The sequence below is a fragment of the Caretta caretta genome, chromosome 3, assembly GCF_965140235.1.
Source record: "Caretta caretta isolate rCarCar2 chromosome 3, rCarCar1.hap1, whole genome shotgun sequence".
Classification (NCBI taxonomy): Eukaryota; Metazoa; Chordata; order Testudines; family Cheloniidae; genus Caretta; species Caretta caretta.
The window spans coordinates 20865186-20937274 of record NC_134208.1 but is presented as its reverse complement, the minus strand read 5'-3'; the positions used below and the strand labels follow the sequence as shown (position 1 = coordinate 20937274).

The 72089-nt window shown below is 42.7% G+C and overlaps 1 long non-coding RNA gene across 1 annotated transcript; it reads right to left on the bottom strand.

The window, feature by feature from the left end:
• Positions 1 to 54157: 54157 nt before the first annotated feature.
• LOC125634622 (uncharacterized) lies at positions 54158 to 55613 on the bottom strand. Its single transcript, XR_007355977.2, has 3 exons — positions 55536 to 55613; positions 54698 to 54901; positions 54158 to 54383 (listed from the first exon to the last, which is right to left on the bottom strand). It is a non-coding gene; the product is annotated as an uncharacterized LOC125634622 (long non-coding RNA).
• Between the last annotated feature and the right edge of the window lie 16476 nt (positions 55614 to 72089).

Here is a 72089-nt window from a genome sequence, read left to right as displayed (position 1 = left end):
TGGGCAAGCCCTTCCAGTCAAACATCCCACCTCCTGGAGCTCATCCCCACCTACATCTCCAGCTACAACTCTGACTTTAGAACTCCAGACAAGTTGTTCCCCTCCAGTGGGCTTTGATTTGAATATACTTTGATTGAAGGGATATGAGGTCTAACAGGCTTCAGTGTGCTGGTGGTAAAGTTCATGTCTCCATGATAGGCTATTTAGTACCACTTGCACAAAAGGTACAACAACAGATTCATTGAAAGACATAGCAACCTGCATGGAACTTAAAGAGAGGAGCACAGATTGCAGGAGGGAGAGTTTGGAGGAGTCACCAGGAAGTCAGTCTGTGTGCACATGGTTAGATGTAGAAACTGCAGTTGTAGTATTTCTGTTAATATTTCTTTATTAATGTTTAGTAATAATGGAGTCCTCTCATGTTATTACTTGGCATGTGGTATATGAAACAAGTGGGGCATGGCTCCTGCATCCCCTGCTGACTGTTAAAGGTGTGGTGAGAAAGAGCCAGGCTGCTGCAGGAATCTATGGCAAACACTCAGCTAATTCAGTGAAAATTTCCCAGACCTCTGGGTGAGTGTATGTGGCTTTTTCAAAATCTCCTCCTGCTACAGTGTATGTGCGTCCCACAGTTCCAGAAATTACTCCAGCAGTATCTGTGACAAATATGGCCATTTCCTTCAATATCTTTGGGAGATCTTACTTATTAAGTTTATGTAACCTCCAGAGAGGTACCACCAAGTGAAGAGGCTCATGTATACTGGTTCTAATTGGATTCTCCAGAGACCAACAGACAAAGAAAGGATTTTTGGATAAATAGCTTGAGTTTAAATTGACTCATACCCTTCTTTTTGATCCAGCAAATGGACAGGACCTTTCCCAATCCTTATGAAAGGGTTGGAAAGACTTATATCTGCCAGACCCTGAGGTTGGAGTTGGGATGACTGCTGGTAAGCTGTTTAACAAGTTTGTAGGTTCTTTTATTGGTTTTAATATATTTTATCTGTAATGCTTTTACCTAAAGAATAAATGTGCTTGCTTAGAAAGAGATGTGTGGTAACTCATATTTGCTGGCAATTGCAGCTCTTTATAGCCTTTGATGAGAAAACAATGCATAACTGTTGACCTGTTTAGGCAGTCTGGCTGTTGGGGAATGACACAGTGTAGGCAGGGAACTATGCAGCCTGGAAAAAACAGTAGACATGTAACTGGGTAGAGTAGGGTAGAGGCAATTCCAATGCCTGTTCCTCCCAACTTGAGCCCCAGGAACATAGCACCACATGTCAGAGGCTGACATCAGAAAACTGGGACATGGACTGTTTCTTCTGATTATTCGGATGTCTGATATGCTGCTGTTTCACTATGGGTCGGATCCAGCTTCCACTGAAGCCAATGGAAGTTTGATCACGCCCTATGTCAGGAGAGGGTTGTGAAGGATTTCAATGACTGCAAAATGCATGTTTAGTATTTAAATGATCCATGGGAGATATTAGCATTTTGTTTTAGTCAATTTTACCCCAGCAAGAAAAATTAGGAGATGGCATTCTGTTTATAGGCCTAAAAATATTTCTCTATTGTCCTATGTTATATGCAGTATTCTGTTGAATATCTATAGGACCTATCATACAGAATTTGTAAGACCATTTGGTTTATAACTATAAAGAACATCTGATGGCAGCGAAATATATTACATGGTGATGCTCGCTTTTTGCCAGTTGATTCTGAATCCTAAGAAAGATAAGAATTCTCTAATTAATGAACAGAGATGGGGAATCAAGGTTTCAGGGTCAATGAGACATGGTGATAAGTCAGCAGTGTGTAGGAGTAAATTTAGAATGAGGGTATCTTAGTTTTATCCTTTTAGTGAGAATAGAATTTCTAGCTGCAATAACTAGAAGATCTACGATTTATCCAGTGGTGCAAAGGGGTGTAAGGGAGCAGAAAAGACCCAGCCTCCATTACGTGAACACAGAAGAGCAAGAAAGGTTATTCACAAAGCGACAGTAGCTTACACACTATCCCATATGTAGAATATTATAGTGCTACCTGTGGTGAGTTTTATAGGATAATGAGAACTGGTTGAGTTATACTTTGTGAACAATTTCTTCATCTCAATCAACATTTGTGAAAAATAATAAAACCCTTTGATTTCTGTTCATGAATTATGTGCAAACTGATAATTTTTCCTCAGCTGTTCAAACTGTTTTCACAGACATATCTGAGCCTGTGGTTTCCCACAAACCATTCTTAGGAAGCATTGTTGTACTGGGGTGGCTAGGACCTCCAGCGAAAAGAGTGGTTCAGCATTATTCTAGGCAGTAGTTATTCATGATGTGGCTACCCACATTCCACCACTGCTAGAACGCAGGGAATGGTTACTGTTTTCTTCCCGCAGACAAAGAGGTTGGAAATCCCAATTCGTCTTGTGATTCCCTGGACAGAAGACCCAGCTGCCTCATTTTCATATAGGCTTTATCCAAAGTACATTGAAATCAATGGATGTCTGTCTGTTGACATCAGTGGGCTTTGAATCAGGCACACACAGCATGTTTTTTGGGGAAATATGCCCTGCAGATCTTGACCTTCTTTTCAAAATCTTCTTTCATTGTTTTTTTTTTCTTTGCATAACATCAATCTGACAATTTAGAATATGCCTTAGTTATGGTATGCAGGCTAACATTCCTCCAGTTTTTTTCAATAAATGAAGCTTTTTTAAAAACAATGTTGCCAGTATTTCACAAATATCTCTGGGCCTGAATCACTAAGTAACTCCATTGAAATCAACAAGGCACACTGCCATAACACTGGAGGTATGCTGTATGCATGCCCTCTCTAGTTACTGATAATACTCCTTTTCTGAATAGCTGCAGCATAAAATGTTGTTGTGTTTATTGTTCACCTTTAGATAACTGCAACAAAGATGTTTTATTGCCTTTTGAGCATTATTTAGTTCTACACATTAAAACAAAAAAGGCTGCTATTTTCACTTAGACTCCAATTATTTTTGTATGTAAGGTTTAAAATATATTTACCCATTCAAAGTTGAATCCCTTCTAAGTCTTTTATCATTTTTTCTGAATTGGTTATTTCTTTGTTGTAAATTTCCTGTTTTGTGAGATGCAAAGTTTAATACTACATTCACTGAATGCATGTATTGAGGGCATCTAGACACAGTCAAAGGGAAGGTCATCTGCTAAGTGATAAATAATCTTTAAGGTACAAATGCTACTACTCTTACTCATCTTGGTGAGCATGCTTGTGAGTAAATGCTCCCCAACATGAATGATTAGGATTGCACAGTCTAGCCCTAAATAATCACTAAGGATCCATTCTGTCACCCTTACTTCTCTGATGTTGGAGGGTGTTTAGTTTCCATGTGTTGGTGCAGCAGTTATTTAGGGCCTAATCCAAAACTCACTGCAGTCTTTGGAAAATCTCTCATTAACTTCAGTGGGCATCAGACCCAGAGACAGGCATCGAGTCCAGGGTTTAGGTATAGAAAAAATTCAGAACTGAATCTAAACTTCCCACAGTTCATGGGTTTTTCATGGGGTGGGTTTTATAGATTCATAGATTATCAAGACAGAAGGCACATTGTAATAATCTACTCTGACCCCATGTATAACACAGTCCATAGGTGCCATAAGTACTCCTGTTCTTTTTACAGTCTATAGGGCTTCCTGGCATTAATTGCTGCTTGAACTAGACATCACATCACTTGCATTTTTCTCCATGTCATTTTTTATTTCACACTGATGCACATCTGACTGGTTCTTTCCTTTTCCACTAATGGTACCTCTAATTGATAGTGGGTATCCACCCTCTAGTTCGTATTGTCTGTTTCGAATGTAAATCCTATGCAGATGTTTTGCTGTATTACAATTGGCTCAAGAACCCAAAGCAAACTAAATCATGTGAGCATTTGGAGAATTGGAGCAGTTGGAGATGGAAAAGGAACAATTAGGTCATGGCATCCATCCACCTCCCAATGCCTGATTTTTCCCAGTGGTATATTTCTGCTTTTAAGTGTAGCTTCTTTTCATTCTAATTAAATCAAAGAGATAGACAGATTACTATTCTATAGCCCAACAAACCTTTGACTTCGAGAAAGTCCTTGTAGATGTATTTTACTGAGTGCACAGAGTGAGATGAAATATATTTCATTTTTATAAAGAAGTAAAATATTAATAATAAAAAACTAGGCCAAAGTGGAAATTGCTCTCAAACATACAATCAGATCAAGATCACTTAAAAAGAAAACATACAGTCAAGATCACTTAAAAAGAAAACAATGATGAAATATGAAAGATCATAGGATGGTGATAAGCCCCCACTCTCTGTTGTGTTTGTTATGTACTGAGCTTGTTGGGTCCAGCACTAAACACAGAGTTAAGGCTATACGTTTAGTTCAAGCTGTCCCGCAATGAGGCTGCTCCTGTAGATCTTGTATTACAATGTGGCAGTCTGTCACTGGGAGAATTCAGACAGGACTTGTAATGGAAATAGTGACACAATAGGGCCACATTCATCAAAGGGGTAGAGAATAGGTGGTTTTAATTTTTAATGAATAAATGGCATTTCTATTAATTAAAAGTCAAAAGTAGATAAATAAGGCATGACTAGTCATAATTACCAATTTTATCTATTTAGAGAAAACTGGTTCTTTATAAATATTGAATTGTGCTATGATCTGAAGTATGCCTGTAACGGGGCTCCATAAATAAAGATATTAGTGACTAATCACTAGAATTCGTCATTATATATCTCCTTTCTCATTTTAACCAACTGAAAAGCCATATGTTCATTACAACTCAAATCATAAAGAAAATGTGCTCATTCTTTTGATGAATCTCTTGATGAGCAGGGAAAATAGCATTTGGATATTATGATGGAAAAGTGAAAAGAAGAGGACCACTCAGCAATGAGAAACTCTTCCAAGGAATCATGGTTTCTGTCTCACTCTCTCTCTCACTCTCTGGATATGATCCTGCTCTCACATACACCAGTTTTACATCAGTGCGTATCTCCATTAACTTTAATGGAGTTACTTCTGCTATGTACTCATATACGGCAAGAATTAGGCCTCAGGGTCTTTTATAGAGGCATCACAGCATAAAATGGATGTCCTGGGGTGGTGAATCTGACCCTCTGTGTCAATTTTTCTTCACCTCCTTACTCCTTACGTAGTCACTTACACATGCAAAGGAGATGTGAAATAATATTATTGTGATTAGGTAGCAGTTATACTCACTTTTGCACAGGTTTAAATGACTACACAAAGCGGAAGGTAGTGGAGAATCAAGCCCAATTATCCTAGCATGGGTGTAGAGGTCGGCAAGAAATCCCATAAGAAGGTTTTAGATTTTGCAAATATTTCTTATCCCAAATTGGAATGAGAATTTTGAAATCTCACACATTTTCCTGAACTGAAAATCAGAAAAAAAATTCTGGATAAGGTCAAAATATTTTGTTTCAATAATTTTGAATGGTGTAATTTTAATTTTGACTTTTTTAGATTTTTTAAAATCTTTTTATACAAGTTACATTTCAAAATCAAAAATTGCGCCAACATGAAAATGGAACTTTGTCATTTCAAAAATGTGAAAACTTTTTTTCATCAATTTATTTTATAAACAGGATATTAATCACAGAGACCCTTTCCTATAAAGAGTTTTGGTTTCAAGAAATCAAGCATCTTTTGATTAAAAACAAATATAAAAAAAATTCCAACCAGCTCTAGTTGTGTGGAATAATTTTAACATAAGACTATAAGAATGACCATATTGACTCAGACTCATGGTCCATGTAGCACAGTATCTTCTCTTCTGACATTGGCTGCTGCCAGATACTTCAGAGGGAATGAACAGAACAGGGAAATTACTGACTGAGCCATCTCCTGTCATCCAGTCCCAGCTTCTGGCAGTCAGAGGCTTAGGGATATCTAGAACAGTGGTCCCCAAACTTTTCGGGGTCATGCCCCCCCTTATTCCTGTCTGCACCCCTCGGGCCAAGAGTGGGGCTTCAGCTTGGGGGTAAACGCAGACAGAGTTAAGGGGGCGGAGGCTGGGGGTGGGTGTGGGGCCAGGAGTGGGGCTGGGGGCAGGGTTGGGAATAGAGCCATGGCCAGGGGCTGAGGCTGGGGCAGGATCAGACCCGCAGCTGGGCTGCAGTGTGGGCCGTCAGCCAGGTGCAGCTCTGCTCCAAGCCCTGCCCCCACTCCCAGCTTTGGACTCAGGCCGTGAATGGAGCTGCGGCCCGGGGCTGAGTCTGGTGGCAGATCCACGCCAAGTCTGGGCTTGGGGCAAGGAGCGGGTCCAGGAGCTCAGCCGCAGGCATGCCAGGGCTGGGTGGCTCTCCCTTCCTGCCCCCTGCCCTCCTGGGGGCTGGCCCAGGCCTGCTACACCCTCTTGAATGTTCCTCCACACCCTGTTTGGGGTGGCGTGCCTCACAATTTGGGGACCTCTGATCTACAGCATGAGGTTTGTCCCTGACTGCCTTGGCTAATAGCCACTGATGGACCTATCCTTGATGACATAAGGGGCACTGACCATTAAAGCAAATGATGCTTTGCTGGGGTGATGGTGGGTCAGTCCCCCAGGGTGGAGTCACAGCATCTGCCAACCTATGGCAGCCCTTCTGTGTTAAGAGGGGTGCTGCTGGTCATCTCAGAACTGTGACCAAATTCTAAAATTGGCCTATCAGCAATGGAGGCTTCCCACATAATGATGTGTTAAGTGGAGACAGGCTTTTTGCTGCTCCACCCCCTGCTTCTGTGAAAATCCTGTCAATGCTCTCTGTTGCTTCAGATTATTGGTTGCATAGAGCATCAATCACTGTGTGATTCTGTCTGTTGGACTGTGTGTTCTGCATGGTTGCTGTTACTGGTCTGCATGAACATAGGTGGCATTTGAAGCAATCGTGTAGGTTTCACATTGTTGTCTGGATACTGTAATTATATGGCCCTCACCACCAGAGTGTCTGGATACTGAAGCAATAGGGCAGGTTTTGCATTGCATGGGAATGATCTATTTACTAAATAATCACTGGTTTCTTGGCTCTTCTAACTCATATTGACAAAAAGAAAAGGAGTACTTGTGGCACCTTAGAGACTAACCAAAGTACTCCTTTTCTTTTTGCGAATGCAGACTAACATGGCTGCTACTCTGAAATAACTCATATTGGTTTCACATTATCATAACTTCAGGTGATTAGTCCTGGCAACAAGGAATAGATTCCCATCCATGGGGATAAAATTATAGGCATGGAGGGCTGGCTCTTCTCTCCTCACTGATATGAAGAAGTGAGGATGTGCTAATTAGTCATCAAGCCATCTTCACGATAGAAGTTTGATTTGTAAGGACATCCAAGCACTACTGGGATAGTGGCTGCCTTGTGCAGTAGATTGCACATAACTTTGGGCTTTGATTAGTTCTTGGAATGGCTTTGATTTGGCCATGCATTAACGTAGATTCAGTGGGGCCTTGATATTAAATGTCCTGGATTTAGCTTGGGACTCATTAGGATGCTTTGGACTGGGGCATGGAAAGGATAAAAGACTGGTGAAAATTAGCACTGCCTGGTGCTTTTCCTCCCTCTTCTGCTACCAGGACAGGTGCCCTTAGAAGTGATCTTTTTTAAGTAAATAATAATTATCATGCTGGCTGCTGTGCCAAAAGATGCTAATTTATTTTGCCATTGACAGGGGACAAAGGAGAATTTTGTTCCCTTTACATTTGAAATTTGGCTGAATACATTTGACAGATGCCCAGAATTATTCGAAGTGGGTAGTGATCATCCATTATGAGTATGTTTACAAAACAAGTCAGTAGATCATTAGTGTTCTCTAAGCCAACATGCAACAAAATGCCTTGACTTTCATGGACTTGCACTGTGGTTTACATGCTTGGACCCTGACTTTTTATGATTTGCAGTACTTTTGCAGGAGGAGCAGTTAGAACCATAAAATTATATTGTGCTTTCACCCATCGGGTAAGTAACACCAGCAGTGAAAAAGTGACCTTTAAGAATTGCATTTTCAGCTATAAAGATACTTTGCTCCTGTAACAGTGAGCATCAAAGCATTGTGATAGAATACTATTGCTATTAAGTGAAAAATGAGGTATTATAGAAAGCCATGAAAATGAAAGTAATTAAATCTTCATATAACTTTAGGTTGCATTGTAAGAGCTTAGCTGAAAAATTTGTCTTTAACTTATGGCCTGCAGCAATCACATCTGTTATATTTTAGGAACAGAAAGCTAATGAGGTGGAATCTGGAGTACTGAGCTTAATTGGGCTTGTTTTGATTAAGTGTATGTGCTGGGAATATTTTACACACTTGTATAAATTGCAAAACAGCCAATGTAAGCCACAAAATTCACAAAACCATTGTGGGTAGCCTTACAAAAATTGAACTGTCTCTGGTAAACAATATATTGAAAGGGAAAATATCTGAAGTTTTGATTAAAAAATGTATGTACTTTAATTTGCTTAATTAGTGGCCTTCTAGGGTTATAAATGCATTTTTCTCTCTCACACACAGCCATCTACACACAAATGAATTTGTGGTGTGGTTATAATAGTACCAGCATGTATTTGGATATGACTGCATTATTTACGAATGGCAAAGCCATTAAGAACATTCTGCCAATACAGCCTTTATACAACACCATAACATGATATAATCTGTATATATTAAGTATTTAACTGAGAAGAATATTAATGTTTTAGAGTGCTAGGGGTTTTTTTTACAAATGTGATTGAAGCTATTTCTTGCATCCCTTCTCCTGCAAAACAAGAATCTATTAGTACCATGTGTCAGAACCTCAGGTGGTATAAATTGACAAAACTCCATTGATTGCAATGGAGTTGTGAACTGGTGGATTCTCACCAACTCCAGGGATTTGAACAGACAATTGCTAAGGAGGCTTGGCCCTCTGGCTAAGCCTCAAATCCCACAGCTGAAAATGTCATCAAGTCATTTCAGAAGGTGGTAAAAATATAACCACTAATTTTTAAAAGCTTTACAAATTATTTTAAATTGGTTTTCTCTGCATATATTTGCCATCACTACTATACTTGTTACTATAATCACATGTGAGTTAATAACTGCTTACTGGCTTATACATTACTGAACATTTAGTTCAGAATATGACTATTACCTAGTAAAGAAGAGGCTCCCTCAAGTTACTAATTAAATAAACCCTGATATTTTCAGTACCTTGCATGGCTAATCTATTTAACACATTGTGCAAAATTCTTCATTCAATAACTCTGGGGCATCCATAACTGAAGTGCAGGTTCTTCTGAAGTGGAAGATGAAAGCTATTTAACAGAGCACAGCCACACTACACAACAGTTTAGGACAGACATAACACAGAATATGGAGCTAATAGAAAAGGGCAGAGGTAATTGAGGTAGCAGAATTTTATTACCCAAATTAGTACTTGCCGGAGCTAACCCCTTTACTCTGGCAAAAACATCTCTAATAACCACAAGTCTGAAAGTCATTGGTTTTACATCTCATCTAAAACACAGCATCACGAACAGCCATAACCACTAGTGACCCAGAACATTGTACCATGTAATTGGTTCAGTAAAGACTCAGGGTTGAGTGTCACTTTCTATACTATCAACTCCGCTCCTGGTAGTATGCTGGGTTTTGCTTAGGCAGTTCTATTCAAGTACTGACCAGGATATAGTATACAGTTACACTAGGATGAAAATGTTAAGGGCAAATCATTGCAGCTTCAGGTCATAAGATGATTGCTGGTGTGATCAGGAAGGCATTCCCTCTTTTTATATGAGACATAGTAGCTTTCAGAATTGGTCATTGCTGACAACAGGATAAACCACTACTCTGCTGTGGTATGACGTTCCTTTGTTCTCTAATTTCATTCCCCATCCCCTTCCAGAACACAACAATGAGAAAATAACTCTTTGGGATAATGAGAAAATAACTCTTCCCTCTACACTTTCCAGTCCTATCTTCAAACTCTCTCCATTCAAAGTGTTTTGAATAATAAAAGTATGTTTGTATGAACTGTATTTAATGCTTATATGATTGCCTATAGCTAAATTAATTTCACTGTATTGAGCCTACTAAATACTGCTGCTTTTTAAAGCAGGTTACTCTTGTGAAAGATTGTACTCATCAGGGACTGTCAATCACCTCATAAACTAAAGGTTATCACTATTATCAGTGGTGAACAATAGCTGGTAACTTCAACTTGTGTAAAGGTTAAGAGACTAATCATTGATGGGTTTTCAGCAGTTATCTTAGTCAGGGTTTAAGCAATCCTTAAAGGAAAACATTTTTCAGCTTTAAGATTTACCCCTGATTATCTCCTCTCTCTCTCTCTCTGTGTATGTGTTTTTCTCCTGTGTGTAGTGTGTGAGTATACAAATAATATGGTCCTTACACACACACACACACATGAAAATCAGGTCTAAATGTTCAAGCTGAAAAAGTAGTCTTTAATACATATACACATTCTCTCTCTCTCTCTCTCTGTGTATATACTTAAGTACATGCACACTTAAGATTTGGTCCTGTTTTTTAAGATGGAAGCTTGTTTGCTAAATGTTGTTTGTGAACACACTGTGTTACACACTGTAACATGATCAGCGGAAATGGAGTCAGAGGGCCCCCTGTTCCCTGGAGGGGCTGTTATTGAGGAGATACTGGGAACAGGATATGCAGGGAGTTAAGCTGGAAGCAATGTAGCCACATGGGCAGACCTGTGCACAGGGTTTAATAAAGTTCTACACGCTGAAAGGGCAGTCCCACAGATAACGGAGACAATTTTAAAAGCATATGGGGTGACAAGTTCCTCATAGGAAAGCTACTGGTGGAAGTGCCTAGATTAATACCATGAAGGAAAATTCCAGAGACACTATGTAATCCAGTACATGAAGTTTGAAAGCCTGCAGAGAAGGGGTATCATAGCACTTGTGGAAGCCAGTAAAGCCTGGATAAGCAGCATGGTAGAGGTAAAGAAGCCAGCAGGCAAATGATGCATCTGCATGGACCCAAAACCACTCAATGGGGCTTTGAAAAGATGCCCACTGCCCACAATTGATGACATCTTGCCAGAACTTTCCAAAGCCAGAATCTTTATGGTCTCTGATGTGGGAAACGGATTTTGGCACATAAGTCCAGATAAAGAGTCCAGCATGCTGACAACCTTTGCAAAACCACTTGGTTGCGACAGATGTCTGCACATATCAATGGGCATAAGCCCAGCATCTGTGATGGTCAGAGAAGATTCATCCAAGCACTGGAAGGGCTACCTAGGCTGAAAATAATAGCAGATAATATGTTTGTTGTAGGTGAAGGGAGCAATATCCCACAAGCTAAATGAGATGATGACAGAAAACTATGAGCTTTTCTACAGCAATGTACGGACAAGAACATTAAACAAAATCCAGAAAAAAATGTGTCTCAGAGACTGTGAGTTGACCTATATTGGATATCTGCTCACAGCAGAGGGATTGAAAGCAGATCCGAACAAGGTCAAAGCAGTCAGAGACATGCCAGCTCCAGTGGATATGAAAGAGGCACAGCGTTTCATAGGAACAATAAGCTTTATGTCCAAATTCTGTCCACACCTGGCTGCAGTAGTGGAACCAACCGTACATCAGTTCACAAGAGAGGATGTGAAGTGGAACTGGGCAGGTCCTCAACAGCAAACATTTGACTCATTGAAACCAATGGTAATCGATGTACTTGAAGTACTCTTGGCCTGGAGAGCCACTGACACTCCAGTCTCATGCATTGGACAAAGGATTAGATCTAGCTCTTTTGCAGGAGGAGCCAGCCATTCATGTACGAGGAGCCTTGTCAGAGACTGAACATAGGTATGCCCCCAAAAAAGCTACTGGCTGTGGTATTAGGAGGGGAGTGATTCCATCAGCACACCTATGGCCATCCGATAATATTGCAATCAAACCACAAACTCCTATAGACTATCATGGCAAAGCCCCTTCTTAGTGCTCCAAAGAGACTGCAGTGCATGCTGATGTACCTCTAGGATCACCAGATAGAGCTAAGACATTGTCCAGGATGATTACTGGGGCTAGCTGACACCCTAAGCAGTATCTATCTATCTATCTATCTATCTATCTATCTATCTATCTATCTATCTATCTATCGATAGAGAAAGAGAGAGAGAGATACTAGTAGGGTGGCCAGAGGACAAAAGCCAAGTACCCGTAGGAACAGGATCATATTTTCAAATGAAAAATGAGCTGTGTCCAGCATGGAATCCTATTTTGAGGACAGAGAGCTGTTGTCCCCACCTCACTACTTAAGGATATTATATAAAAATATATGCCCCCAACCTGGCCATTGACAGCTATCTTAGATGGGTTTGAGTGTGTGTTTAATGGTTGAGAACAAATACACAGCTCCGCTCCTTGATATAAGGGTTTCACATTTGCTGATCATGTGATATCCACAAGCAGAAAGAGACGGTTATCACATGAGCTGTCCACCTAACCATGGGAAAAGGTGGGAGTGGACCTATTCATTTTTATTGAAAAGCAGAACTTGATTACAGTGGACTACTATTCAAACTTTTGGCAGGTCTTTGCCCTGCCTGATGCAAGAAACACACTGAACACCCACTTAACGAGATATGGCATTCTGGGACATGGTATTTGCTGATTATGGACCCTAATTTGTCTTGGAAGAATTCAAGGAATTTGCATGCAAATGGAAATTTGACCAATAAGCCTCCTCCCCAGCATATCCACAGAGTAATGGTAAGGTGGAGTCAGCTGTGAGACTGTTACATAAGGCTGTTTATTCTGGTTCAGACCTCTTGTTACCATTTTTGGCACATCAAAATACCCCATCAGAAGGGTGCCTAAACAGTCCAGCTCAGGTATTAATTGGACAAATGACCAAAACCCTGTTACCAATGAGAGGAGACCTGTTGTAGCCACAAGGAGGGGGACACCATTGAGAGGAGATGGCCAACAGAGAAAGAAGGCATTTGAGTATGACAGGTCAGCCAAGGACCTACTGGCCCTGGAGACAGGCACTCTTGGGAGGACCCCAGCCATTACAAAGAGACCATAAGGAGTGCACTAAAGGAGTTGTGAGGGATGCAGCGACAGCCAGGTAGTAAAAGTGACTATGCAAGAGGGACAGGTGATCTACAGGAAACATGAGCCAGCAGAAAGAAGTCTCGGGGTGAGTCTACAGGGCTCATTACAGAATGGAGAGATGGAGATCTGTCCAGAGGCCAATCCCTCAGGGAGGGGATTGAGACTCCACAGAGAGTTTATTAGAGTCAGAGACAAGTGACAGGGAGATAAAGATAGGTCACTCCTGGTGTGGTTGCCTGATGAGGGGACCAAACTATCTCACAGACAATAGAACCAGTAGAGTCTGCAGTAAAGACAAGACGTCAACTCAGCTATGTGCTAGAAACCTCTGGCCGAAGGGACATGGGCTGGGGACCTGGCCATCAATTATTTGTTTTAATGTTTACATTAAAGGATTGGAAAATAGGGAAGATGTGTCAGAATCAGTTGAATTGGAGTCAAAGAGCCCATCTTCTATGGAGGGGCTGTTGTTAATGGGACTCCAGGGGAATGAAATGGGTAGAGTTAGGCTGGAAGCAACAAGGCTACATGGACAAAGCAGTTCATGGCATTTAATAAAGCTCTATATATCAAAGTTTACCTGCATTCTGCTTTACTCATTGCTAATGAAACACACACAGTAATATCAATTTCAGAACTGGGAGTATGAACACTGAAATATTTGTAAGTCTGCATGTGGGTCTCACTTTTTCTGTTAGCAGACACAGCTTCCATGGCATGGTGAGCAAGCTTTTATGATTTAACAATGGTTCTTAACCTTTTCCTTATGTGGACTCTTCCTAGAAGTCCTGCTGCCATCCAGCTGGGACCTCCCACCCCTTTTAACACCATGGAAAGGTGTAATGGGGCACCTGGCCCACACTGGTCTCTAAGAGATTAATAGAGCCCCAGGGAGGCTACACAGGAGGCAACCAATCAGAGAAGAGCTTAAAGGAGCAGCCAATCAGGATCCAGCAGGCCCATATAAGAAGAGCTACAAGGCAGAGCAGCTTTGTAGCTGCCTGGAGCTAAAGGAGGGAAGACAAGGCTCCTAGCAGGATGAAGGAGTGCCAGCACCCTGTACAGAACCATGCTGCCAGCAGGTACTGAGGAAACTAGAGAGAGCTCCTGGCCAGCTGCTAAGACTGGCATGCCGAGGCCCTGAAATAAGGGCAAAGAAGGAGGCCATGGGGAAGTAGCCCAGGAAAATGAACTGAGGAGTTGGAGGGGAGGCAACAAGTGGTGGCCATCTACAGGGTCCCTGGGCCAGGACCCAGAGTATGTGAGTGGGCCTCGTCTCAATTGCCACTGAGAAAGTGGCTGGACTGAGGGACTATGATACTGTCCCTTGGAACGGGGGAGCACAGACTGTGGCACAGCCAGAGGGTTGTTTCCTGAAGAGGATGCCATGGTCCTTGGAGTGACGTGGGTCCTGGAGCAGAAGTGGCAAGAGATCACCAGAAAAGGGCGCACTGGTGAGCAGAGCTAATCCTCAGGACAGCCAGCAGGAGGTGCTGTAGTGGTGAGTGAACCCCATCACAAAAGGACAGAGTGGTTTAGAACTTGTTCACTATAAAACCTCACAGACTTTCTGGAGCTGCATCTTCTTCCTTTTGAACTGCCACACTATAGAGTATCAGCAGTGATCCTAGTTTTCCGTGATAAAAAAATGAAAATTCTCCAATAATAAACCATAAAAATCCGTGTTTTTCCTCAATTAAAATCTAACGCTGAACTTTAGTCTCCCTAGTCACAATATATGTAGGTATCAGTTGAACACAATGTTTTTTTTGATATACAAGTAGAACCCTATTTATGTGAGCCTCCATTTTCCAGGTCTCTGTATTAACCGAACCACCAGCCACCCAGGGGCTGACAGCAAAGCTGACTCCCTGAGCCCCTCCTCCCTTAAAATAAGGGATAGAAAACCCTGTCAATTCTCCTGATTATGTGAATTTTTTATGATCCAATCTGGCCCCAGTCCCAATTAAATTGGATAAACGGGGTTCCACTGTAAATGTAAAGCACATTCAAAAAGCAACCACAAGAGGGGGGAGGTTGCACACATTGAATAAGTGACACTGGTACTTTCAGTAAAATTTTGGTAATAGTTAATATATGTTTTTGTTTTTTTCAAAAAATGTAAAAACTAAAGATTCTCTTTTAAAAACGCCAATTCAGTGTTTTTCCAAGGCAAATGGATTTCTAGGATCCCTAATTGTCAGTAATGCATGAAGCTGTTCGGACTTGGGAGACTGAAGATAGCTGAAGCTCAAAGCTCAGTTCAAGCATGAGAAGTCTATGTAGGTCAGCGGTACATTTCTTAAAGCTAAAGAAGCTGGCCATGCTTGGAATAGCTAATGTAAGCAGGGACACAGTCTGTCAAACACAGAACTGAGAGACAAAACGTTGTCACCAACAGAATTTTCTTTCTTTTCGAAAGCCTTGTTGAAAGGACTAAATGAGTCATTGCTGGTAAAAATGAATGTCCGAATACCTTATTTCTTCCATGGAGATTAAAAAGAAAATGTAACAGCAAGAAAACAGAGTAGGTGAAATTGATTTCATTTAACAATAACCTTCCAGCCTTCCTTCACATCTTACTCAAATAACCTTTGTAAGTAATTATAGTGGGATCTGAAAATAAAGCACTTTGAGGCTGAAGGGTTTTAGAAGTCATCAAAATTATCCAATGCTCAATAGACTCAAAAGCCTATATATTATTATGCTGCAGCCCAAGCAAGGCTGCCTTCAAGTTAACATCTATAAAGCAGTGAGAAGAGCAAGAGGCAGACATTGGTATCATCAAATGTTATATTGACATCCAAAGACATTATGGGAGCCAAGGAAATCAATCACGTCTAAACTTTCTTCTTTTTTATTTTGGTTTAAACTCAGGATGATCAGCAAATACTTGTTTTCTGTTTGGCCATCCTTCTGGGCCCAATTCTTCCCTCAGATGTATGCATGAAATTAGCCTGGTCATACTTCCTGTTTCTTTGATGGCAAAATTTGGTCCTTAATTTTTGAGATATTGACAGCCTTTCAGATTACCAGCTCACTAAAAGTCAAGATTTCAGGAGAGTTTTTGTTACATAGTCCAGTCACTCCTGAGAGTTCCTTGTCATCTTTTCTTTACCATTTCCCTTTTGCTTTGTCACAGTACTACACCCCAAAAGCTCTTGTAGTCTTAGCTGCTGCAGATGTTCTTTGTTTCCTCTGAATTTATATCCAAAATATTCCAAGATATAATTCTTGATTTTCCATGACATCAAATGCCCCCCTTCACATTACTCATGCTCCTCTGCACATTACTGTAGGGCCTGTTTAAGTCTCATGTTTATTCACCCTCAGGGTATGCTGCAAGACCTATCTGTTTACTCCAGTTTCCTCCGGATCAGTGGCTCCCAAATGGCAGATCATGCATTTTCAGTGGTTCATGGCACACATGCTAGTGGTAGAGTAGACCTGTGACATGGTGCTGCCTCTTCCTTGTTTCCAGATGTTAAATTAAAAGAAGCTAAAACTACATTAAACACTTTCCCGATGTTGCTTTTCACAGCAAAGAATTTCTGCAGTTGCCCCACGGATGTTATCCAATCATCAGTGGGAGGTGAGATGTTCTATGTAATCATGAGTGGGAGAGGAAGGTGGGCTCTGAGACAATCTCTCTGTTAAGATGTGGTCTACACTACAGACAAGTTTGAGAGTGCCTGTTCTAAGTAGGTTGCCTGGGTAAGCTGTATTTCTTTCATGATCCATGAGAAATTTTTTTCGAGGTGAATCAATGTTGTGATTTTGAAAGTGTGAAGTCTCTAATTTGTTGTAAATCTTCCCAGAGATTGTGATATTTATAACAGTATAGCCCTAAATAAGTTGTATAATAGCCTCATTAATCAGATCACATTGTAAAAGCATTAGTCTTTTTCCCCTCTGTTGCATCCAGGGTCCAACTTTTCACAGTTATAGTTACCAATAATTCAAATAATGTTTATTGCAGCTGGGAGATACATTGAACTAAAACCCCAGATCTAAGTACCCTGAAACTTTAGGGGTACTTGAAAACTTGGATCCTGATCTGAACTGTACAAATGGGCTCTATTTTATAATGACCCTGTTCCCAAAAGCCAGTTGCCTAATGCACACTGAGTAAGAAGTATGTGAGGCCCACTGTAGTTGAATCCCAGGCAGGCCCCTACTGATGTGACAACCACTGGGGATTGAACCAGGAATCTCCAGAGCTAAAAGCATGAGTCTCTACAACTTGTGCTAACAATCCAGCATCTGTAGCTGGGGGGCGTAACAGACTCTCATCCACTGTGAATAGGGCACAAAAGGTGACCCATAACGCACACTGACATCAGCACTTGTCAAAATCAGACCAAGTTTGCTAAACTACATTTCTTATTACTGCAATAACTGAAAATCAAGGAAAGCCAACATTCACATCCACACTAACCTCCTTTCACATATCTTTCCACCCACAAACTCTTCAGCACCATGATACACTCTTTTAAAGAGATGTTTTCCCGTAGACACATGCATTCTGGCAACATTCGTGTTTGTACATGAAAGTATGAATGTTAGAATCATACAATCATAGAATATCAGAATTGGAAGGGACCTCTGGATATCATCTAGTCCAAACCCCTGCCCAGAGCAGGACCAATCCCCAACTAAATCATCCCAGCCAGGGCTTTGTCAAGCCTGACCTTAAAAACATCTAAGGAAGGGAATTCCACCACCTCCCTAGGTAATGCATTCCAGTGCTTCACCACCCTCCTAGTGAAAAGGTTTTCCCTAATATCCAACCTAAATCTCCCCCACTGCAACTTGAGACCATTACTCCTTGTCCTGTCATCTGCTATCACTGAAAATAGTCTAGATCCATCCTCTTTGGATCCACCTTTCAGGTAGTTAAAAGCAGCTATCAAATCCCCCCTCATTCTTCTCTTCTGTAGACTAAACAATCCCAGTTCCCTCAGCCTCTCCTCATAAGTCATGTGTTCCAGACCCCTAATCATTTTTGTTGCCCTTCGCTGGACTCTCTCCAATTTTTCCACATCTTTCTTGTAGTGTGGGGCCCAAAACTGGACACAGTACTCCAGATGAGGCCTCACCAATGTTGAATAGAGGGGAACGATCACGTCCCTTGATCTTCTGGCAATGCCCCTACTTATATATCCCAAAATGCCATTGGCCTTCTTGGCAACAAGGGCACACTGCTGACTCATATCCAGCTTCTCGTCCACTGTCACCCCTAGGTCCTTCTCTGCAGAACTGCTGCCTAGCCATTCGGTCCCTAGTCTGTAGCGGTGCATTGGATTCTTCCGTCCTAAGTGCAGGACTCTGCACTTATCCTTGTTGAACCTCATCAGATTTCTTTTGGCCCAATCCTCCAATTTGTCTAGGTCCCTCTGTATCCTATCCCTACCCTTCAGCATATCTACCACTCCACCCAGCTTAGTGTCATCCGCAAACTTTCTGAGGGTGCAGTCCACACCATCCTCCAGATCATTAATGAAGATATTGAATAAAACCAGCCCCAGGACCGACCCTTGGGACACTCCGCTAGATACCGGCTGCCAACTAGACATGGAGCCATTGATCACTAACCGTTGAGCCCAACAATCTAGCCAACTTTCTACCCACCTTGTAGTGCATTCATCCAGCCCATACTTCTTTAACTTGCTGGCAAGAATACTGTGGGAGACCGTGTCAAAAGCTTTGCTAAAGTCAAGGAATAACATGTCCACTGCTTTCCCTTCATCCACAGAACCAGTTATCTCATCATAGAAGGCAATTAGATTAGTCAGGCATGACTTGCCCTTGGTGAATCCATGCTGACTGTTCCTGATCACTTTCCTCTCGTCTAAGTGCTTCAGAATTGATTCCTTGAGGACCTGCTCCATGATTTTTCCGGGGACTGAGGTGAGGCTGACTGGCCTGTAGTTCCCAGGATCCTCCTCCTTCCCTTTTTTAAAGATTGGCACTACATTAGCCTTTTTCCAGTCTTCTGGAACTTCCCCGGATCGCCATGAGTTTTCAAAGATAATGGCCAATGGCTCTGCAATCACATCCGCCAATTCCTTTAGCACTCTCGGATGCAACGCATCCGGCCCCATGGACTTGTGCACGTCCAGCTTTTCTAAATAGTCCCGAACCACTTCTTTCTTCACAGAGGGCTGGTCACCTCCTCCCCATGCTGTGCTGCCCAGTGCAGTAGTCTGGGAGCTGACCTTGTTCATGAAGAGAGAGGCAAAAAAAGCACTGAGTACATTAGCTTTTTCCACATCCTCTGTCACTGGGTTGCCTCCCTCATTCAGAAAGGGGCCCACACTTTCCTTGACTTTCTTCTTGTTGCCAACATACCTGAAGAAACCCTTCTTGTTTCTCTTAACATCTCTCGCTAGCTGCAACTCCAGGTGTGACTTAGCCTTCCTGATTTCACTCCTACATGCCCGAGCAATATCTTTATACTCATCCCTGGTCATTTGTCCAATCTTCCATTTCTTGTAAGCCTCTTCTTTGTGTTTAAGATCAGCAAGGATTTCACTGTTAAGCCAAGCTGGTCGCCTGCCATATTTACTATTCTTTCAACACATCGGGATGGTTTGTCCCTGTAACCACAATAAGGATTCTTTAAAATACTGCCAGCTCTCCTGGACTCCTTTCCCCCTCATGTTATTCTCTCAGGGGATCCTGCCCATCAGTTCCCTGAGGGAGTCAAAGTCTGTTTTTCTGAAGTCCAGGGTCCGTATTCTGCTGCTTTCCTTTCTTCCTTGTGTCAGGATCCTGAACTTGACCAACTCATGGTCACTGCCTCCCAGGTTCCCATCCACTTTTGCTTCCCCTACTAATTCTTCCCGGTTTGTGAGCAGCAGGTCAAGAGGAGCTCCGCCCCTACTTGGTTCCTCCAGCACTTGCACCAGGAAATTGTCCCCTACACTTTCCAAAAACTTCCTGGATTGTTTGTGCACTGGTGTATTGCTCTCCCAGCAGATATCAGGATGATTGAAGTTGCCCATGAGAACCAGGGCGTGTGATCTAGTAGCTTCTGCGAGTTGCCGGAAGAAAGCCTCGTCCACTTCATCCCTCTGGTCTGGTGGTCTATAGCAGACTCCCACAACAACATCACCCTTGTTGCTCACGCTTCTAAACTTAACCCAGAGACTCTCAGGTTTTTCTGCAGTTTCATACTTGAGCTCTGAGCAGTCATACTGCTCCCTTACATACAGAGCAACTCCCCCACCTTTTCTGGCCTCCCTGTCCTTCCTGAACAGTTTATACCCATCCATGACAGTACTCCAGTCATGTGAGTTATCCCACCACGTCTCTGTTATTCCAATCACATCATAATTCCTTGACTTTGCCAGGACTTCCAGTTCTCCCTGCTTGTTTCCAAGGCTTTGTGCATTTGTATATAGGCACTTGAGATAACCCGCTGATTGCCCCTCATTCTCAGTATGAGGCAGGAGACCTCCCCTCTCACACGCTCCTGCTCGTGCTTCCTCCTGGTATCCCGCTTCCCCACCTACCTCAGGGCTTTGGTCTCCTTCCCCCGGTGAACCTAGTTTAAAGCCCTCCTCACTAGGTTAGCCAGCCTGCTCATGAAGATGCTCTTCCCTCTCTTCATTAGATGGAGCCCGTCTCTCCCTAGCTCTCCTTCTTGGTCCACCATCCCATGGTCAAAGAATCCAAAGCCTTCTCTTCGACACCACTTGCGTAGCCATTCACTGACTTCGACGATCCCTACCCTGGCCTTTTCCTTCCACGGGGAGGATGGACGAGAACACCACTTGCGCCTCATACTCCTTTATCCTCCTTCCCAGAGCCACGTAGTCTGCAGTGATCCGCTGAAGGTCATTCTTGGCAGTATCATTGGTGCCCAAGTGGAAAAGCAGGAAGGGGTAGTGGTCCGAGGGCTTGATGAGTCTTGGCAGTCTCTCCATCACATCGCAAATCTTCGCCCCTGGCAAGCAGCAGACTTCTCTGTTTTCCCGGTCAGGGCGGCAGATAGATGACTCAGTCCCCCTGAGGAGAGAGTCCCCGACCACCACCACCTGCCTCCTTCTCTTGGGAGTGATGGTCGTGGAACCCCCAACCTTAGGACAGTGCATCTCATGCCTTTCAACTGGCAGAGTCTCCTTTTGCTTCCTTCCCCCAGACGTATCATCTGGGCCACTCCCCGCAATGATACCTGTGGAGAGAACATGAAAACATTGTACTGCGTTGCTGGTACATGGATGTTCCCCCTTCTTCTTCTGGAGGTCACACGTTGCCAAATTTCTTCACTGGCCTCCTGTCCCCGCTGTGCAGCCTGCTCTGAATCTTCAGAACCTTGTGCCCGTAGAAGCATATCCTGACTTCTCTCCAGGAAATATTCAGATTCTCTTATGCAACGCAGGGTCGATACCTATTGCTCCAGACCTTCAACCTTCTCTTCCAATATGGAAACCAGTTTGCATTTTGCATGTTCCCCTTCCTTTTCACATACTAAACAGGGACACAATCTGACAAATCAAATGTGTGGGAGACTGGGATGCAACTCTTAGTCCTAGGGAATCCACTCAATGTAAAAGCTGTGAGCTCTGTGCCTCTGGCCACTTTGGCTGTAAATGTCCCCTCTTTGTGTCCTCACCATGCCCACTATTACTTGTAGTTGCTAGGAGATAGATGCAGGAGACCCAGGTGCCAATCCCATGAGTTAACTCTGCAGTGAAGACATACTCTCTATTGATATACCCAACATCTTTCTGCAGTGTGAACTTTTCCTTCATTTAAAGTGAGATCTGGCTACAGCAGCATAGCTTCATGTATGTGACTTAATTTCCAATTTATTATTGATTAATAATTGTATACACAATTGATTTACTATACTTGAGGTTCAATATTAAGACTGTTCAAGAGCCGAAATAACCAAGATCAGCCAAATTTATTATCTAAAGACAGAGCAATACAGAAAAGGAAAGAAAGTTAATACATCACCAATCCTTCCCAGGAAGTAAATTCACAGTCTCAGTTCACTTTATACAGATTATGTGCACCCCAGAATATGCCCTAGTAAACGAGCATCATATATAGATAGCACTTTATATGTTACCCAGATTATATTGCCCAATAACCTTGTTTTTCTTGTACCATGGTGTGTCCCCCATCTCTTGTTTTTGAACACAGCATTCCAAACTACTTGGGCCCTAAAGGCACTCCCCCACTTTTGCCAATGTACAGCATTAACATATCTTGTCCCTGACAGATTTCCTGTCTATCTATACAGATACTGAGTTGTTCTGGACAAGGCATTGTGGGATATGTAGCATGAGTAAGCATAATATTATTTAACATGATTAGCTCCCCCCTCCACATACACACTCAATGAATGCCATGAGTAGAACACCTATTAATGGTACGTGTGTGTGTAAAACCTATATGCACTGGCTAACATTAATATGTTGTTGGGATACACTCTTTCCCAAATAACATACCCTTTAGTGTGTTTATTTTTGTTTCAGATAATTCAGAATACAGATTTGTTCCCATGACTTGTAGTTTTCCTGAATGTGATTCAAGACATGATCCCACTTCGGGAGGGCTGGTGGGGAGGAATAGCTGAACACTTATACTCTGATCAAGGTAGCTGGCAGATCCGATAATACTACAAGCATCTTACCTACCACTTTACTTTGGTCTGTTGCTTTCACTATATGTCACATATGTATGTTCTGAATAAACAGAAGAGAACTGATTAAAGAAGTCCCTTAAATAAAAACACTGGAATAACCTTAATATCATGCTCTTTGCGCGATATAAGAACTAATTATTATTATCATTGGATGACATAATTTCAATTCATTGCTGTAATGTGTCTCATTTGCTACCTAAGCTAGTCCAATGAGTCCAGTTTGGCCAAGTTAGCTTGTAACTACAGATTTGGATTTGATTTTTCCATTTGCTCTGGATAAACTGGATACAAAGACCTTTCCTTTCTAACATATTCTGTAACAAATTCAATTTCTAGTGCTGTGTGGCAGAGCACCAAACATGCACGGCATACATTTAGCAATCCTTTTCCTTTGGGTGAAATGGAAATAAATGCAATAGTATTATTTTGGGGGGAAAGAAGCTACAGTTTTTTCCAACTTTATAGAAGCCCATTGTGACTGTTAAAATTCTTTTGGAAAAGCAGCTAAAAAGGAGGGGAATATTTCACTGTACTCTAATTCACTGTTCACTGAGAACAGGTGACTTGTACTTGATCACTGGCTTGGATTGCTATTCCCAGTACGGTTATGAAATGAAAAGCACTGGAAAGCTGTAGATAATTTTGGTTCAATTATATAGCAGAAATTTTAATTTCTGAAGCTAAATTGAAAATAAAAGATAAGGGTAGAGTTGGCTTTATTTCTTCTATTGAAAAATTGTACCCAAAAAATCAATCTGTCCAAAATGCTGGAAAAGAAATTAGACCTTTTAACTATTAGTATTGAATGTGTCAAAGTACATGAGACTGTGAATACGCATTGGGCAATGCTAACAGCAGTCATATATAGTTTGTTAAATGGAGTGATGGTTCCACTTATTAGCAATGTAAGATAGAGACTGGTTCTGAAGAACTTGGCAAAGCAACTAGCATTTAGTTTTTAAACAGTGAAGAGCCTCCCACAATGAATGGTATTTTATTTTATATTGGAGTGGACCTAGAGGCCTCAGTCTGGGGTTGGGGCCCTATTGTGTTAGATTAGGGGTGCCCAACCTATGGCCTGCAGGGTGTACATGGCCCTCCAGAGTATTCATAAGGCCCGTGGCCTGTTTCAACACAATATATTAATAGCCTAGTCATCATGTTTATGTCATTTAGTTTAGCTATGTGTTCTTTACTGTGTTGTCTATAATTCGGATACACGTTTTATGCACTGATTTCTTTATTTGTTTTTAAATAGACAATACTGTATACAGAAACAATCTATCTAAATACCATACAAAACAGAATCTGTTTGGTCCTCAGAAGGTTGTGCTTAGATTTATGTGGCTTTCCTGTGTAATGAGGTTGGGCACCACATGAGATAAGCGTATATTGATGAGACAGTCCCTACCCTGCAGAGTTACATCTAAGGCACCTCTCCTGCATTGCCATCTGTGTAGCCAGACTGCTGCACCAGTGTGTCAAAAGGCAGCATTAGAATCAGTTAAAAGACAACAGATATAAAAAACAGATCGGAGGAGCATGAACGTTTACGTGGTGCAAATTAGCCTTAGTGGATCAGAGAATCTGGCTTCCCTGGATTTGGTTTCTCAAAACCAAAACTTCACTTGAAAGCTTTTGCAAAACTTGATACACAAGTGACTTCAATTTTATCCATCCCATATAAGGGAAAATTCTGACTCCAATCCCTACAGCTGCACTAAATTGTGATGCTTTAAATCTAACGGAACCCAGGTCTGAATCATCTCTGCAATAATTTGAACTTTTGTACAACAAAAACATTGCCTCTTTGGCACATCTCTGGGAGTTATTAAATTGCACTCAAATTGATTAAGGACAGTGGATGACTGTGTGTCACATGGTTACAACATTGCATTCAGATGTGAATCCTACCACCCTACCTTGCCTTATCGGGTTCCTGGCACTGATCCTCTGCCTTGTCCAATATTTGCACTGCCACTTTGTCAATGTTTATTTCCGCCCTTATCCTTTCTCAATTGCAGAATATAGCCCACCATCGGCTATTTTTGAAAATACGTGCCCTGGTGCAATCATTCCATGATTCATTCCAAAGGCAAATACCAAAAATGCTGGTCAGACATCTTTTTATGAGCTGCAGGGAAAGGACATCTTTTGCTGGTTGGTTTACCACAAGTGTGGTGAACTCAGTTAGATGATGATGTTTTAACATGAGGCACAAAAAACTAAAGAAGAAGGATTGAGAAAGATGAGTCTTTCAGAATGTTACATGCTTGTGAAAAGGAAATGTTATAAGTGAAACCATTTTTCATCCTTACATTTAGACGTTAGTACTGACCCAATGCTGTAGTTTAAATTTTTTAATTAGTTAAAGTACTCTACTTCCCTTCCTCCATCCTGCAGCTATAGCTTCCTGGGTACTTTTTCTCATGTCTATTTCTCATCTACTGCCAGGAAGTTGTTTAAACCCAACCAAAATATATCTTATCAAATAATGGAAATGAACTGTAAATAAAAGAAGGCCAGAATTCTGGAGTGGCTTAGTTTTAAAGATAGCCATTTGCTGAGTTGTTAAACTGACAATTTCTGGTGCAAAGGCTCAAACTAGTTCTCAGAAAATGGAGTCCATGCATTGTACCTTCTCTAGAACATTCCTCCTGAATGCACACTGCACCATCTCCTTTTCTATATGCAGCACTTAGCAGATAATGTGCTGGAAACATTGTGCATGTCCCAGTTCTTTATGATTCATTGGTACAATTTTCATTGTCTTTTCTCATTTAACCTTCTGATAAGCATATTTTGTTTATTTCAGCCAGGGGCAGCATTAATAATTATAATAAAATGTGTTCATATACAGAGAAACATAATATTCATGCAGCAAAATTAGAAAATATTCATGTGTCCATATGGAACAGAAATTATTATCCCATTAGCTACTAGCTTTCAGTTAGTAAAAATTGGAATCAATTTACCAAACTGTCATGTCTTTGCAAGAACTCAAACGTCCATAATATTCAATAATTTCCTAGTCATGAGTCAGTACAGCTGAGAAAACAAAGTATTACAAAACCAGAATTGTAAAAATTTCTCTCATCTCCTTGCCTCATCTTCAAATATTGACACACACTAGTAATCATAATTGACATCAGAATTTGCAAAGTGGCCTTATCTCAGTATTTGTCTCATTCCCAGTATTTGCATACTTTCTGTATTTGCTTTATTAAAATATTTGTCTTATTTCAGTGTTAGGCTCAGGAATAAGCAGCTGTCTATATCAGTACCTCATGCAAATTGTTTATTGATGAATACATTTGAAGTAAGATACTCACTACATTTATAGTTTTCAGATGAAAACTCACTGAATGTTAGGGATTTTACAATATTTTGTCTTTGATGGCACCATCAGAAGTATTTAGAAATACCAAATTAAATATTTTGTTCTTGCAATCAATGATGTTTTCAAAAATATGGATTTTTTAGTAATTCAGAGTGATAGAATTTAAAAGTAAAAGGGACCATTAGATCTTCTAGTCTGACCTTCTGTCTAACCCAGACCATAGAATTTCACTCAATTACCCCAGTAATAACCCCAATAACATCTATTTGACTAATTCTAGAAGAGGAGATTGCTGAAATTAGCTTTTTCCCTACTCTTCTTCTCTTGCACATTATCGCTATTTTCTTCTGCACACTCTTTGAAAAGTTCTTTACTCTATACTGTAATAGCCTATTGCATGTCTGTGATGTTACACCCCATATTCTTCACAGAAATATTGTTATGATATGAATATGGCAGAACTAAGATATACTTTATGCAAGATGCCTCATGTAAGGTATTATTGGAAAGGTTATAATTTACTGAATGTGGTTATCCAATTTGTATGCATGTATCATTTCTGTATCTAAAGTTAGGAATATTGACCATGTATCCCTATTTCAGATGTGCTACTTTGGGTGACACCCACAACTAGCCCTTCAGGTACAACAATGAAAAAGTCAGACAGGGCTGATGGACTGAGACAATGGACTGTGAAAGCACTTAGTCTTCCTGTGGATGCTCCAGACAGCCTGCGAGTAATGGCTGCGACAAGCCTGCAGAGACATGTGACTGTGTCACCTGGTACTGGACCCCCTTTCGTATGCCAGTGTTTTTCCACTGGAAAACAAAGGGTTATTGCCATACACAAAAGCTATATAAGGCAGGGGAGTGACATTAGCATGTTGCTCCTCTGCCTCCGCACCCAAAGAGACACTGGAAAACACCTGGAAACAAGATCTGAACTGGGGAGAGAACAGTTGAGCCCAGGCTGGAAGTTTTCTAACCTGTGAGTAATAATACCTGACGTTTCAAGCTGCAGGCCAGTGCAGCTGGTTTTCAAGAATCTTTGCAATCTGCCTGAAACAACATTTAGGGTGAGAAATTACATTTAGTAACCAGTTTCTTTAGTGAATCAAGCTTAGTTTCCATGTTGCGTTTTATTTACTTAGTAATCTCTTTGTTCTGTTTGCTATCTCTTATAATCACTTAAAATCTGCCTTTTATAGTTAATAAATTTGTTTTGTTTTTTATAAAACCCAATTTGTGCAATTTCTAACTAGGGAGGCAAGAAATGAGGCATCTCTCTCTTCACATTGAGGGAGAGGGCGAATTTTGATGAGTTTGCGCTGTGCAGATTTTTCTATACAGCGCAAGACATTATACCTTTGGATCTGTACTCCAAGTGAGGTGGGCACCTGAGTGCTGGGCAATTCCCTTAAGCTGAGTCTTCCCAGAGCTGATCTCAGTGTCTGTGCCTTTCTGCAGCTGCATGATGCACAGTGTCCCACTGAAGTCAGTAGGGAGCTCTGTGCAAAAACTGATGACAAAACTATGGCCTTCTGAGAAGTACATAATTTGTCTGTCATTAAATACCTTCTCTTTAATTGCACATACCAGTGTGGTCTTTTTAATAAATGTGGAGTGCCCAAGACTTGTCAGTTGGAAGCATGGGCTGAATGCAGCTTGTAAATCAGGACCGACTCATTGTGCTCAGAGCAGTTATGCAGTTAGACCAGCACCATGTGTCTGACAATGGCCAGTACCAGATGCTTCACAAGAAAGTGCAAGTAGCCTTGCAGTAGGCAATTATAGGACAACATGCCTCCAGAGAAGTTTCCTCCTAGCCGCCAGTAGTTTGCCATGACTTAGCAGGATTTATATCCCTTTCTTATATTTCTTGTTTTTGTTATTACAATTCAATTAAAGCCATTGTAGTTATCTGAAAAGCTATATTTGACTGATTGGATTTTAGGGAGACATAACAATTTGCATTTGACTTTACAGCAGCAGCTAATTGAGGCAGAGAATGTTGTTTTTGGTGGTTATTTATTTTTGGAATGAATGTTTGATTTCCTGGATGATCACAAAACCTTCTTTGCTGGGTTTTTTTAAAGAAGCTATTAAGACCAACACTTGTTTTTAGAGCTTTTACATTTTGTCTCTTGATATCATTATGGAAAGGGTATTTTCTAAAGAAGGAAGACACTTTGTCTTTGCTATTATGTGGCTGGGCACCTAATAGTGGAAAAAATAATTTGGGTGGAGTCTTCTGACCGGCAATTTCTAAGTGGTGAATTTCTGACATTTAGTCCATGGCTTCTTTTGAGGGTGATGTGGAGTTGCACTACCAGAAATGGGAAAGAACTGGAAGAATAATTCCAATATGATCTCCAGAAGGGGTGTGCGTCTTGTGCCATCTCTCTATGTAGGTGCAGTCTGCTCCTCATATTGCATCTGGATAGCCACGTGGTGTGTTACAGAGTAGATTTGGATTGAAGATGGTTCCACTTCTTTCCACTCTGTCTTCTCCATTTGAGGTGATTTATGGTCAAAAAGGTGCCCAGTGGGAGCAATTGTGGGGTGTCCCAGGTCCTTGTGTTATATGAAGAGATGGTGTCAAGGTTCCTTCCCCACTCTGAACTCTAGGGTAACAGATGTGGAGACCTGCATGAAAGACCCCCTAAGCTTATTCTAAACAGTTTAGGTTAAAAACTTCCCCAGGGTACAAACTTTGCCTTGTCCTTGAACAGTATGCTGCCACCACCAAGCATTTTAAAGAAAGAACATGGAAAGAGACCACTTGGAGACATCTTCCCCTCAAAATATCCCCCCTTTCCTGGGGAAGGCTTGATAATAATCCTCACCAATTGGTACAGGTGAACACAGACCCAAACCCTTGGATCTTAAGAACAATGAAAAATCAATCAGGTTCTTAAAAGAAGAATTTTAATTAAAGAAAAGGTAAAAGAATCACCTCTGTAAAATCAGGATGGTAAATACCTTACAGAGTAATCAGATTCAAAACATAGAGAATCCCTCTAGGAAAAACCTTAAGTTACAAAAAGACACAGCTTATTTTACCAGCCATTAAACAAAAGAAAATCTAACGCATGTTCTAGCTAGATTACTTACTAACTTTACAGGACTTGTAAGACTGCATTCCTGATCTGTTCCCACCAAAAGCATCACACAGACAGAACCCTTTGTGCCCCCCCTCCAGATTTGAAAGTATCTTGTCCCCTCATTGGTCATTTTGGGTCAGGTGCCAGCAAGGTTACCTTAGCTTCTTAACCCTTTACAGGTGAAAGGGTTTTGCCTCTGGCCAGGAGGGATTTTATAGCACTGTATACAGAAAGGTGTTTACCCTTCCCTTTATATTTATGACAGATGGTGAGGCTCTCCATGGTCTTCATCCTTCCCATTCGTCAGCACAACAATCCAGGGACAATCTGACCCTGAGTATGATGTATACTACTTGCCCCAGGAATTTGAGGAAATGCCTTGTATAGATCACATATATACAACTGCACTTCATATATCTGCCAGGATAATGGACTGAATTCTCTGATCTCCACTTAGTATTACACTATCACCTTTCCCCATGGTCATTAATGTCATGTGCCTGAGCAGGTCTGTGCATTGCTTAGACAGTGGTGAGCCTTTTCACCACTGTTCTGTGTGCTAGAAGAAGCAGTACATGGGGGGGGGGAAGGGAGGGGGGAGCAGCAGCTTCAGGAGAGATACAAGCATATCTTTAATTGTCCATCATAGGCACAGAGTCAGAATGATTCAGCAGACCTTTCATAAAATCACTTGTGCTGCATAGCACAGGAGCAGAAGCAGGAAGATTTGGCGCAGCGGCAAGTCCAGAACTGAATTACTGACATCTACCTCTTCACAGCAAAAAACACCTCCTTCACCTCCTTCTGCCAGGTGGCCTGCAGCTGCAGCAGACACTTGCCCTTTTCTAGTTCCTGCTCACACACTGCCTGTAGCACCATAGGGTTTTTCTAGAGTGCCCACTGCATTTTTGGTCTCTCCAACGATGCTGACATCAAAGCAGCGGGCACGACTGTCTTCACTACTGCCTCTTGCTACTGCAGTCTCTCTCTCCCCCTTATTCTCATGCTCCCACTGTGCTACTGTGCCTCCCTAATCCCAGGAAACGCCACTGCCTGAATACCAATCAGCTCTTTCTGTGTAGGCAATGGTCAATGAATACGGTGAATGCCACTGTTAGTGCACATCTGTTACAGAACTCTCATCCCCCCTTCTCACTTCCTGGCCACTGTCCGGGCACATAAAAAAATGACCAGGTGAGCCTCTGGTCCTGAAGAGCAGCCACATGTTGAATGTCACTTCCAATGGTGGTGGATGTTTGCGCATCCCATTCTACTTTCTCTGTGACGCTACACCCCATATTCTTCAGAGAAATATGGTTATGATATGAATATGGTATAACTAAGATATATTTTATGCAAGATGGATCATGTGAGATATCATTGGAAAGGTCATGATTTACTGAATGTGTTTATCCAATGTGTATTCATGTATCATTTCTGTATCTAAAGTTAGGAATGTAGACTATGTAACAATTATAACTGTGTGTGTACTTGGGAATCATAGAATCATAGAATCATAGAATATAAGGGTTGGAAGGGACCCCAGAAGGTCATCTAGTCCAACCCCCTGCTCAAAGCAGGACCAATTCCCAGTTAAATCATCCCAGCCAGGGCTTTGTCAAGCCTGACCTTAAAAACCTCTAAGGAAGGAGATTCTACCACCTCCCTAGGTAACGCATTCCAGTGTTTCACCACCCTCATAGTGAAAAAGTTTTTCCTAATATCCAATCTAAACCTCCCCCACTGTAACTTGAGACCATTACTCCTCGTTCTGTCATCTGATACCATTGAGAACAGTCTAGAGCCATCCTCTTTGGAACCCCCTTTCAGGTAGTTGAAAACAGCTATCAAATCCCCCCTCATTCTTCTCTTCTGCAGGCTAAACAATCCCAGCTCCCTCAGCCTCTCCTCATAACTCATATGTTCCAGACCCCTAATCATTTTTGTTGCCCTTCGCTGGACTCTCTCCAATTTATCCACATCCTTCTTGAAGTGTGGGGCCCAAAACTGGACACAGTACTCCAGATGAGGCCTCACCAATGTCGAATAGAGGGGAACGATCACGTCCCTCGATCTGCTCGCTATGCCCCTACTTATACATCCCAAAATGCCATTGGCCTTCTTGGCAACAAGGGCACACTGCTGACTCATATCCAGCTTCTCGTCCACTGTCACCCCTAGGTCCTTTTCCGCAGAACTGCTGCCTAGCCATTCGGTCCCTAGTCTGTAGCTGTGCATTGGGTTCTTCCGTCCTAAGTGCAGGACCCTGCACTTATCCTTATTGAACCTCATCAGATTTCTTTTGGCCCAATCCTCCAATTTGTCTAGGTCCTTCTGTATCCTATCCCTCCCCTCCAGCGTATCTACCACTCCTCCCAGTTTAGTTTCTATGATTCTATGATTCTATGAACACCATCTTGGACTTCTAGTGATTTTCCACTAAAAGGAGGGTAAGGTCACAACTGGGAAACAAAAGGTTCCTTGCCTTATGTAAATTATATTTACGGCTTGGGAGTAAGTTGATCTAGGTTGACTCTGCACTGAATCCCCACCAAGGATGGATGAAAATGGAAAGATCTGAGAAACAAAGACACAGGGGGTGAAGAGTTGAGCCCAGGCTGGAAAAGGGATCTGGTCTGTGAATATGGTGTCTGAAGATTTGAGCTGCAAGCAGGGTAGCTAACCTTCGAGAATTTCTGCAACCTGCCCAAAAGGAACATTAAGGGTGAGAAATTACTTCTTGAAACCAGTCTCTTTAAGATCTTAAGCTTAGTATGCATGCTTTGTTTTATTTGTTTAGTAATCCGCTTTCTTCTGTTTGCTATCCCTGACAGTCACTTAAAATCTGCCTTTTGTGGTTAATAAACTTCTTTTTGTTTATTATAAAACCGAGTTTGTGCAATTTATAAGTGTGGGGGGTCAAGAAGCTGTGCATATCTTCCTTCACACTGTGGGAGGGAGCGAATTTATGAGCTTATGTTGTATAGATTTCTCTACAGCTCAAGACAATATTATTTTTGGTGTACTTTCCAGAGAAGAGCTGCACTTGAGTGCTGGGCAATTTTCTAGCTGAGTCTTCCCATAGAGAGGTGTTTTCAGACTCTGTGTGATTCTACAGCTGGTGTGTCCCTACCTCTGTGTGTGTGCTGCCAGAGAGCCTGATTCAGCAAAACAGGGAGAGGGAGCCCAGGCTAGTGGAGCAGGCAGGCTCAGTGAAACCCCAGTACATAAGGTGGCACCCAGGAAGTGGGGTCCAACCCATCACATTCTTCACAGTTGTTACTCAGTTTATTGTATTTTTTTGCCAGGAATGTTGTTCCTCTTGTTTCTCTGTCAAACCAGTCAGGGATTTCTTGACATTTTATGTAAATGTATCATATTTGATGACAATTTAGTTGGGAAAGTTTCTGAGGTCCAGGATGGTTGACTGGAATGAAAACAAATTTTAAAACCTTGTAATTTTTTTTGCAAAATAGAATTCTTGTTTTCCAGCCAGCTCTATTTCTCTGTTTTAGTATCCTTCCTTTCCTTTCCAACTCCCACCCCAAAAAGAGCTTTTGCATGGGCCATGCAAGTACTCTCGGTATCCATCTTTGCAAGACTATGTACTTGCTTGTGTATTCATGACAATTTCACATTTTACAAATATTCCTGTGATCAAAATTTCATTCATATGAATGTCATGAAAAGCAAATAAATGGGATCATGGACATTTATGAAGTGCGTTTATCAGTTTTATTGGAAAGAATATTTGCAAATACTCCACTGTATTCATCCAGCTATAGCCAGAATGGGCCACACATCCTCATTTGATGAAAACTGCAGACGGTGAGAAATTAAAGTTAATGGAGCTACCCCAGTTTATACCCAGCTAAATGTTCTTAGGAAAGATACACCATGTGTATTGCATGCAGTATACCCAATACGATATTTCACCAAGATTAGAAGAGTTTGTCTGTACACCAGATAGTCCAAGCCTAGGATATTGCAACTTTATCTCTGCAAAGTGAGGCTGCAGCAAAATGTCATTAACAAATTTGTTACCACAGCCTCACTCCTGTGAGAACACCAGAAATTACCAAAAGGTAATTTGATAGACAGAATGTCCTCTCTCAAATACAAAAAGAAAAGGAGTACTTGTGGCACCTTAGAGACTAACCAATTTATTAGAACATAAGCTTTCGTGAGCTACAGCTCACTTCATCGGATGCATACTGTCGAAACTGCAGAAGACATTATATACACAGAGACCATGAAACAATACCTCCTCCCACCCCACTCTCCTGCTGGTAATAGCTTATCTAAAGTGATCACTCTCCTTACAATGTGTATGATAATCAAGTTGGGCCATTTCCAGCACAAATCCAGGTTTTCTCACCCTCCGCCCCCCCCGCGCCCCCCCCCCACAAACTCACTCTCCTGCTGGTAATAGCCCATCCAAAGTGACCACTCTCTTTACAATGTGTATGATAATCAAGGTGGGCCATTTCCAGCTCAAATCCAGGTTTTCTCACCCCCCCACACACTTTTTCCAAAAACCACACACACAAACTCACTCTCCTGATGGTAATAGCTTATCCAAAGTGACCACTCTCCCTACAGTGTGCATGATAATCAAGGTGGGCCATTTCCAGCATAAATCCAAGTTTAACCAGAACGTCTGGGGGGGGGGGGGTAGGAAAAAACAAGGGGAAATAGGCTACCTTGCGTAATGACTTAGCCACTCCCAGTCTCTATTTAAGCCTAAATTAATAGTATCCAATTTGCAAATGAATTCCAATTCAGCAGTTTCTCGCTGGAGTCTGGATTTGAAGTTTTTTTGTTTTAAGATAGCGACCTTCATGTCTGTAATTGCATGACCAGAGAGATTGAAGTGTTCTCCAACTGGTTTATGAATGTTATAATGAAAACCTGGATTTGTGCTGGAAATGGCCCACCTTGATTATCATGCACACTGTAGGGAGAGTGGTCACTTTGGATGAACTATTACCAGCAGGAGAGTGAGTTTGTGTGTGTAGGGGGGTGGGGGGTGAGAAAACCTGGATTTGTGCTGGAAATGGCCCAACTTGATTATCATACACATTGTAAGGAGAGTGATCACTTTAGAGAAGCTATTACCAGCAGGAAAGTGAGTTTGTGCTGGAAATGGCCCACCTTGTTTATCATACACATTGTGAAGAGAGTGGTCACTTTGGATGGGCTATTACCAGCAGGAGAGTGAGTTTGTGTGTGTGTGTGGGGGGGGGGGGGGGGGGGGGCGGAGGGTGAGAAAACCTGGATTTGTGCTGGAGATGGCCCAACTTGATGATCACTTTAGATAAGCTATTACCAGCAGGAGAGTGGGGTGGGAGGAGGTATTGTTTCATGGTCTCTGTGTATATAATGTCTTCTGCAGTTTCGACAGTATGCATCCGATGAAGTGAGCTGTAGCTCACGAAAGCTTATGCTCAAATAAATTGGTTAGTCTCTAAGGTGCCACAAGTACTCCTTTTCTTTTTGCGAATACAGACTAACACGGCTGTTACTCTGAAATCTCTCAAATACAGTGTCATACAGGAAAGGTGAGCAAGAGAAAGACAATAAACCTAAACACAGGGACAGCTAGAAAGCTCATTAGAAAGAGTTCCATTTCCTCACTGCAAGTTTCTGAGATCCCAGAGAGCTTTATGAGAGTTTCTCTGTGGGGTTCCATAGCCCCCTAGAAACTCCATGCAGAGACCCCAGTGTGAATTCCTGCAGTATGGGTTAGCTTGCCATATTTTTGCATTCACAGCAGTCTAGAGGCTGATATTGACCGCTACATCTGTGGGAAGTGGGAGTAAACACACTTGCGCTAGCTATGCCTGCTCAGGTACACGACCTTCAACTAAATGAAATAAAAAAGCAACAAGCAAAAAGACATGAACTAACATACAATATATGCAGTAAGGAAGGCGGTGTGGTCTCAGGGACAGGGCACTCACTGGGAGCTAGGAAATCTGAGTTCTTTCCTTGGCTCAGCCATTGATCTCCTCTGTTCTTCTGTTTCCCCTCTGACTCTTTATCTGCTTAGAGTGTAAGCCCTTTGGGGCAGGGACTGCTTCTTTCCATGTTGCTAGTGTCCAGCACAATGGGTCGCAATCTTGAATGCGCAAGGCCCCATGTCAGAGGGCAACCCAGCTGGAGTGTCCTCCTCTGGCAAGCCACAGCATGACAAGTGTGCCTGTCTCAGTTTCCCTCCTTCTCAATCACCAGAAATAGTCCAAACAGTCTTCCTTAATGCAAATGTCCCTTGTGTGTTAATTTATGACAGAAAAAAAGCTCTGTGCACCTGAGTCTCAACCATAAGCCAAATACAACTCCAGGACCCCTCATCATACCCTAGCTCTCCAGTATAACTCTGGCATCCCTCACCATGCCCCAGCTCTCTGGTTTCAAGAGCCAGCAGGTATCTTCCTCTGCTGCTCTCAGCCTTCAGCCCTGTCCATCCTTCTCTGACTTTGGCTCTCTTGGGCTCCCTCTCCCTCAGTCAGTTCCTTCTCACATCCAGCCCTTCACTGAAACAAGATGTAACCCTTTATAGTCCCCGATGCCGCCCTGCCTCCTTTACTGGCCAAACTGAGGACACTTGCTCTGGCACAGGAGAGTTGGACCTACTTCAGTTACAAGGGCCAGCTACCCGATGTTACCCCAATAAGTAACAAACAAACAAACATGCTCCTTGGAAGTACCAATGCTTTCCCAACACCATTACCCCCTTTCCTTTGATTTATTGACATCTTTCCCCATTGGCTTCCCACTCTATGCACTATGGTCTATTATCACAATTTTCCTTTTCACAACTGGCTAACTTGGAGACTGGTCCCGAATGCTTCTCTACACCTGACATCCTTTGGTACTAAATGGAAATGCCACGGCTCAGTGCCTCTGAAGAACTGACCCTGGAGTGGTAAGTGGAAGATTTTCAGACATGCTCAAGGGAATTTAGAGATCAATTCCCACTGATAGTCAATCCCTAAATTCCTTGATGTCAGGAGCTCCTCATCATATGTCTGCACTGATATAAACTTAGAACACATACCTGCATTTCTATCTATATTGTGTCCTTCATCATGCAAACAAAAGTAAGGCAACTGTCACAAAGAAAATTCCCAAATACACTCTCAAAAAAACTACAGGGCAGGAAAGAAAAACCCATGGCTGGCCCCCACCAGTCTACCAGTACTCAGGATTGTGGGGCTTGGCCTGCAGGGCTGTTTCATAGTTGTGTATCATTCTGGGTTCAGGCTCCCTCAGGTAACCAATGAGCAAGATGGGCAAGGGTTTTGACTCCCTCAGGGAACTGATGGGTAAGATCCCCTGGGAGAATAACATGAGGGGGAAAGGAGTCCAGGAGAGCTGGCAGTATTTTAAAGAATCCTTATTGAGGTTACAGGGACAAACTATCCCGATGTGTAGAAAGAATAGTAAATATGGCAGGCGACCAGCTTGGCTTAACAGTGAAATCCTTGCTGATCTTAAACACAAAAAAGAGGCTTACAAGAAGTGGAAGATTGGACAAATGACCAGGGATGAGTATATAAATATTGCTCGGGCATGTAGGAATGAAATCAGGAAGGCTAAATCACACCTGGAGTTGCAGCTAGCGAGGGATGTTAAAAGTAACAAGAAGGGTTTCTTCAGGTATGTTGGCAATAAGAAGAAAGCCAAGGAAAGCGTGGGCCCCTTACTGAATGAGGGAGGCAACCTAGTGACAGAGGATGTGGAAAAAGCTAATGTACTCAATGCTTTTTTTGCCTTTGTCGTCACGAACAAGGTCAGCTCCCAGACTACTGCACTGGGCAGCACAGCATGGGGAGGAGATGGCCAGCCCTCTGTGGAGAAAGAAGTGGTTAGGGACTATTTAGAAAAGCTGGATGTGCACAAGTCCATGGGGCCGGATGCGTTGCATCCGAGAGTGCTAAAGGAATTGGCGGATGTGATTGCAGAGCCATTGGCCATTATCTTTGAAAACTCATGGCGATCGCGGGAAGTCCCGGAAGACTGGGAAAAGGCTAATATAGTGCCAATCTTTAAAAAAGGGAAGAAGGAGGATCTGGGGAACTACAGGCCAGTCAGCTTCACCTAAGTCCCGGAAAAATCATGCAGCATGTCCTCAAGGAATCAGTTCTGAAGCACTTAGATGAGAGGACAGTGTTCAGGAACAGTCAGCATGGATTCACCAAGGGCAAGTCATGCCTGACTAATCTAATTGGCTTCTATGATGAGATAACTAGTTCTGTGGATGAAGGGAAAGTAGTGGACTTGTTATTCCTTGACTTTAGCAAAGCTTTTTACAGGGTCTCCCACAGTATTCTTGTCAGCAAGTTAAAAAAGTATGGGCTGGATGGATGCACTACAAGGTGGGTAGAAAGTTGGCTAGATTGTTGGGCTCAATGGGTAGTGATCAATGGCTCCATGTCTAGTTGGCAGCCGGTATCTAGCGGAGTGCCCCAAGGGTCGGTCTTGGGGCCGGTTTTGTTCAATATCTTCATAAATGATCTGGAGGATGGTGTGGATTGCGCCCTCACAAAGTTTGCAGATGACACTAAACTGGGAGGAGAGGTAAATACACTGGAGGGCAGGGATAGGATACAGAGGGTCCTAGACAAATTAGAGGATTGGGTCAAAAGAAATCTCATGAGGTTCATCAAGGACAAGTGCAGAGTCCTGCACTTGGGACGGAAGAATCCCATGCACCGCTACAGACTAGGGACCGAATGGCTAGGCAGCAGTTCTGCAGAGAAGGACCTAGGGGTGACAGTGGATGAGAAGCTGGATATGAGTCAGCAGTGTGCCCTTGTTGCCAAGAAGGCCAATGACATTTTGGGGTGTATAAGTAGGGGCATTGCCAGCAGATCAAGGGACGTGATCGTTCCCCTCTATTCGACACTGGTGAGGCCTCATCTGGAGTACTGTGTCCAGAAGAGAAGAGAAGAATGAGGAGGGATTTGATAGCTGCTTTAACTACTTGAAAGGTGGATCCAAAGAGGATGGATCTAGACTAATCTCAGTGATAGCAGATGACAGGACAAGGAGTAATGGTCTCAAGTTGCATTGGGGGAGATTTAGATTGGATATTAGGAAAAACTTTTTCACTAGGCGGGTGTTGAAGCACTGGAATGCGTTACCTAGGGAGGTGGTGGAATCCCCTTCCTTAGGCGTTTTTAAGGTCCGGCTTGACAAAGCCCTGGCTGGGATGATTTAGTTGGGATTGGTCCTGCTCTGGGCAGGGGGTTAGACTAGATGGCCTCCAGAGGTCCCTTCCAACTCTGTTATTCTATGATTTTATGAAGCCTGGGCTCTAGGACCCAGCAGGGGGCAAAGGTCTCAGAGCTCAGGATTGAGGCTGAGCCCAGAAGGCTACAGCGCAATGATTCAGTCCCACACTGCAAGCCCCAGGAGCCCGAGTCGGCTGGCACGGGCCAGCCACAGGCTTTTCTTTGCTGTGTAGATGTCCCTTAGGAGGAAAGGGAGCGCTACAGGTAAGAAACAGTCTTTTATGTTAACTCAGTAGCATGTTACAGGGACATGATGTTATTGCAACAGAGGAATAACATCAGCACATTTGTTGGCTGTGATATTATACATTTAGGTAGGTGCCAAACTCAAAGCATCAAGGTTTGTACTTTTGGCCATAAAAAAAAGAGACTGAATGTAATATCAAAGCATCCTTACACTGCAATCCATCTACTCTATAGATAGCAGTAAAATTGCTGTTTAAAAAAAAAAAAAAAACAAGGATGAAAAGGAAAAACATAGTCGCCTTCCCAATATACCTTCCATCTGGCTCCCCACCAAAAATAAATACAAGTTGAAAGAGCTTCTGAACATGGATGTCAAGCTTTGAAAAGATTCTTTTTTTAGAGAGAGATCTGCACAGTTTTGTCAGTATGTTCCTTTTCCTGTGTTTATTGTGTGGGATATTTTCCTGAAAGCTCTTCACTGCTTATTTTCCCCACACGAAGTCTTCATCTTGTGTTTTTGGCAGCTGTGATCTCCTCAAATCAATCAGAATTATGTCACCAACAAGATGAGTGTTTCAAGTGATTAATAAGCAGCAGGGGGGAAAGAACACTGATGGAACAATAGGTCCTATTTTCAAATAATTAACTCTCGTAATAATATTCAGGAGAAAGAGAAATTCCAAAAATATCCAGCAGCAGGCTTCTCTATGTAGAATACTTTTCAAAGTTTTCTGTGATATGTCAGCAGCTCTTTTAGGAAGACAGTCAGCCAAGAAGAAAAACATGGGGTGTAAATCCATGCCTACTCAGCTAAGCACTTGACCATGTGCTTAACTTTAAGCAAGTGCTCAAATGCTTTGCTCAATGGAGACCTTTGTGCTTGCTCAGGCTAAGTGCTTCATATCTTCAGAGAGGCAGTAAGCACCCACAATTCATACTGGGTGAATTTCACATGGGTAGAAGCTATATTTTGAGGTGTGACTTTGGAATTAAGTGATGCATCGGAGGCTGGTCCTCTGCACATGAATGAATATCTCCCATTGTGGGTGCTAATCTCTCCTCCCAGGAGGCATTAAAGCTCTGAAAGATTGTGGCTAATCTGTGCTCCTGTGTGTAGAATTGGGGTCCAGGTAAAATCTACTACCCTTTGGCTATGTGGAACTGAGAGGTTTTAGCATCATTCTTTTTTTCTCATAAGCACTTTGAAAAAAAAATGAGAGCTAATGTCATTATTAAACCCAGTATAACTCATGAATGATGGATAGAGTGCTCCTGTCTTTTGATTGTACATTGCGGATAAAGAAATATTAGAAAAAGAGTATCTGGTGTTTTAATTGGCAGGGAGTGGTGTGTTTAATTTTGTTTATGGAGGAGCGGACCATACAATCTATAATTCCCTGACATGTTTTTTTTTTTTTCTGATTAATTCTTATAACTCATTTGTAGCCCTGGTAAATCATGAGATTTGAGATAAAGCCATAATCTGACAATGATAATGTATTAAAAGAATCAATCCCGATTGTGCCTTTTTCAGTCTCATTAAGTGTGCAGTGTACATCCTTACTGGATCTTTGCTCCTGGGATCGGGTTTTAGGAACTATGATGCAAACCAGTATTGAATGAAGTCTCTCCACTTCTCATTTCTATTCAACATATTTTGTTTCAAAATTGTCCATTCAAACCAGGAATGTTATATTGGAATTAGTTCAGAGGTTTGTTAGATTAAACAGCTGAGTGCTGAAAATTGAGCCTAGTTATGTTGAATCATTCAGTTCTACCTTTCAGTATCAACATGTGTGTGTCTATATATATATATATATATATATATATATATATATAGTGTGACAAAGTTCCTCCTCTGCCTTGGTGGGTCCTGCACTAATTGGCGGATTTGCTCGCCTCAGAGGTTCATGGCAGCCCTCAGTTTGGCCACTTTCATGGCTCAAATCTGCCATTCACTCAGAATCACACAGAATCACAGAATATCAGGGTTGGAAGGGACCCCTGAAGGTCATCTAGTCCAACCCCCTGCTCGAAGCAGGATCAATTCCCAGTTAAATCATCCCAGCCAGGGCTTTGTCAAGCCTGACCTTAAAAACCTCTAAGGAAGGAGATTCTACCACCTCCCTAGGTAACGCATTCCAGTGTTTCACCACCCTCTTAGTGAAAAAGTTTTTCCTAATATCCAATCTAAACCTCCCCCACTGCAACTTGAGACCATTACTCCTCGTTCTGTCATCTGCTACCATTGAGTACAGTCTAGAGCCATCCTCTTTGGAACCCCCTTTCAGGTAGTTGAAAGCAGCTATCAAATCCCCCCTCATTCTTCTCTTCTGCAGGCTAAACAATCCCAGCTCCCTCAGCCTCTCCTCATAAGTCATGTGTTCTAGACCCCTAATCATTTTTGTTGCCCTTCGCTGGACTCTCTCCAATTTATCCACATCCTTCTTGTAGTGTGGGGCCCAAAACTGGACACAGTACTCCAGATGAGGCCTCACCAATGTCGAATAGAGGGGAACGATCACGTCCCTCGATCTGCTCGCTATGCCCCTACTTATACATCCCAAAATGCCATTGGCCTTCTTGGCAACAAGGGCACACTGCTGACTCATATCCAGCTTCTCGTCCACTGTCACCCCTAGGTCCTTTTCCGCAGAACTGCTGCCTAGCCATTCGGTCCCTAGTCTGTAGTGGTGCATTGGATTCTTCCATCCTAAGTGCAGGACCCTGCACTTATCCTTATTGAACCTCATCAGATTTCTTTTGGCCCAATCCTCCAATTTGTCTAGGTCCTTCTGTATCCTATCCCTCCCCTCCAGCGTATCTACCACTCCTCCCAGTTTAGTATCATCCGCAAATTTTCTGAGAGTGCAATCCACACCATCATCCAGATCATTTATGAAGATATTGAACAAAACCGGCCCCAGGACCGACCCTTGGGGCACTCCACTTGATACCGGCTGCCAACTAGACATGGAGCCATTGATCACTACCCGTTGAGCCCGATAATCTAGCCAGCTTTCTACCCACTTTATAGTGCATTCATCCAGCCCATACTTCCTTAACTTGCTGACAAGAATACTGTGGGAGACCGTGTCAAAAGCTTTGCTAAAGTCAAGAAACAATACATCCACTGCTTTCCCTTCATCCACAGAACCAGTAATCTCATCATAAAAGGCGATTAGATTAGTCAGGCATGACCTTCCCTTGGTGAATCCATGCTGGCTGTTCCTGATCACCTTCCTCTCATGCAAGTGCTTCAGGATTGATTCTTTGAGGACCTGCTCCATGATTTTTCCAGGGACTCAGTTAGCCTTATCACTGGCCAGCCTGGGGAAAGGAAGAAGAACAATCCCCGCAGTCTCTGCTGATCCACCTAGTGGATTGGGGAACAGGCCAGAGACCTTCCCCTCTGGTGGAACCCACAGTCCAGGTCAACTCCTCCAGTATCAAGCAGGGAATTGGGGGATGGGGGAACCCAGGCCCGCCCTCTACTCCAGGTTCCAGCCCAGGGCCCTGTGGATTGCAGCTGCCTACAGTGGCTCCTGTAACAGCTGCATGACAGCTACAACTCTCTGGGCTACTTCCCCATGGCCTCCTCCCAACACCTTCTTTGTTCTCAGCAGAGGACCTTCCTCCTGATTGTTAAGATATAGGTATTCAGGCCTGTCTGTAAAGGCCTATACTCTAAGAATTTAGGTGTATTCTTAATACTTAGCTAGTTATAGAGGTATAAAAGAAAGAATCAAAATCACTGTCTGCTGGTGTAAGGGCCTTCTCTTACTGTGACAGTCTGAGGCCCTGTTCTTAGGCTAAGGCCTCTGGCTAAGCAGCAGAGGCAGCCATAAGCTGGGAAGTGACCGGTCACATCCTCACATTCCGAACTAGTCACATTGAAATAAGGTGCTATTGGGCTGTTAGGAATACAATCCTGTCCTGATAATGCCTGTCACCTCCAGAGAAAGTGAAGTGCCTAGAAGATGTAAAAGGAAACTTAGTTTGATAGCATCCTGTCTAGCAAGAACTCACTTATCAATAGATGTAGTTGTGAAAACCTCACTTCTGTATTGTTTTGTCATTATAGTTCCCACTTTGCTGTTGTTTATTTGCATGGTCTCTGTCTGGTTCTGTGATTGTTCCTGTCTGCTGTATAATTAATTTTGCTGGTGTAAACTAATTAAGGTGGTGGGATATAATTGGTTAAATAATCATGCTACAATATGTTAGGATTGGTTAGTTAAATTTCAGGAAAATGATTGGTTAAGGTATAGCTAAGCAGAACTCAAGTTTTACTATGTAGTCTGCAGTCAATCAGGAAGTAAGGGGGGGGAATGGGAACAGGGAATGGGGTTGGGGGAATTGGAATCATATTTTGCTAAGGGGGGGAATGGGAACAGGGACACAGGTAAGGCTCTGTGTTGTCAGAGCTGGGAAGGGGGACACTAAGGAAGGAAACTGGAATCATGCTTGCTGGAAGTTCACCCCAATAAACATGGAATTGTTTGTACCTTTGGACTTCGGGTATTGTTGCTCTCTGTTCATGCGAGAAGGACCAGGGAAGTAAGTGGGTGAAGGAATAAGCCCCTAACACTGATGTCTGATAATGCTTGTACTTCTCAGTCTTCCGGTAGTACACCTTCTCACTCTCAGCTTCTTGCACCTCTTGCTCCCAGCTCCTCACAAGCACCACAAACTGAAGTGAGCTCCTTTTTAAACCCAGATGCCCTGATTGGCCTGCCTTAATTGATTCTAGAAGCTTTTTGATTGGCTGCAGGTGTTCTAATCAGCCTGTCTGCCTTAATTGTTTCCAGAAAGTTCCTGATTGTTCTGGAACCTTCCCTGTTACCTTACCCAGGGAAAAGGGACCTACTTAACCTGGGACTAATATATCTGCCTTCTATCACTCTCCTGTAATCCGAGGCCCGACGGGGATATCAGTTGGCGGCTCCTTCATGGAGCCGTGAGCACGGGCATGTACTTGGCGTGGTTTACCCCTATCCCAGACACCTGCCCCTTTTGTGGCATGAGGGAAACCCTGGCACACATATACTTGGAGTGTGCCAGGCTGCAGCCCCTATTCCGGCTCCTCACGAATATTTTGTTACGTTTTTGGTTGCACTTTTCCCCTCACCGTCTTATTTTTGCACTCCCTATCCATGGCCCCCACAAAGTCACGGGACCTCCTGGTCAACCTCCTCCTGGACCTCGCTACAATGGCCATTTATAAAACCAGAGTGAGGAGGTTGGCCAATGGAGTCTCCTGTGACTGTGGGGCCAATTTCCGATCCTCCGTCTGTTCACGTATCCAGGCAGAGTTCCTCTGGGCGGCGTCCACTGACTCCCTTGACGCCTTTGAGGAGCAGTGGGCACTGTCAGGGGTTCTCTGCTCGGTGTCATTGTCTGGTTCCCTTCGTTTGACCCTTCGACCACACTCCTGTCCCTGTTATTCCATTAGTTGTCCCCCGTATTTATTTGGTGTCCAGGTCCTGTGGATCCCCGTCTTAGGCTGTGGGGGGATCTTTTAGCAGGATCACTCTTCTGTAGCCATCTGGCCTGACCCTGTCAGAATATATATATTCAATAGCGTACAATTTGTTCCCCCATCTGAGGATGTGATTCTAACAATAAGACAAGATAAGTAAAATAGGCTAATGGGTAGAACATGTAAACTCTAGCACTGAATAAGCAGAGCTTAGCTTCTCTGTGCAATCACTACAGTCCATTAATGACATGTTTTATGCTACAATAAAATAGGGTTTTCTGGAAAGAAAAATTACAGTATTTTGTGGTGTATGGAAATTATTCTGTAGTTTAATGCTCTGGTTGTCATTGTATTATACCCTTAACAGCATCCATTGTACTGCTAAAGCCCCTTCACAATACACTTAAAGTGATACTCTTTATGAGGAAAAAAACCAATGTGGTAACTTTTTTTTCCTCTTGACAGTATCAGTCTTTCTATTGGACTATGGCTAGGGTTGATCAAATATTATTCAGTGAGTCCACTCGTCAGTGCTTTGGCTGTTTGTTTTTTGTCATATAATTTATTTAAATCATGTTTGGTGTATTCCATTAGCATGTCTAGAATACATTATTTGTCAAATACCATTGTTTGATAAATATTTTATTCCAGTATTAGCCCAGCTCTATGTGAGGTACCTAAAACTAGTGCACATATTTTCTGCTGTTGGCCCATTTGGCCTATTTTATATGACTCCAGTGGCCAGTATGGAATTCCTTGGTAGCCATAGGGTTCAGAAGGGAGAGAAAGCACATGGAAATTTACAGAAGTTCTTGCACAAATTAAAGTTCTCAAGTATCAAGGTATTGTTATTTTTAAATGATACTTTGTATTACAGGAGCACCTACAGAACCTGGCTGAGATAAGGGCCCCATTGTGCTAGACACTGTAAAGACACAAGGTAAAGGATAACTCCAGCTCCTAATAGTTTATGCTGTTATTAAACAAGGCAGTCAAATGGAAGAAGGAAGGCTTACTGTCTCCACAAAACAGATGGGGGACACAGGCAGAGAGAAATTAAGGCACAGTCCTGCATTCAAATACATACAGTTGTGCTTAACTTTAAGCTCTTCAAAAGGACTGCTCATATGCTGAGAGAATATACAGACCTGTAGGATCATGGTTAAGTGATTTGCATGAGGTCACACAGCAAGTCTGTGGTGGACCTGGAAATGAAACCAGATCTTGAGAGTCCCAGAATGGTGCCTTAGCCACAAAACCATCCTCCCGCTCTACAATCTCCTGGACTATGGGTTATTGCAGTATCTACAGTTTTTACTGTTCTACTACTATCGTGTCCACTGATTGACAGTTACCTTCCTTGAGAGTGCAGTGACTGCTGCCTTAAAATGTTCACTAAATGTAGACCTTTGTCAAGGTGAAGCTGTCTTCTCTTTAGATAAAATGATTAGAAGTGTTTGCTTTTGAGACTGTAATATCCTCTAGATCATTTCTCCTGCAAGTACATAATTAACCTGGCACCCCACCCTGCAGTAATAAATGTGATAGACAGGAAATATATCAGGAAGAAACTTGTGTGTGATATGCTTTCAAGCCCTTCTTTATCCTTCAACTATCTTTTCTTTTAATTCGCGTTCAGGTAACAGCTGACTTAAATAAATTACCATATAATTGTTATCAATATACATTATTTTTTTGTTCTGAAGTAGTCATTAAGATGAAATGTATAAGACCTGTTCTGGATATTTTGGGGAAGGTAATCACTTGAAATAACAGGTTTCAGAGGAACAGCCGTGTTAGTCTGTATTCGCAAGAAGAAAAGGAGGACTTGTGGCACCTTAGAGACTAACCAATTTATTTGAGCATGAGCTTTCGTGAGCTACAGCTCACTTCATCAGATGCAATTTATTTGAGCATGAGCTTTCGTGAGCTACAGCTCACTTCATCAGATGTTTACCGTGGAAAACATCTGATGAAGCGAGCTGTAGCTCACGAAAGCTCATGCTCAAATAAATTGGTTAGTCTCTAAGGTGCCACAAGTACTCCTTTTCTTTTCACTTGAAATAAGACTGCCATTTTGTGATGTAAACTTAAAAAGAACTGAGAGCTCCAATTCTTGTGAAGCCTTGTTTGATAAATAAGAAGCAGCACAAATTGCTGTCTACAAATACTGAAGAGGAAACACTGAAGAAAAGATTGTCTCAAAGAAGAAATAACATCAGAAATAGAAAGAGTTTAAGTGTCATGTCAGAAGTTTGCAGAGTCAAACACTGAGATTAAGCATTGTCACAACAACCGGAGGGGAAAACAGATGTAGTTTGGAGGAAATGATGGACTGAAGATATCAGAGTAGGCTGAGAGTTTGTTTATACTTTTTGCTTTGTGCACTTGCTTCTCCAGTCAACATCAGATGAATATACCTGTCTTGTCTGACCACCTACCCCATTCGATAGACATTTTGGAAAGTGTGTGACTCCCAGAATCATGGGAACTCACAGCCCAGAGGAAGGGAGCACTGAGGTGGCTTTAAGCTAGTTAGGTGCCCTATCAAATCTGGGCTGCTCCACAGCTCCTTATGTAACAAACAACCCTGAGAGGTCGTCTATGGACTGCAGTGCTGCTTGCAATCTCAGCACCATGATGCAACCCCATCCCCAACATAGCCCTCTATTTTTAGATATGCCCCTCCCATCCTCAGCCCTGTCTCCTGCATGTCCCCTACATCAGGGCTTGGAAGGGGGTGATTGGAAAGCAGCCTGATGACTGTCTTCCTCAGTGCCTGTGCAAACGAGTCACACACACAGAGCAGTGACAACTATATTCAACACTGTGTGAGCATTTCCATTCTAACCCTCTATTTTCAATGGCTGAAAACTTTCCAAAACTTTTCCCTTTAAGACTATAATTTTCCAGGCTTGGTCTCTTCCCTCAGGGAAATACATATAAAGTGTGGGCACCCCCTGTTAGAGGGGCCTCTGAACTTAACTGGGGGTGTTCCGGTCAGGAAGATCCTGAGTCCTGCAGTCCAGCTTTGGAGTCTAGAGCTCTCATGATGCCTTGAGGAAGAGAGAGACTTTCGCGTCCAGGTGAGGGGATCTTCCTTTTGGATGCAAAGACAGCATGGAGTGGGCTCTGTTTTGTGAGGAGCTGAAATCCTAGTCAAAAGATCTACTGCTGCTGAGAAACTGCTTGGCCTTTGACCAAGCAGGGGAGCCATGGAGGGTATTGCTGGGCTTCACTGGAGCCAGGCAGAAACTGTTGCTGAGACCAGAACTGACTGAGGTTGGCCTGCAGTGAAGGCAGCATGAGTAACTACCACATTTGGTATTTGGGGAAGCACTTTCAGGGGAAGGGGGACAGTGAAGGGACCTTATGGAGTTTCCCTGAGACTGAGAAGAGAAGAAGTGGTCTTATTGGCTAACCAGGATCGAGGGTTACTGACCTTGTTATATCAGCTCTTGTCTTCTGGGGCATTGTGCTGCTTGATCCCCAGTTAAAATTACTCTGCCCCTTGGGGCTGGACTACTTTTCTGGACCAATAAAGTGTTGTCCCCAGCTTCACAGTCTTCAGGCACACCCACACATGCAAACATCTAGAACTGTACTTGTGGCACCTTAGAGACTAAGGTGCCACAAGTACTCCTTTTCTTTTTGCGAATACAGACTAACACGGCTGTTACTCTGAAATCTAGAACTGTGAAATTCAGAGGAGTGCACACTCAGGGGTGAGGTACTGGTGGCAATATAAATGCAAGTTGGTTAAGTTTTATTCACTACTGTAAACTGCATTTATTAATTGATTTAATGAAGCACCCTCTACTGATTTAAAGTGGTTGTGACATTTTAATTAATCTCAGTCATTATATCCTCTTTTTGAGAGACAAGGTGGGTGAAGTAATCTCTTTTATTGGGCCAACTACTGTTGGTGAAAGAGACAAGTTTTCAAGCTGTGCTGAGCGCTTCCTTGTCTGGGAAAGGTATTCAGTGTCACAACTAAATACAAGGTGGAACAGATTGCTTAGCATAAGTAGTTAACACATATTCTAAGAGATCATTCAAGCTGAAGTGGCCCATTTACACCTCTCCAGTAAAAGGACAAAAAAGGGGAGTTGTAATAAACCATAAATCCAGTGTCTTTATTAAGACCAAAAAGAAAAGGAGGACTTGTGGCACCTTAGAGACTAACAAATTTATTTGCGCATAAGCTTTCGTGAGCTACAGCTCACTTCATCAGCTGCATTCAGTGGAAAATACAGTGGGGAAATTTATATACACAGAGAACATGAAACAGTGGGTGTTACCATACACACTGTAAGGAGAGTTATCAGGTAAGGTGAGCTATTACCAGCAGGAGAGCGGGGTGGGGGGGACCTTTTGTAGTGATAATCAAGGTGGGCCATTTCCAGCAGTTGACAAGAATGTCTGAGGAACAGTGTGTGTGTGTGTGGGGGGGGGAATAAACATGGGGAAATAGTTTTACTTTGTGTAATGACCCATCCAAGACCACGATTTTTAGTGTGTGGCAATGTTATGAATTTAAGCTCCCAGGCTTGTCTTTTGAAGGTGTTATGCAGTCCTCTGAGAATGAGGACTGAGAGGTCAGATATGGAGTGATTGCTTTGTGAAAAGTGTTCGCCCTTGAGTGATATGTTTGTTTTTTGTCTTTTATCATTTTTCTGTGTGAGTTCATTTGAGAGCGTAGTGATTGTCTGGTTCCACCCTTCAAAAGATGAGCCCGGCATCTTAAATTCATAACTTTGCTAGACACTAAAAATCATCATCTTAATAATGACTGGATTTATGACTTATTACAACAGGCTGGAACCCACTAACTTTGTTCTATGACTGGAAAGTGGTTAATTGGTCACATCACCTTGAATGGTCTCTTATAATATATATATATATATATATATATATATATTACTACTAATGCTAAACGATCGGTTCCATCTTGTCTTTAGCTGTGTATCTTTCCCAGACCTGAAGAACTCCGTGTAGCTAAAAAGCTTGTCTCTCTCGCCAACAGAGATTGGTCCATAAAATATATTACCTCACCCATCTGGTCTCTCTAATATCCTGGAACTAAGATGTCTACAACAAACAGAGCTAACAACACAGCATGTTTTTTTCTTAATTGTTAAGTAAAGGTATATTAACTCTAATCTAAGAGTATATTGTTTATATAACTGGTACTTTTGGGTTAGACTCATGGCATAGATTAACTCAAGTTTATTCCTGGAGATTCCCAAGCCATGCCAATGTGCACTGACAGGGCCCAGCAAGGCAGAGCCACCACCCAGATTAATTTCTTTTATAAGCAAAAGGATAGAAGATTCCCACCTATTTAACACCACAACTGGGATACTAGGATCTCCTTTACTGTTGACATCATCAGGCACCTGGGCACACAGGTGAGTGTTGCCTGATCCTTAGTTACCAGGGAAGTGTTAGGTGAGAAAAGTTAAACATGAAGCAGTTATCCCAACTGAACCAAAGTCAGGCCAAGAGAGGCTGCTGGGAAAGTTTCTAAAAGTAGAATGAAGAAATATTTGTTTAAGTTACAGAGAGTGAGAAAAAAGGGGAGGCTTGCATTCCTGCATTTTTGTACCAGATGTTCTGGGAACAGTCCTTGAGATACAGAGGCGCTGTTTTCCACTCCCTGTTCTTGTGTTATGTCTGTTTTTAACTCCTCGTCTCCTGGTTGACACCCATACCGATAAGAAAGTCGGTGAAGCATTACAATTTGCTAAAAGTTATCTACAATAAGGGGGTAGAAGTGCACGCATAATAGAGAAAGAGGATTTTAACTAACATGGGGGGGTGGGCTGCTTCATATGACGCGACGGGACTGTCCATAAAAACCTATTAGTTTTACTTAGAAGCTGCTGGTTCTCTTTGGAGATGGGCTGCTCTCTATTGTTGTGTGCACTCTTCAATAAAGAGCTTTGTGTTCAGACCTTGCTGGTGTTGCCTGTCTCTCTCCAGACACCGAACTGTGCCGTCTGGGGTTCGAGTCCTCGACAGAAGGAAAAGGGATGTTACATAAAGTTTAAGCAGAAATCTGTAGGCCATTTTGGTGTATGAGAATAACAATTACCTGATTATAAAAAACATAATAGGCAGCAGGTTTAAAACAAATAAAAGGAAGTATTTCTTCACACAACACACAGCCAACCTGTGGAACTCCTTGCCAGAGGATGTTTTGAAGGCCAAGACCATAACAGGGTTAAAAAAAGAACTAGATAAATTCATGGAGGATAGGTCCATCAATGGCTATTAGCCGGGATGGGCAGGGATGGTGTCCCTAGCCTCTGTTTGCCAGAAGCTGGGAATGAGGGACAGAGGATTGATCACTTGGTGATTACCTGTTCCATTCATTCCCTCTGGGGCACCGGGCACCTGGCACTGGCCACTGTCGGAAACCAGGATACTGGGCTAGATGGACCCTTGGTCTGACTCAGTGGAGCTATTCTTATGTTCTTATAAATCTTGAGATTTTTCAAGTGAACCCTAGCTTCTTATTTGAACAAACCTTGGTTCCAGATAAAAGCCATGTTAATCTCCATGGGAATTTGCAGTTGGTACTTCGTGCAGGGATTGAAAACAGTACACTTTTAGGCCCAGAATGTCTGTGTATGACCCTTTCTGTGGCTGTATTAGGTTGAAAGAGAGAGCAAGAAATTCCCCCTGCCCTATTTTTTTTCTCTGTCTGTGCCTCAGCCATGCAACATTGCCGTCCCTGCCCGCTACACAGCTCAGCCCTCTCTTCTTCCCAGGGGAAGGACTCCACACATCAGCTGGAAGAGTGGGGTTGGTTGGTGAACCAGGGGAATAAACCACAGCAAAGGAGAATACTCGGAAGGGGCTGTTTTAATTTGGGGTGAGCTGGCTCTGCAGAGCACTCATGCTGGACTGGGTACAGAAGTCACAACCTAGCCCTAACGAGCATTGTAAATACAATCTTCTGCTATCCCAGAGGTAATTTTGTTACAGAACAATGCAAGGGATAGCTCTGAAAGTCGTGGATGTGGGTCAAAAACCCCTTTGAAACTGTATCCTACTGACCACATGACAAAAGAGATGTTTTATATAGGAGTCACTTCTTGCACCAACTATTCACAGACAACAGCGAACTTCCTGCTAAGTTGAGGTAGCTGTGTGGACAGAAACTGTGAGGTTTCATTTGGTTTTAACTTGAACCTGTGTCTCGGTTATCTTGTCAAGTGTTCATTTTGGAAAACAAAGGAGGAGAAAGAACAAGAGATTAGCAGCATTTGTATAAACAGTCACAATTTTTAAAAGGTTTTAAAACTTATGTGGGGGATAAACTTGGCTCACTCTGACCACAGTTACCAGGGAATAGAAGGAAAGAAATCATGGGTTATTTTTTAGCCATTTCCCCTTTTTAAAATATACAATTTAAAATACACAAGGGTCAGTCAAGAGTTCATCCTTGGTAAATGTTTTTCAGCTAAAATAAGCCCACAGCAGATGCCATGGGATGGATAACTGGCATGCTTTCATACAAATCTAATATTTTACACCTTATGTTTGTCCTCCAGGATGATTTTCCTGTTCATTTTATTAATCCCCATTAATAATAAAGAGAGAAGAGTAACATACAAATGTGTTTTTTCTATAGCTAATAATTTCCCAATGATTATGGTAAAACAGCAGTGACATTTTCAGCTCTTTAAAATTATGCAAATTATTGAGAGGGTAAGTACAGTAGCTCTTCTCTGTAGTCGCAAAAAGAAAAGGAGTACTTGTGGCACCTTAGAGACTAACAAATTTATGTGAGTATAAGCTTTCGTGAGCTTTTTTTGAAGTTGTTTTGTTGAAGAATTGCAACTTTTTTAGTCAAAAACAGATTCCAACGAGAGACTGCTGAATTGGAATTAATTTGCAAACTGGATACAATTAACTTAGGCTTGAATAAAGACTGGGAGTGGATGGGTCATTACACAAAGTAAAACTATTTCCCCATGTTTATTTCCCCCTGCACCCCCCACTGTTCCTCAGATGTTCTTGTCAACTGCTGGAAATAGCCCACCTTGATTATCACTACAAAAGGTCCCCCCCACCCCGCTCTCCTGCTGGTAATAGCTCACCTTACCTGATAACTCCAATGAGTCCAGTTTGGCCAAGTTAGCTTGTAACTACAGATTTGGATTTGATTTTTCCATTTGCTCTGGATAAACTGGATACAAAGACCTTTCCTTTCTAACATATTCTATAACAAATTCAATTTCTAGTGCAGGGATGATTCAGACTTGGGTTCCTTTAGATTTAAAGCATCACAATTTAATGCAGCTGTAGGGATTGGAGTCAGAATTTCCCCTTATATGGGATGGGTAAAATTGAGGTCACTTGTGTATCAAGTTTTGCAAAAGCTTTCAAGTGAAGTTTTGGTTTTGAGAAACCAAATCCAGGGAAGCCAGATTCTCTGATCCACTAAGGCTAATTTGCACCACGTAAACATTCATGCTCCTCCGATCTGTTTTTTATATCTGTTGTCTTTTAACTGATTCTAATGCTGCCTTTTGACACACTGGTGCAGCAGTCTGGCTACACAGATGGCAATGCAGGAGAGGTGCCTTAGATGTAACTCTGCAGGGTAGGGACTGTCTCATCAATATACGCTTATCTCATCTAGCCCAGTGGTGCCCAACCTCATTACACAGGAAAGCCACATAAATCTAAGCACAACCTTCTGAGGACCAAACAGATTCTGTTTTGTATGGTATTTAGATAGATTGTTTCTGTATACAGTATTGTCTATTTAAAAACAAATAAAGAAATCAGTGCATAAAACGTGTATCCGAATTATAGACAACACAGTAAAGAACACATAGCTAAACTAAATGACATAAACATGATGACTAGGCTGTTAATATATTGTGTTGAAACAGGCCACGGGCCTTATGAATACTCTGGAGGGCCATGTACACCCTGCAGGCCATAGGTTGGGCACCCCTAATCTAACACAATAGGGCCCCAATCCCAGATTGAGGTCTCTAGGTCCACTCCAATATAAAATAAAATACCATTCATTGGGGGAGGCTCTTCACTGTTTAAAAACTAAATGCTAGTTGCTTTGCCAAGTTCTTCAGAACCAGTCACTATCTTACATTGCTAATAAGTGGAACCATCACTCCATTTAACAAACTATATATGACTGCTGTTAGCATTACCCAATGCGTATTCACATTCTCATGTACTTTGACACATTCAATTCTAATAGTTAAAAGGTCTAATTTCTTTTCCAGCATTTTGGACAGATTGATTTTTTGGGTACAATTTTTCAATAGAAGAAATAAAGCCAACTCTACCCTTATCTTTTATTTTCAATTTAGCTTCAGAAATTAAAATTTCTGCTATATAATTGAACCAAAATTATCTACAGCTTTCCAGTGCTTTTCATTTCATAACCGTACTGGGAATAGCAATCCAAGCCAGTGATCAAGTACAAGTCACCTGTTCTCAGTGAACAGTGCATTAGAGTACAGTGAAGTATTCCCCTCCATTTTAGCTGCTTTTCCAAAAGAATTTTAACAGTCACAATGGGCTTCTCTATAGTTGGAAAAAACTGTAGCTTCTTTCCCCCCAAAATAATACTATTGTATTTATTTCCAGTTCACCCAAAGGAAAAGGATTGCCAAATGTATCCTGTGCATGTTTGGTGCTCTGCCACACAGCACTAGAAATTGAATTTGTTATAGAATATGTTAGAAAGGAAAGGTCTTTGTATCCAGTTTATCCAGAGCAAATGGAAAAATCAAATCCAAATCTGTAGTTACAAGCTAACTTGGCCAAACTGGACTCATTGGACTAGCTTAGGTAGCAAATGAGACACATTACTGCAATGAATTGAAATTATGTCATCCAATGATAATAATAATTAGTTCTTATATCACGCAAAGAACATGATATTAAGGTTATTCCAGTGTTTTTATTTAAGGGACTTCTTTAATCAATTCTCTTCTGTTTATTCACAACATACATATGTGACCTATAGTGAAAGCAAGAGACCGAAGTAAAGTGGTAGGTAAGATGCTTGTAGTATTATCGGATCTGCCAGCTACCTTGATCAGAGTATAAGTGTTCAGCTATTCCTGCCCGCCAGCCCTCTCCAAGTGTCTTGAATCACATTCAGGAAAATTACAAGTCATGGGAACAAATCTGGATTTTGAATTATCTGAAACAAAAATAAACACACTAAAGGGTATGTTATTTGGGAAAGAGTGTATCCCAACAACATATTAACGTTAGCCAGTGCATATAGGTTTTACACACACACATACATACCATTAATATGTGTAACAAAATCAAGGGCAGCCTGATTCAGCAAATACTTAAGCACATGCTCATTGACTTCAATAATTTTCAGTTGTTTAAGTGCCCTGCTAAATAAACAGGGTATTACTCGCCTACTTAAAGTTAAGCTCATGCTTAAATGCTTCACTGAATGAAGGTCAAAGAGTTCTCTGAGCACTTGTTCCATAAGGTTACCTTTTTTCTCCATGGATTCTTCCCCCAATATTCCCGGGTCAGCACAGGCGGGGTACTTGGCATTGTTAACGCTCACTGTTACAGGTCTTAAGATACTTTGGGCAGGTAATCTGATTACAAATTCATCCGGCATCAGTTAACTATTCATTCATCCATCTTGTGGGTAATTTTCAAAGACATTTTTAATTGAGTTATATTTAAACCCTGTTTTAAAAAAAAAGAGTAAGGTTTGGAGAGTTTGAAAAGTCATATTCAGCAAAAAAAAGTAATTCATGCACCCTCTCGTTAATAACCTCTTATGTGCTTTAATAATTTAAACTAATTATCAATGGGAATGTCTTCTGTGTATACTTCAAGAATTGCTTTTAGTATATTTTCTCTCTTCTTTCATGTAGCATGCCACTTGTCCTCAATATGTCTCCAGTGCCTCTTATCACTGCTCCTCTTGTATAATAAACTTCTCATCTGTGAGAATGACCTTGACACGGTGTAAAAAAGTTCTTTAAAGGATAGCTCAATTAAAATCGAATACCTCTACTTAGGATTTTATTTCATTATTATTCATAAGACCATGCAACACTATTTGAGCCACGAGTTCTCATGCAACTTGAATGGTTGTTTCAAAAGGAATCATCATTAAAATATTTTTTTATTTCTCTGTATGCCCTGTTGATTTATAGTCAGCAGGGAGCTCCCTTTGGACTTGGCAGAGGCCTCTGTTGAACATTTATGCTGTCATGGGTAAATGGTTTCAGCTGAGAATTCATTTGGAGCAGATAATTCTAGCTAGTAGATGACGAGAGTGGTTAGTGGGTAAGTCAGGTGTAAATCTACTTACCATATTTGTGGTCTGCCCAGTTTAAATGAGTGTGGAAGAGAGTGTAGTTTGGAGGATACAGACGTGAACTGAGAGTCAAGAGTCTTGAGTTGTGTTTCTGATATTGATTAACCTTGGGATATTCAGTTAAGCTGAATTCTTGTTTATGCTGTAAATGAGTGTTATAATTGCCTATCTCACAGAGGGTTATGGTGCTCAATCAATTACTTTTGCAAACTACTTTGAGAGCCATTGGCAAAAAGCCCTATATCATAGAATCATAGAATCATAGAATATAAGGGTTGGAAGGGACCCCAGAAGGTCATCTAGTCCAACCCCCTGCTCGAAGCAGGACCAATTCCCAGTTAAATCATCAATGTATATGTATATATGAAGTAGAAAGCATTGTTTACCTGACTCCCAAGCTAGTCTTCCAGAAATAATGTATTTGCCTAGCCATGGAAATTCACCTCTCTGAAAAAATCTGTTCCTTGGCCTTAAATGTGCACTAACACCCTCATCAGTGAATGCAGGGCCAGCCAAATGGCACTCTGGGTGAGGAGCGTCTTCAATGCCCCTACATCTCCATTTGTTCAACTTTTAAACCTTATTTTTTATTGCATTTGTAGCCCATTTCATGACTTTGATACATGATTTACGCACTAGGATCCGTAAATCTGTATTTAGTCATGCCATATATACACAAATAAAATAACTGTTTCCTCTAAGCTTATAAAAACTTTTCAAATTTAAGAATAAATTAAATGTTGTAAGATCAAGATATTGAACTGTGATCCAACACAGGGTGGACCAGTATTAAATAGTGTTACAGTAGGTGTCAAGGTTCCTTCCCCACCCTGAACTCTAGGGAACAGATGTGGGGACCTGCATGAAAGACCCCGAAGCTTATTCTTACCAGCTTAGGTTAAAAACTTCCCCAAGGTACAAACTTTGCCTTGTCATTGAACCATATGTTGCCACCACCAAGTGTGTTAAACAAAGAACAGGGAAAGAGACCACAGTCTAGTTTTGGAGGAATGCGGGATTTGATGATACAGGAGCAATTCCTAAATATGTCCAAGGATGATATAAAACAGTGTTTATGGGATAAGAAAATGGACTCAGCAGGAAGTCTTGCTTCTTATGCTGATCAATATGAGCAGATCCAGACCGCCAGAGAGGCGGGGCAAACCGGAATAAAATGGGTGGAGGGAGGAGAGAGGAACAACCCTGGTCGCAGTAGGAGCGGATACCAGAAGGAACAACCTCAGACCACACCCTACTACTGGGGGCAGCCCAAGGCCCCAACGACACCTCAAGGAACACTCCAGACACCTTATCATCCCACCACACCGTTCTCCAGCAACCCACCTCGCCCCAGTGACACGTCAGCTGGAGGATGTTTTAAATGTAACGAGCCAGAGCATGTAAAGGCCAACTGCCCCAAGAGCTCCAACAGATTACAGTTCATTGCACCGGAATCACACCAGAGGTCCTCAGGCCCAGATGCTTCCCACATAAACCTCAGAGCGGAGGGAAACTGTGAGTGTGGGAAGAAAGAAGGTCACTGTGTGGAAGGACACCGGAGCACAAGTGTCGGCTATCCATCAATCCTTAGTGGACCCCAACTTAATCAACCCAGAGGCCCAAATGATGATTCAACCCTTCAAGTCAAACTCTTTTGACTTGCCTACAGCCAAGTTGCCTGTCCAGTACAAGGGCTGGTCAGGAATGTGGACTTTTGCAGTCTATGATGATTATCCCATCCCCATACTGTTGGGGGAAGACTTGGCCAATCATGTGAAACAGGCCAAGACGGTGGGAATGGTCACCTGCAGCCAGGCTAAGCAAGCTGTCACACCTAGCTCTATTCCGGAAACTTCTACCAGGACCTGGTCAGAGGTGATGGAACCGGACCCCATGCCAACGTCAGCAATAGCAGTAGTGGATCCAGTCACAGAGACCCAGACAGAGCCAGTCCAAGAACCGGAACTGGTGGAACAAGCAGCACCAGAACCAGTACCAGCACTGAATCCAGTGCTTGCAAACCCAACACCAGAGGGCCCCACTGAACCTGCACTGGCAGCAGCAGATAACCCTACACAAGAGGCTCAGCCAGAGCCTGAACCCCAACATAGTGCACCATCAGAGAGCAGTTCACAGTCAACGGAAACAGCCCCATAACCTGCATTGCTTCAAGAGGGACCAAGCCTAGGTCCACAGTCCAATGAGGAACTGATGTCTCCAGCACCAAGGGAACAGTTCCAGACCAAACAGGGAGCAGATTAAAGCCAGATGAAATGGTGGCACGGAGCAATACACTGCCTCTCAGCTCTTCTAATTGATCCAGGTTTGTTGTAGAAAAAGGACTTCTATTCAGGGAAACTCTTTCTGGTGGACACCAGGAAGACTGGCATCCTCAGAGACAGTTGATAGTTCCAACTAAGTACCGGGTAAAGCTCTTGAGCTTAGCCCATGATCATCCTAGTGGCCATGCTGGGGTGAACAGAACCAAAGACCATTTGGGAAAGTCATTCCACTGGGAAGGAATGGGCAAGGACGTTTCTACCTATGTCTGGTCTTGTGAGGTATGCCAAAGAGTGGGAAAACCCCAAGACCAGGTTCAAAGCCCCTCTACAGTCACTCCCCATCATTGAGGTTTCATTTCAGTGAGTAGCTGTGGATATTTTGGGTCCTTTTCCAAAAAAGACACCCAGAGGAAAGCAGTACATACTGACTTTCATGGATTTTGCCACCCGATGGCCGGAAGCAGTAGCTCTAAGCAACACCAAGGCTAAAAGTGTGTGTCAGGCACTAACAGACAATTTTGCCAGGGTAGGTTGGCCCTCCGACATCCTCACAGATGCAGGAACTAATTTCCTGGCAGAAACTATGGAAAGCCTTTGGGAAGCTCAAGGGGTGAATCACTTGGTTGCCACCCCTTACCATCATCAAACAAATGGCCTGGTGGAGAAGTTTAATGGAACTTTGGGGGCCATGACATGTAAATTTGAAAATGAGCACTCCAATGATTGGGACCTAGTGTTGCAGCAGTTGCTCTTTGCCTACAGAGTTGTACCAGATCCCAGTTTAGGGTTTTCATCATTTGAACTTGTATGTGGCCACAAGGTTAAGAGGCCATTACAGTTGGTGAAGCAGCAATGGGAGGGGTTTACACCTTGTTCAGGAACTAACATTCTGGACTTTGTAACCAACCTAGAAAACACCCTCTTTAGCCCTTCCTAAAGAAACAAACCTCTTTAGCCCTTCCTAAAGAAAACCTAAAGGATGCTCAAAAAGATCAAAAAGCCTGATATGATAAACATGCCAGAGAGCGTTCCTTCAAAGTAGGGGACCAGGTCATGGTCTTAAAGGCACTCCAGGCCCATAAAATGGAAGCGTTGTGGGAAGGGCCATTCACGGTCCAAGACCACCTGGGAGCTGTTAATTATCTCATAGCATTCCCCACCTCCAACCGAAAGCCTAAGATGTACCATATTAATTCTCTAAAGTCCTTTTATTCCAGAGAATTAAAAGTTTGTCAGTTTACAGCCCAGGGAAGAGATGATGCTGAGTGGCCTGAAGGTGTCTACGATGAAGGGAAAAGTGATGGTGGCGTAGAAGAGGTGAACCTCTCCATGACCCTTGGGCATATGCATCAACAGCAGATCAAGGAGCTGTGCACTAGCTACACGCCAATGTTCTCAGCCACCCCAGGACTGACTGAACAGGCATACCACTCCATTGACACAGGTAATGCTCACCCAATTAGAGCCCTACCTTACCGGGTGTCTCCTCTAGCTAAAACTTCTATAGACCTGGAGATCCTGGATATGCTACAGATGGGTGTAATCCGCCCCTCTGGCAATGCATGGGCATCTCCAGTGGTTCTAGTTCCCAAACCAGATGGGGAGATATGTTTTTGCGTGGACTACCATAAGCTAAATGCTGTAACTCGCCCAGACAACTATCCAATGGCATGCACAGATGAACTATTGGAGAAACTGGGATGGGCCCAGTTCATCTCTACCTTGGAATTAACCAAGGGGTACTGGCAGGTACCGCTAGATGAATCTGCCAAGGAAAGGTCAGCCTTCACCACACATGTCGGGCTGTATGAATTTAATGTGCTCCCTTTCAGACAGGGGAATGCACCCGTCAGCTTCCAAAGACTTGTAGATGGTCTGCTAGTGGGATTAGGAGAATATGCAGTCGCCTACCTTGACGATGTGGCCATATTTTCGGATTCCTGGGCAGAACACCTGGAACATCTACAAAAACTCTTTGAGTGCCTAAGGGAGGCAGAACTAACTGTTAAGGCTAAGAAGTGTGAAATAGGCCTCAACAGAGTGACTTACCTTGGACACCAGGTGGGTCAAGGAACTATCAACACCCTACAGGCCAAAGTGGATACTATCCAAAAGTGGCCTGTCCCAAAGTCAAAGAAACAGGTTCAATCCTTCTTAGGTTTGGCCAGATATTACAGGCGATTTGTACCGCAATACAGCCAAATCGCTGCCCCACTGTCAGACCTAACCAAAAAGGAACAGCCAAATGCAGCTCAGTGGACTGAAGAGTGTCGGAAGGCCTTTAACCAACTTAAAGTGACGCTCATGTCTGACCCTGTGGTAAGGGCCCCAGACTTTGACAAACCGTTCCTAGTAACCACAGATACGTCCGAGCATGGTGTGGGAGCAGTCTTAATGCAGGAAGGACAGAATCAAGAGTTCCATCCTGTCGTGTTTCTCAGCAAGAAGCTGTCTGAGAGGGAAAGCCACTGGTCAATCAGTGAAAAGGAATGTTACGCCATTGTCTACGCTCTGGAAAAGCTACGCCCATACGTTTGGGGACAGCGTTTCCACCTGCAAACCGACTATGCTGCACTACAGTGGCTTCATACCACCACGGGAAATAACAAAAAAACTTATTTGGTGGAGTTTAGCTCTCCAAGATTTTGATTTTGACATCCAACATATCTCAGGAGCTTCTAACAAAGTGGTTGATGCACTCTCCCATGAAAGTTTCCCAGAATCAACTGGTTAAAATCATCCTTGAGATGTGGAAAATATTGTTAGTCTTTATACAGTTGGTCGTATATTTAGGGGTGCACGTGTCTTATTAACTCTGTTTTCTCCTAGAGCTCCAGGAAGAAATCACAGCCAGTGTTTTCACCCTATCTGTGATTTGGGTGCATGTCATAAAAATAAAGGGAAGAGTAACCACCTGTCTGTATACAGTGCTATAAAATCCCTCCTGGCCAGAGGCAAAACCCTTTCACCTGTAAAGGGTTAAGAAGCTAAGATAACTTCACTGGCACCTGACCAAAATGACCAATGAGGAGAAAAGATACTTTCAAATCTGGAGCGGGGGGGGGCTTGTGACTGTGACTGGCACTGTGAGCAAAATCCTTAAAGCTATCCATACATTAGGAAAAGCGTCCTTCAGTTCTGCATCATCAATGAATTGGAGAACTTGGAGTGGAGAGTGCTGCCCATGTGGCAAAATGTGATGGATGTTGTCCAGTTCGACATAGAGGTCTTTTCATTGCCATCCGAACATTCCCCTTGACATGTGTCAGCATCTGGTGAAGGTCCGTGCACTTGTTAAAGAGTGTTTTCCTGTCCGCTGGCAGCTTACTTAGGTTATACAAAAAAAACCAGGTCATTTCGTGGTGCTTCATTTATCCAAACCTTTTGTGGATACTCGAGCAGTGTCAATGAGTGAGCAAAAAAGCTCCATCTTGGATTTTTCTCCTGAGCTTCCCATCACCTAATCTCTGCCCTCGTAACCAAACTGTTTCTTCTTCCAGTGAATATGAGCTTCCTTGATGACAGGCTCAACTCCTAACTTTTCATAGAATCATAGAATATCAGGGTTGGAAGGGACCTCAGGAGGTCATCTAGTCCAACCCCCTGCTCAAAAGCAGGACCCATCCCCAATTAAATCATTCCACCATTTCTTTGACAGCAGTGATGGCATCTTCATGTTCATACCCTTGTCATAGCCTTGGCTGTGACCCACCTGAAGCTTTATTTTATTCTCATTCAAAACATTCATAAACCTTTCTGTTTGGCCTTTTCCAGTAGAGTTGTCCAGAACATTCCAGGAGGTTAGTGAAACATGAATCCACATATGGAATACTTGAAACATTTTATTTCAAACATTCTATTTTCCTTTTTGTTTCTAAAAACAAAAACAGCACCCCAAGCCCGGCGCCCTCACAAGCCCAGCATCCCAGGTAGTCGCATGGGTCTCCTGCCCCTAAATCCAACCCTGACTAAATGTATTTCCATCTGCCCCATTACTGTATATATTTGTCTGTCCTTTGCAGGAGTATTTGCTAAGTATTATGATACACCCTTCACCTCTATCTTCAACTTTGAGACTTTAGTGTTTCTTTCCCATTCCCTTACTGCTAAGAATTTCACAAAGAATACACTGACTTTCAGAGAGTGCCCAACAGAGCTGCATGGCTGGTGCTGTGTGGGTGGAAGCTACTACCTTCTCCAGTGATATCACAGTGACCAACCATCTGTTCAGTGCACCAACTAGTAAGTTGGACATGAGATGATCCCTACCAGGCACCAAGGAGGATAAGACAGGGATGGATGAGAGGTGTGCTAGGGCATCTCTCTAGATGTAAAGGATAATAGTTTCATTAATTGTAATACTAACCAAAAGCATGTGATATTAAAATGACAAATATGTTTCTTAATGTTAGAGGCTGGAACACTGAAGTCCTTCTCAGTGAACAAGGGATTAGAAAAATGACCCTTCATACTTTTCAATTCTCAATTTATTTATTTTTGGTCCAAAATTCAGACCAAATTGAAAATGTTGCTCAAATATTTTCATTTCGGTCAAAAAGCCACTTTTGTTTGCTGGAAAAAATTGTTACAACTAAAAAAAAAAAAAAGAATGACTAGTAACTTGAATTTTTACAATTTGTCACATTCAGAATTAAGGATCAGCATTTTGAAGCTACCTTTGCCAATTTATCACACCATCATACTCCTCTTTATACATGCCTATCTGCTCAGATGTGACTGAAAATGGCTAGCAATATAAAGCATTCTGGTTGCGACCCTGCTTCCATTCAAGTCAGTACAAAAACTTGCATTGACATTAATGGTAAAGGATCAAGCCCTCTATTCTAATCTCCAAAAGCTGCCCGGGTACCTGTACCAGGTCTTGCTCTGCCTAGTGGATGAGGTGGGTGACTTTGCACTGGAATTTTGGACCTCAAAAGATAGCAGGTATGATGCTCAGGGCATAATGATTATTGTTCTTAGTTAGTTTAGCTATGTTTACAAAGGTTTGTTTAACTAATTATTTCAATCAGGGTTGTGACTGGCATTAAAATAAACATTCTACAAAAGATATTTTTGTTCTATATAAAAGAGAAAAAAAAGCAGGAGTGATTAATTTATTCCTAATTATATCATTAGCTTATTATGCAATATGGATAAAATATATTGAAGATAATTAATTAGCCTGGTACATAATTCTGAATCAAGTAATTATTTTATTGATTTTAAGTCCAGCATATCCTGAAAAACCCTTAACTTGTCATTCCTAGCAGTACATAATCCTAGATAATAATGTATAATTAATTGTTATGCTTGTAAACTGATTTTCTTTCCCGCTGGACAAATAATTCACTATTTTTAGCATCTTCACCACCCACTCTGGGACCACAGAAATCCCAGCTCCACAGCATCTGAGCCAAAATACAGGGAAAGGGTGAAATGCTAATCAGCTGCACTGTCTTCCAGCTCCTCAGAAGCCCCGCCACAGGAACTGAAGCTCCACAGCAACACAGGGGGCAAGTCAGGTAGGAGGGTAAAAGGCATGCTGTAGCATGGCTGTTCACAACATCATCCGTAAGCTACATATTGCTGACCCAGTCAACATCATCTTCTGTTATATTCCCCTTGCATGGTGCATCTTTGCACATTACAAGGGATGGGAGCCAGTAAAGAGGTTAGTTCTTATGTTAGCTATAGATCTGTGCAGCCATGGAAGAAGGGGTAAGGTGTGGGGGGAATAAGCCAGTGTGAAGACACAGGGCCTCTGTGAATCTTAGGAGATCCATAAGAAAAGAAAGTTACCTGGCCAGCAATATGCATTCTTGGGAGAATGGCCCTAACTGTGCCGTGTCTTGTTCCTGAAATATCCCAGCCTGGTCCGTAGAGGAACAACACTGTTACAGAAGGGCTTTGCAGATTCCCAGGCAGAGGGAGGCATTGGTCTGGAGCATCTGCATTATTCACTCCAGTTCAATCTCACATCACTCCTTACTATCAGGGAGGCATGAACTAAGAGAAGCTTCCTTTCCAGACACCGTTCTGGGAGTAGCAACACACAGGTATGGAGCCCCATGACACAGATCAGCAACAGTGTTAGTAAAACTGGCCCTGCTCTGTCAGGGGGATGAGCAAACAGGTGAAACTGGTCTTTCCACCTTCACAGAGCACTGGCTGGCTAGTGAGCTGGCAGGAAATCCCACCCTGGCTTCCTGCTGCAAGCTATCCTGTGACTGAGGAAGGAGCCAAGAGGGCTGCTGAGAATGAACTTGTGTTGCTGGGATATAGCAGGCTGAGACTGAACTTCACGCTACCGAACAGGCCTAGGGAGCAGTCTGAGGGTGTGGCACCTTGAAGCATGCAATGGACATGAGGATCAGCCAGAGCCCAAAGGGAAGGAGCCCCTGATTGTTCATGGAGAGGCTGATGCTGGGGAGCACAGGGACTGTGTGTTTGCTCATCAAGGTGACTATTTCTGATACAGGTGTTGGTGTGATTTCTGAGTGAATTCCTGCCTTCCCAAAGGCTGCAGGAAGGGTCTCTTTCCCAAGAAAAGTGTTGGAACTACCTAACTTACTACCACAGAGGGAAGCCCACATGGCTCAGACATGAGCCTTAAAATCCCACCTATCCTGGAGTAAATTTCCTCCCCTGCAGGGGTGAATTCCATTGAATAGCAGTGAGTTCATATCAAATATGACACTCTCTTCCTGTTGAAAAGGTGGAATTTTAAGCTACATCAATCTGTCCGAGAGGAGGTAAGCTAAGTGCTGCATTAGGGGGCTGTGTTGGTGAGTATCTGAGTGTCTGTTGCGGGGACAGTTTGTCAGTTTGACCGTGTGCTTGATTGTTTGAAAAGTGTGAATTGGGAGTGCTTTGTTCCAGGTGAGCCTTGAGTGGGCCTTACTGTTATAAAAAGCCAGTCAGCTGCGAACCAGCTGAACGGCGGATAGCAGAGAGGCTAACAGAGAGAGTTCGCCTGGGAAGAACCCACTGAGGCTTTCATCTTGTAGGCTTCTCTGAGTAGTTACTACAACCCCTGAGGAAGCTTGGAGAAGGAAGGTAAATATGGGTGGAGTGTTCAGCTGTTGTTACCTGCACAGGATGTGCCATGTTTGTCTTTCTTCCACAGAACGGAAGCTACTTTGTCTGTACAAAGTGCAAGCTGGTCTCCATATTGGAAGAGAAGGTTCAAGGTCTGGAGAAAAAAGTATCAACCCTGCATTACATAAGAGAAACTGAAGATTTCCTAGACAGACGTCAGGATATGCTTCTACGGGCACAATGTTCTGAAGATTCAGAGCAGGCTGCACAGTGCGGACAGAAGGACAGTGAAGAAATTTGGCAGCATGTGACCTCCAGAAGAAGAAAGGGGAGTGTCAACGTACCAGCAATGCAGATACAGGTAAGCAACCGTTTTCATGTTCTCTCCACAGGTACGAATGCAGAGAGTGGACTAGATGATACATCTGAGGGAAGGGAACAGAAGGAGACTCAGCTGATTGGAAGGCATGAGATGCACTGTCTTATGGAAGGGAGTTCCACGACCACCACTCCCAGAGAAGGAGGCAGGTGGTGGTGGTAGGGGACTCCCTCCTCAGGGGGACTGAGTCATCTATCTGCCACCCAGACTGGGAAAATTGAGAAGTCTGCTGCTTGCCAGGAACTAGGAGTCACAATGTGATGGAGAGACTGCCGAGACTCATCAAGCCCTCGGATCGCTACCCCTTCCTACTTCTCCACGTGGGCACCAATGATTCTGCCAAGATTGACCTTGAGCAAATCATGGCGGACTACGTGGCTCTGGGAAGAAGGATAAAGGAGTTTGAGGCACAAGAGCTGTTCTCATCCATCCTCCCTGTGGAAGGAAAAGGCCTGGGTAGAGACCGTCGAATCATGGAAGTCAACGAATGGCTACGCAGATGGTGTCGGATAGAAGGCTTTGGATTCTTTGACCATGGGATGGTGTTCCAAGAAGGAGGAGTGCTAGGCAGAGATGGACTCCACCTAACGAAGAGAGGAAAGAACATCTTCACAAGCAGGCTGGCTAACCTAGTGAGGAGGGCTTTAAACTAGGTTCACCGGGGAAAGGAGACCAAAGCCCTGAGATAAGTGAGGAAGTGGGTTACCGGGAGGAAACACGAACAGGCAAGCGCAAGAGGGGAGGGCTCCTGCCTCATACTGAGAAAGTGGGATGATCAGCAAGTTCTCTTAAGTGCGTATCTTAAGTGAAAGAAGCCTTGGAAACAAGCAGGGAGAACTGGAAGTCCTGGCACAGTCAAGGAATTATGATGTGATTGGAATAACTGAGACTTGGTGGTATGACTCACATGACTGGAGTGCTGTCATGGTTGGACATAGGCTGTTCAGGAAGGACAGGCAGGGTAGAAAAGGTGGGGGAGTTGCATTGTATGTAAGAGAGCAGTATGACTGCTCAGAGCTCAAGTGTGAAACTGCAGAAAAACCTGAGCGTCTCTGGATTAAGTTTAGAAGCGTCAGCAACAAGGGTGATGTCGTGGTGGGAGTCTGCTGTAGACCACCGGATCGGGGGATGAGGTGGACGAGGACTTCTTCTGGCAACTAACGGAAGTTACTAGATCGCAGGCCCTGGTTCTTATGGGAGACTTCAATCACCCTGATATCTGCTGGAAGAGCAATACAGCAGTGCAGAAAATCCAGGAAGTTTTTTGGAAAGTGTAGGGGACAATGTCCTGGTGCAAGTGCTGGAGGAACCAACTAGGGGCAGAGCTCTTCTTGACCTTCTGCTCACAAACCAGGAAGAATTAGTAGGGGAAGCAAAAGTGGATGGGAACCTGGGAGGCAGTTACCATGAGATGGTCCAGTTCAGGATCCTGACACAAGGAAGAAAGGAGAGCAGCAGAATATGGTCCCTGGACTTCAGAAAAGCAGACTTTTACTCCCTCAGGAAACTGATGGGCAGGGTCCCCTAGGAGAATAACATGAGGGGGAAAGGAGACCAGGAGATCTGGCTGTATTTTAAAGAATCCTTATTGAGGTTACAGGAACAAACCATCCCGATGTATAGAAAGAATAGTAAATATGGCAGGCGACCAGCTTGGCTTAACAGTGAAATCCTTGCTGATCTTAAACACAAAAAAGAAGCTTACAAGAAGTGGAAGATTGGATAAATGACCAGGGAAGAGTATAAAAATATTGCTCAGGCATGTAGGAGTGAAATCAGGAAGGCCAAATCACACTTGGAGTTGCAGCTAGCAAGAGATGTTAAGAGTAACAAGAAGGGTTTCTTCAGGTATGTTAGCAACAAGAAGAAAGTCAAGGAAAGTGTGGGCCCCTTTCTGAATGAGGGAGGCAACCTAGTGACAGAGGATGTGGAAACAGCTAATATACTCAACACTTTTTTTGCCTCTGTCTTCATAAACAAGGTCAGCTCCCAGACTGCTGCACTGGGCAGTACAACCTGGGGAGGAGGTGACCAGCCCTCTGTGATTCGGGACTATTTAAAAAATCTGGACGAGCACAAGTCCATGGGGCCGGATGCGCTGCATCCAAGGGTGCTAAAGGAGTTTGAATTGCTCCTTTAATGTAATGTTTACATATGGGAAACAAGCCATATAAAATCCTCTAAAGCCTTTCTAATGAACAATTTCTGCCTACCTCTAGTGATTAAATGTGTTCTTTTTAGTGGATAAAGACATACTTAATTCTCCGTCTTATATTTTTCTCAAATTTCTTGACCTACTGAAGCATGTCAAATCATAGTAGGGAGCTTTTAGCGCACCTCAACAGGGTCCACACAGATAGTTAGCACACGATATGCTGGAGCCCTGTAGATTTACATCCCAGCTTGTCAGTCACTATGTGACAAATTGCCTGGGATGGTGGACCACACTGAGAATGGAAGAATCAGGGCAGCCAATCCCCCCAAACTGGCGATTTATTCTATAATTAGATTAATCAAGCCCATAACAAAAGATCTTCTGCAGTACCCACTGGTTAACAAGAAGCCAAACAAAGCCTCCTTTAGGCATTCCAGCCCTTGGTTTCCATTCAGACAACCAAGTCTAGTCTGTTGACATCCTTTCGTCTGCGAGAGACAGTGGGAATTGCAGTCTATGATGTAAATAGTTTGCAATGTCTCATGTGACTGAATAGGTCAATCCGAGATTTGCATGATCTTTGGCAATTATTGCTAATGTCTGTATCTTAGTTGGGAGCTGCTTGCTTCTTACAGGCTCTTTTCTCTTCAAGCTGTAGCATCCAGCTTCTGTCATGGGCTTTGATACCTTGATGGAAACGATGGCGCCACTTGTTATGATCCCTTGCCAAGATTTCCCATTGGTCAGGATCAATTCCAAATTCCTTTGTATCTCGCTTGCATGTGTCTTTATAGCAAAGCTTGGGACATACTGTTGTTGTTGTTCCCTCTGATAGCTCCCTGTGTAGTATGTCCTTGTGTATGCGTCCGTCTTTCAACCTACTCAGATGGCCCAGCCAGCACAGTCATCATCTTTGCTTGAGCAGGGCTGTCACACTTGGTAAATTTGCCCATTGAAGAATCTCTGCATTGGTGACTTTATCTTGCCATTTGGTGTTGAGTATGCAGCATAAAAAACATAGGCGGAAACTGTTTAACCTTTTCCCCTGATGAGCATAAGTTGTCCATGTTTCCCCACCATACATGAGACGCAAGCTTGGTACATTAGCATTTTGGTCTTGATGGTAAGCTTTGAGTTGCTCCATGCTCTTCTAGTTAGTTTGCTAAAGATGGTGGCAACTTTTCCAATGTGAATAGTTAGTTCTTCATCTAGTGAGAGGTTGGTGGTTACTGTAGAACCTAAATAGCTGAACTTTTGGTCTACTTCTAGCTGGTTTGCATCTAAGGTAATTGAAGGATCTTATGGAAATAATACAACCATTTTCTTGATGCTGCTGATGACAGCAAATGCCTGCCAGGCACTTGAAAGGCGGTCCATGAGTTCTTGTAGTAGATCTTCATTGTGAGCTATGAGGGCAGCATCATCAGCTAATAGAAGTTCCCTGATTAGCACCTTTTAGACTTTGGTCTTTGACTTAAGTTGGGACAGGTTGAAGAGTTTCCCATCTAATCTTGTGTGGAGATACACTCCATCTTTCTTGTCCTTAAACGCACAGTTCAAGAGTACCAAGAAGAAGAGTCCACAGAGTGTAGGGTCAAGAACACATCCTTGCTTCATTCCACTTTTCATCTCAAAGCTTTGAGAAGTCTAATAGTGAGAGATTATTGAAAACCCATTTCACCATATGTGAGGTTCTTGCTAATCCCTAAGGGTCAGACACTTATCCCCTGGTCAATATGTATCTCAGATCTTACCCAAATATCATGCTGTCAGCCAATCCTTAGTAAACTAACTAAAGATTTATTAATAAAAGAAGAGAGTTATAAATGATTAAAAGATCATATACACACAGTTGATTGTAAAGTCCTTATACCAGCTTTGTAGCAATGATGGAATAGACTGCTGACTTGCAAAAGTCTCTCTGGTAACTTCCAAAAGATTGGAAGTTCCTCAGTCCATAGTTCAGGAAACTCCTTTTAGTTTTAAATCCACAGTCCAGAAAATTAGAGCAGGAAAGAGGCAAACTAGTGATCTCAGGTATATTTTATATCCTCTGCCACGTGCATGGAAACTTTCTGTCCCAAACAAAGCCCAGAGCCCTGGTGTATGGAAAGTTACTGACCCAAGATGGAACCCAGGGTCACATGAGCATATCACGTGCCCCTTCATGTTTTGCTGAATCACAAGGGGTGACCATTTGCTCTTTGCTTTCTGAGGCAACCACAGGAAGACCTACTGGGTGGGATGACATTCTTCAATGGCCCATTGTGAGTGTACTTAATGGGCCATCAACACATAGATGTCTAGCCCTGATGTAAATCTATCTGGGGGATGTCACCCACGAATAAAACACATGTTTAAGATATACGTATGTAGCCAATATTCATAACTTCAGATACAAAGGTGATACATGCATATAAACAAGATAATCATACTTAGTAATTTATAACTTTTCTATTGATACCTTACATGACCTACTTTGTACAAGATTTACAGTAAATCTGTAGAAGCGGTAACAACAGTGAGATAAATGGCCACCTTTCTTGTACACAGCATCACATACTTTTATTTTTGCAAGTGTGAGGGGAAGATGGAGGTTGTGTGTGATTCTTTATTTTTTATTTGTATTAAGAGGCATCTTATATAGGTGTGGCTGGCAGCACCACCTTTTATTGAGATTGACTGAGACTTTCCATTATAAAACCCTGATTTCAGTTGCATACAATTTTGGAAAACTTGAGCAGTTTGAGCTAAAATTGGCTATGCCAAGTGTTTGCTTTAGGATGAATTGTTTTGGAAAACTTTAACCAAAACAGTTCAGCTGCTTCCAAAAACAAGTCTAGGGAAAGAATACATTGGTTAGCCCATGTGACAAAAATTTTGGCAACCTTTGCTTTGAGAAACTTTGGTGTCCTTATGCTTTGGACTAGGGGCTTGAAATTTGTCAGATGGGTGGCCTTTGTGTCAGGGATGTGCCTTGTGCTGTCCCCATGAAAATCTGTCCAAATTGGGTTATTTATAAGTCTTTAAAAAATCACAGGTTGCACATGCTCAGCAGATACTTGCTAGAGATCCAAAGCTAAATTCTCCTAAGATTCCATCCACACTGAGCATGATCCTTTGTGGGGTTGAGCAACACTTTTGCTGCCATTACAGTGCTTGTCTGCTTCAGGCAATGCTGGATCTGGTCTCAGCACCAGACATGAAATTAGGGAGTAGCATACAGGCAGGAACATGTCTAAATCAAATGCAGAAGGGACAAGATCCATATCTGGACAATGGGAGAAGACTGGCACAAGGAGCCTTGGGGGGGAATACTGGGACTGGAGGCTGGTGGGAGGAAACTGGGAGTTTTGCAGAGAGACTGGGTCTGTGGGTCTGTCTGGGCAACACATGGAAAAATAGGTTTCAGAGTAACAGCCGTGTTAGTCTGTATTCACAAAAAGAAAAGGAGTACTTGTGGCACCTTAGAGACTAACCAATTTATTTGAGCATGAGCTTTCGTGAGCTACAGCTCACTTCATCGGATGCATACTGTCGAAACTGCAGAAGACATTATATACACAGAGACCATGAAACAATACCTCCTCCCACCCCACTCTCCTGCTGGTAATAGCTTATCTAAAGTGATCATCAAGTTGGGCCATCTCCAGCACAAATCCAGGTTTTCTCACCCTCCTCCCCCCTCCCCCCCTGACAAACTCACTCTCCTGCTGGTAATAGCCCATCCAAAGTGACCACTCTCTTCACAATGTGTATGATAAACAAGGTGGGCCATTTCCAGCACAAACTCACTTTCCTGCTGGTAATAGCTTATCTAAAGTGATCACTCTCCTTACAATGTGTATGATAATCAAGTTGGGCCATTTCCAGCACAAATCCAGGTTTTCTCACCCTCCGCCCCCCCCCCCCCCCCCACACACACACATAAACTCACTCTCCTGCTGGTTATAGCCCATCCAAAGTGACCACTCTCTTCACAATGTGTATGATTATCAAGGTGGGCCATTTCCTGCACAAATCCAGATTCTCTCACCCCCTCACCCCCCTCCAAAAACCACACACACAAACTCACTCTCCTGCTGGTAATAGCTTATCCAAAGTGACCACTCTCCCTACAATGTGCATGATAATCAAGGTGGGCCATTTCCAGCACAAATCCAGGTTCTCTCACCCCCCCCACCCCCATACACACACAAACTCACTCTCCTGCTGGTAATAGCTCATCCAAAGTGACCACTCTCCCTAAAATGTGCATGGTAATCAAGGTGGGCCATTTCCAGCACAAATCCAGGCTTTCTCACCCCCCCCCCCCCGCCCCCGGGGAACACACACAGACAAACTCACTCTCCTGCTGGCAATAGCTCATCCAAACTGACCACTCTCCAAGTTTAAATCCAAGTTTAACCAGAACGTCTGGGGTGGGGGGGGGGTAGGAAAAAAACAAGGGGAAATAGGCTACCTTGCATAATGACTTAGTCACTCCCAGTCTCTATTTAAGCCTAAATTAATAGTATCCAATTTGCAAATGAATTCCAATTCAGCAGTTTCTTGCTGGAGTCTGGATTTGAAGTTTTTTTGTTGTAAGATAGCGACCTTCATGTCTGTGATTGTGTGACCAGAGAGATTGAAGTGTTCTCCGACTGGTTTATGAATGTTATAATTCTTGACATCTGATTTGTGTCCATTTA